At 41.8% G+C, this 72,089-nt stretch overlaps 1 protein-coding gene across 1 annotated transcript; it reads right to left on the bottom strand.

Annotated features, from left to right (window-relative positions):
* Positions 1-25,627: 25,627 nt before the first annotated feature.
* Positions 25,628-31,814, bottom strand: VSX1 (visual system homeobox 1). Its single transcript, XM_047744230.1, has 5 exons — positions 31,164-31,814; positions 28,819-28,897; positions 28,277-28,400; positions 27,098-27,278; positions 25,628-25,914 (listed from the first exon to the last, which is right to left on the bottom strand). Exons 1-5 carry the CDS (start codon positions 31,585-31,587, stop codon positions 25,628-25,630), a joined length of 1,095 nt encoding a protein of 364 aa, XP_047600186.1. The 5' UTR covers positions 31,588-31,814.
* Positions 31,815-72,089: the final 40,275 nt, after the last annotated feature.

Raw genomic sequence — 72,089 nt, 5'->3', positions numbered from 1 at the left:
AGATTGAAACAGTCATCAAAAACCTCCAAACAAACAAAAGCCCAGGGCCAGACGGCTTCCCGGGGGAATTCTACCAAACATTTAAAGAAGAACTAATTCCTATTCTCCTGAAACTGTTCCAAAAAATAGAAAGGGAAGGAAAACTTCCAAACTCATTTTATGAGGCCAGCATCACCTTGATCCCAAAACCAGACAAGGATCCCATCAAAAAAGAGAACTACAGACCAATATCCTTGATGAACACAGATGCAAAAATGCTCACCAAAATACTAGCCAATAAGATTCAACAGTACATTAAAAGGATTATTCACCACGACCAAGTGGGATTTATTCCAGGGCTGCAAGGTTGGTTCAACACCTGCAAATCAATCAATATGATACAACACATTAATAAAATAAAGAACAAGAACCATATGATACTTCTCCATAGATGCTGAAAAACCATTTGACAAAGTGCAGCATCCCTTCCTGATCAAAACTCTTCAAAGTGTAGGGATAGAGGGCACATACCTCAATATTATCAAAGCCATCTATGAAAAACCCACCGCAAATATCATTCTCAACAGAGAAAAACTGAAAACTTTTCCGCTAAGGTCAGGAACACGGCACGGATGTCCGTTATCACCACTGCTATTCAACATAGTACTAGAAGTCCTAGCCTCAGCAATCAGACAACAAAAGGAAATTAAAGGCATCCAAATCGGCAAAGAAGAAGTCAAACTATCACTCTTCGCAGAAATCAGTTGCATTTCTCTACACCAACAACAAGACAGAAGAAAGAGAAATTAAGGAGTCCATCCCATTTACAATTGCACCCAAAACTATAAGATACCTAGGAATAAACCTAACCAAAGAGACTAAGAATCTATACACAGAAAACTATAAAGTACTCATGAAAGAAGTTGAGGAAGACACATAGAAATGGGAAAATGTTCCATGCTCCTGGTTTAGAAGAATAAATATTGTGAAAATGTCTATGCTACCTAAAGCAGTCTACACATTTAATCCAATTCTTATCAAAGTACCATCCTTTTTTTTTTTTTTCAAAGGAATGGAACAAATAATCCTAAAATTTATATGGGACCGGAAAAGACCTCGAATAGCCAAAGGAATATTGAAAGAGAAAGCCAAAGTTGGTGGCATCACAATTCCGGACTTCAAGCTCTATTACAAAGCTGTCATCATCAAGACAGCATGGTACTGGCACAAAAACAGACACATAGATCAATGGAACAGAATAGAGAGCCCAGAAATAGACCCTCAATTCTATGGTCAACTAATCTTCGACAAAGCAGGAAAGAATGTCCAATGGTAAAAAGACAGTCTCTTCAACAAATGGTGTTGGGAAAATTGGACAGCCATACACTGAAAAATGAAATTGGACCACTTCCTTACACCACATACGAAAATAGACTCAAAATGGATGAAGGACCTCAATGTGAGAAAAGAATCCATCAAAATCCTTGAGGAGAACACAGGCAGCAACCTCTTCGGCCTCAGCCGCAGCAACATCTTCTTAGGAACATCACCAAAGGCAAGGGAAGCAAGGGCAAAAATGAACTTTTGGGATTTTATCAAGATCAAAAGCTTTTGCACAGCAAAGGAAACAGTGAACAAAACGAAAAGACAACTGACAGAATGGGAGAAGATATTTGCAAATGACATATCAGATAAAGGGCTAGTGTCCAAAATCTATAAAGAACTTAGCAAACTCAACACCCAAAGAACAAATAATCCAATCAAGAAATGGGCAGAAGACATGAACAGACATTTCTGCAAAGAAGACATCCAGATGGCCAACAGACACATGAAAAAGTGCTCCATATCACTCGGCATCAGGGAAATACAAATCAAAACCAAAATGAGATATCACCTCACACCAGTCAGAATGGCTAAAATTAACAAGTCAGGAAATGACAGATGCTGGCGAGGATGCGGAGAAAGGGGAACCCTCCTACACTGTTGGTGGGAATGCAATCTGGTGCAACCACTCTGGAAAACAGCATGGAGGTTCCTCAAAATGTTGAAAATAGAACTACCCTATGACCCACAATTGCACTGCTGGGTATTTACCCTAAAGATACAAACGTAGTGATCCGAAGGGGCACGTGCACCAAATGTTTATAGTAGCAATGTCTACAATAGCCAAACTATGGAAAGAACCTAGATGTCCATCAACAGATGAATGGATAAAGAAGATGTGGTATATATACACAATGGAATAGTATGCAGCCATCAAAAGAAATGAAATCTTGCCATTTGCGACGATGTGGGTGGAACTAGAGGGTATCATGCTTAGCGAAATAAGTCAATCGGAGAAAGACAACTATCATATGATCTCCCTGATATGAGGGAGAGGAGATGCAACATGGGGGGTTAAGGGGGTAGGAGAAGAGTAAATGAAACAAGATGGGATTGGGAGGGAGACAAACCATAAGTGACCTAATCTCACAAAACAAACTGAGGGTTGATGGGGGGAGGGGAGTTGGGAGAGGGGGGGTGGGGTTATGGACATTGGGGAGGGTATGTGCTATGGTGAGTGCTGTGAAGTGTGTAAACCTGGCAATTCACAGACCTGTACCCCTGGGGATAAAAAAATATTATATGTTTATAAATAATAAAATTAAAAAAAAAAAAGAATTTGGTTTCCAAGGTCTGTTTTCATTGTATATGAACTGGCATAAATGCCCCAGTGCCAACATATCAGCAGCCTTTAGTGAACCTATTTGACATGAAGCTAGACTTCTCTATGTGGACTGCATGACACAGAGGACTCCTAAGAGCAGTCATTTGACTCCATACCATTACTGTGACAATGTGAGAGCACTAGGCATTCTCAGAGGCACATGGAGGCTATAAGCTAGAACAATGTGTACTGGCAGAAATCCTCAGTAAATATTTATTAAGATCAATGGTTACACGCGATGTGCTGATGGTAGCTTTTTGTTCAGACTTAAAATTAAGATGAATTGTATAATTGATGTATTAGGACCTCCTCTCTGCTTTTAAAGCACAGGACAGTTTTTCCCCCGGCCATATGACTTACACATCTTGTTAGTTGCCAGACATTGCACATAATGCTTATACTTTCATTTAACCTATGGCAGTCTGTTGTACTCCTAGTGACAGTGATGTGACCCATAGAAAGGTGCTGGATATGGGCCCAGATCATTTGTGGTGAGTCATTTGACCTCTAGTTAGGTGGCTTGCTTTAAGGCGCTAACAGTTCCTAATCACATTCAACAACACTTAATAAGGGCCAGCATTATGAAAAGCAGAGAGTTCTTTTTGACGAGGTTCTTCCTTTATTTGCATATATTTTTTTTTCTCTTGTCATATACTTTTATCAGTCTTTTTGTTTGTCTGTTTTTGTTTGTATACTTCATAAATCTTACCTTGGGGCCCATTTGAGCTGAACCTTCTCTTTTATCTTCCCTTTCTTTCCTCTCTCTCTCTATTTTTTCTTTTTCTTTTTTTTTTTTTTTCTCTTGTTTGGGTGGGGAATCCTGATTGCTCAGAAGCGTTCCAGGGTGCACCCTGACTGCACCACAGTTGATACATCCAGCTACATCCGTTCAGTCATCTCTCACCAAAATGATGCTTCTGCTGGAGTCTGAAGAGAGGCAGCAACCATGAATAAACAATGAGAAGTATGCCTTACAAAACTGCCCCTTGAGCCAAGAGCTCTGGAAAAACACTGAACTGAAAAGTGTGGGGTGAGTTTCTGACTGTCTGAAAGCATAGGACACATGATGATCTAAGCAACCTTATTTTGTAACGTGAAGGAGGCAGATGTTACCATGCTCTTATAAGGATGAACCTAAGGGAAATAATTCAGTCTGTGTTTGCCCAAGGCCAGACAGTGCATTCATATAACCTGGACCAAAGTCCAAATCTCCTGACTTATGGTCCAGTGCTTACAGAAAGAACACAGAGCTGTTGCTGTCTGTCCTTTGATGTAACTCCTGGATGGCTATTCTCTTGCAGTTAGCCTTCTCTCCAGGCCTGGCACCAACACTTTTGTGTGTATGTGTGTCAGATGAAATGTAGTCTCTATGGGGAGGGTGGCTTCCCCTAATACGTAAAGGGTTAATCACAAAGGAAAGATTCTCAAGCTCAAATATCTTAGGGCAGCTGAATGCTGAATACAGATGGTTCATTAGCCAATCCTTCTTGAAATGTTTGCTATTTTTTCTCTCTCTTGAACTTAGGGTTTAAGGAGAAAGGCTAGAGTAAGAGGAAGGCAAACAGGGAGAATAAGAAAAAGAAGGACTTTAAGTAATGTCTGATCCCCAGATGGGGTTTCACATCTTCCAAATGAATGTTTTTCTTAAAGGAAATCTTTCCTTGCAGTCTAAAGTATAGCCTTTTCTATGACTTTAGACATCATTTGGATCTGAAAATCTCATTGAACATGAGAAGTTACATCAGAGTTTTACAGTTAGTGAAGTAACAGGTACAGAACTAAACTCGAACAATTCATTCATTCATTCACTCATTCATTCTTTTTTTTTTTAAGATTTTATTTATTTATTTGACAGAGAGATCACAAGTAGATGGAGAGGCAGGCGATGGGGGGGGGGGGGGGAAGCAGGCTCCCTGCTGAGCAGAGAGCCCGATGCGGGACTCGATCCCAGGACCCTGAGATCATGACCTGAGCCGAAGGCAGCGGCTTAACCCACTGAGCCACCCAGGCGCCCTCACTCATTCATTCTTTTGAGTAATCATGTTATTACCCAGCTTTCAGCGCTCTTATGTCTGACTCCATATTACCCTTAGAATAAAGTCCAGGGTGCCCGGGTGCCTCAGTTGGTTAAGCATCCAAGTTCAGCTCAGGTCATGATCTCGGGGTCATGAAATTGAGTCCCGCAATGGGCTCTGATCTCAGCATGGTGTCTGCTTGTGATTCTCTCCCTCCTTCTCTTCCTCTCCCCCCAATCATGCTCACTCTCTCACTTTCTCTCTCTAAAATAAATAAAATCTTAAAAAATAACAATAAAATCCAAATTCCATGATCACATCGCCAAGCCCCAGTTATTTAGTTCCTGTCTGCTCCCTTCTGCTCTGCTACCCATTTTCTCCCCTCTTTCGGGGGCCCCAATCCCTCTGACCCTCCTTCTGCTCCTCATACCTGCCAAACTATTTCCTTGCATGGGACCTTTTCACTCTCTGTCCCCTTTCCTTTCAGGAGAGCTTCTCGTTGCTGATCTGCTCTCATTGCCCTCATTTGCTCGTCATTGAAGACTCACCTCCTTAGAGAGGCATTGCCATGCCACTGGGTCCAATCCCCACCTACTATACTTTATCATGTCACCCTGTTTTTTTCTCCATAGGGCTGAGCACATTCATTCTTGTTTATGTACCTACATCCTTATTGTCTCTCTGGTCTGAAATATGCACTCTGTGAGAACAGCAAACAGAGCTGGCTTGTTTACTGTTATACCCACCATCCCTAGAAATGTGCCTGACATAGACCAGGTGCTTAACACATGTCTATTGAACTAAATAGTAAATGGGTTTTTTAAAATATTGATGATCTATGAGACACTGAGCACTAGAGATCCAGAGAAGGAAAGGAAAGAATTCTTGCTCTAATGAGACTCAGAGACTGGTAACTTCAGGCAGTTGGTTTTCTACTCTATTACACAGCCATTAAATTTTACTCAGCATTGGCAGATTCCTGGAGATTCAGGTCACCTGATTTCAAAAATAGTCATCCACTATGATTTCAGATTTTTCATTGGTAAAGTGATTATGGCTCTCATTTTGCCTGGGATAGACCCGTTTACAACTGCTGTTCTGACATAATCATTAGTACTACCTTTTTTTGCTCTCAAAAGTACGCAGTTTATATGACAAATTATCTACCTATTCGCTGTCAGCCAAATACTAATAATTCATAATTATTGCTAGTTAAAGTGTCTTACCCACATAGACCATGTCAATTCAGTAAAGGGCACATCCTATCTCTAGAAAAGGGCAACTTTTTTTTTAATTTCTTTTCAGTGTAACAGTATTCATTGTTTTTGCACCACACCCCGTGCTCCATGCAATCCATGCCCTCTCTAATACCCACCACCTGGTTCCCCCAACCTCCCTCCCCCCACCCCTTCAAAACCCTCAGATCATTTTTCAGAGTCCATAGTCTTTCATGGCTCACCTCCCCTTCCAATTTCCCTCAACTCCCTCTCCTCTCCATCTCCTCTTGTCCTCCATGCTATTTGTTATGCTCCACAAATAAGTGAAAATCTGAGGGAAGAAATGGGTAGATCTAGACTCCCAGTTCCAATTAGTGAGTCCACTAAGGAGGCCAGTATTTCCCAAGATATGTTTAATAATTCTAAGAAGTGTAAATAATAGTTACATGCAGAATATAAAACAGAGCGGAGATTCTTTATTGTGCTGCAAACTATTCTGCAAAGTTCACTTGCACTCCCTCATCATTACTATTATGATTCTTATTTTACAGATGATCATGTTGAGGCTCAGAGAGGGTGAACAATTCATCCAAGGTCAACAGATACACTTCTTGGTGATGTTGCCCCCAACGATTTTGCTCATTGCTTTTCAAATGAAAGAACAAATAATTGGATAAAAGCTTCCTGTGCTTAAATAGGGCATGCTGCATCAAACTAAGTTAAGTAGGCTACTTTTCCTTAGAACTTTATTATGTCTGTAACATGTCAAAGCACTTGGTGCATCTCCAAGGGGTGAAAAGATTATAGTGTCTCCATCATTCATTGGGGCACAAGGCACTTTTTTTGTGAGGAGGACTAAAGTTCTGCTGAGAAAATTTTGGCCAGTGCTGCTTTGGGAACTTGATTAGGGCCCGCTATCCCTTTCTATGGGGGTCAGCCTTACATGTGTGTAAACACACACCCACACACTGGGTCTGAGGCAAGGTCTTGCTTTGCAGTAGGGGAGGGAGGGCTCCAGTTTTTCTCAGCTCTGAACAAGAGACAAGAGCATCCTTGGATGCATGAGATTTCATAGTCTTAGCATTCAATACTTAATCAATCAATCTCTGCTTTTAACCCCCTTTCAGTGCCTTTTCATTCCTCATACTGAGCATTCTGGGTTTTCATTTTTTTTTTAATTTTTGTTTATTTATTTGAGAGAGAGAAAGAGCACAAGCAAGGGTGAGAGGGGAAGAGGGAGAAGGAAAAGCAGACTCCTGGCTGAAGAGGAAGCCCAATTCGAGGTTCCGTCCCAGGACTCTGAGCCAAAGACAGATGCTTAATTGACTGAGTCACCCAGGTGCCCTGAATGTTCTGGGTTTTTACCTCGCCTTCTCATTTACAAGCCTAGAATTCTCCATAGAGGGATCTATCATATTTTTGGCCAATATCCTTACTACAGTTTAATAACTGAAACCTTTCCATTTGAAGCACAGATGAAGATGGAGATGGAGATGAAGACAAGAAAAGAAGGACTGCTGATAGGGAAAAGAGAACAAATGCATAGCCATTATTGCCCCTCTTTTAGATTGCTAGAGTGGATGGGTGGGGGATAGGTGTGAAAAATGAGGGGTAGAGGGAGCAGAGTTGCACCTGCCCTTTCCAACTAAGCATATTTGTGTTTCCTGGATACATCTTAGATTCTTGGGAAGGGGAGACTTCAGATAGAGGAAACCAGGGCAGAATCAGATACCCTCTACGTGATTTCCTCATTGCAATGGGGGCAATGGCTGCCTTGCCTGTTTGGGCTCCTACTGCAATAGGGCTGGGTTCACAATGGCCTTTGCACTGAGTTATAAGCATCTCCTGCTTTTCTTTTTTCTCTGCTCCCACCTCTTCTACCCTCTCTTCAAAACCTTTCTGCCTTCTCCTGAGTGACTGAAACTGACAGGTTTTAGAAGCCAGTGTGTTGCTGTGACCTAGACAGCCCAGTTCTGGCATCTGAAATAGCCTGGTTTAGCTATTATTCCATGGCGTGTGTACGTGATACAAACCATTTCTTTCTAAAACAACAACAACAACAACAAAACCCCAAAAACAAAACAAGACAAGACAAACAAACAAACAAAAGCCCACTTAACCCTTCCCAACCCAAGAGTGCTTCCTCTGTTTTTTTTTTTTCAACTATGTTTTAACTTGGGTGAGAAATGTTTTTGCTTCTAAGGAATCCTAAGAAGAAATCCTATAAAGAAATCCTTATAAATAAATAAATCCTAATAAATAAAATAAATCCTAATAAAAATCCATATGTACAGACATTCCATTTCCCACTTCCTGTGGACTTGCACAGTCCCATCCATCAGCAAAGCATAGTTGGGGTCTTCAACTTGTCCCAGAGACTTAATCTGGAAATAGATCCCACACGGTCACCTAGAGGGCGCACTGTGTACATTTTCAGGGAGTAAGGAAAGGACCCTTCTCCCAGTCTCCATATAAGGGGCAGAAGTGGATCAGTTTCTTCTCTCATTGAGAAAGAGCATTAGAAGGCCAGAGATATAAAGCTACACAGAGAGCAGGAAACAAAGCAGTTGAATTGGAATTGGACTTGGGAATCGAGGTGTGGAGGGGGATAAGGAGCCTGCTCCTCTAGCCCCTCATCAGCACTGCACTTCAAGAGTTCCCACCAGCTTTGGGTTGCATTTTTATATCTGCTTTTTATAGAGAAAAGTATATATTTTTTCCTCTTACGAGAAAATTCCTGTTTCAAGAGAAAATAAGGCAAGATCAAGGAAGGAGAGAAGAGCCAGCCAGAAATTATCTAGTAAATCTATCGTGGATCCTAATCAGAACGTGAAATGCAAGTTAGTAGTAGTGGGAGACTGTCAGTCTGGGAAAAACTGCAGTGCTGAATGTCTTCAGCAAAGACTGCTTCCCTGAGGTGAGTGCAGTCAGCCTGGCCTGGGCTTGGACTTGGACAGGAGAGGGGGTCAGCGGGTGGGAATCCCCCTGTCTCAGGTTGGGCTTCTCCTCCCATTTACCCCTTCACTGGATTTTCTTTTTCTAAGCAGTCTTTCTTACTACTTTCCCCCTGGTGAGCCTGCCCAGAAAGGGGAAGTGAGCTGGAAGCTTTTAGGGGACTTGTCTGCACATTCCTCTGTTGCCTCTGAAACTTGATCTGTCCTGTGTTCAGAATCATAGGTTGGGAGGTTTGGATCCTCACGCTTTGAGGAGGATCACTCATCACCCTCATCACACCCTCTCTTTGAAGGACACACTAAGGGACTGAAAGCACAAGTCAGAGATGGGGAGAAAATATTTCCTAGTCACATATCTGATAAAGCACTTAAATCTGGACTATATAAAGAACTATATGAAGAAGAGGGGGCATGAGGGAGTGTGGGTGGAAGGTTCTGGCAGAGCCGTGATGCACTTGTCTTTGCCTTCCCGTCCTGACCCTGGGCATTGGGCTGTTCTGGTTTCAGCCTGGGGGTCTTCAGGAACCAACAGATGCACCAGGCAAAAGAAGAAGAAGGAGAAAAAGAAGAAGAAGAAGAGGAGGAGGAGGAGGAGGAAGAAGAAGAAGGAGAAGAAGAAGAAGAAAGAAGAAGAAGAAGAAGAAGAAGAAGAAGAAGAAGAAGAAGAAGAAGAAGAAGAAGAAGAAGAAATCAGTGACACATGCATGGTAGGATGCAGGCTCCTGGCTCCTGGCACCCTGAACCACCTGTATAGGAAGGTACCGGTGAAGAACGTAAGCGACTGGTAGAGGGAAGCACACAGGAGGGTGTGAGGGCCACCATGATTACATCCTTTCAGCATCTCAGAGGCTGAAGTCCAAGTATCAACCCTTTTGTGTTCCCTTGAGAGGGAGACTGTCGTCTTGCTAGGCTGACCTGTACCCCCACCCTCCAACACACACACATAAGGGCCCCTGTGGGCCAAATGGGCTGATTAGTGGTCATCGGACCAGCATGTTGGTCTGGGGTCTGATGCTCAGACCTGGCCCAAGGACTAATGCTCTTAGCAGCCAGCTGCCCCTTGGGGAGTATAAGCAAAGCAAATGCTCTGCTAACCTTGACTGATTTGGGAACCTGGGGCTTTCTCCATTGCGCCCGCATCTGTAGCCTGGGCTTACACCTTGGCTTTGCTAGCTCTGTGACTTGGACAAGTTTCTTAAACTCTCTGTGCCTCATTTTCCTTTCCTTGAAAAGAGGAGTAACATCTCTTTCCCCAGGGCCGAGGTCAAGATTAAATGCAATAGTATCTGTGGAAAGTCTAGCCTGCAGTGGGCAAACAGGAAGTTCAGTAGTGGAAGCTATGTTGTTGTCCTCAAGCCAAGAAGGATAGAAGGAACCTCATGGAATCTTGTTTCAACCAGATTCTTAAAGATTCCAACACCCAAGATGTAAGAGTGTAATAAAGAAGGCAAGCAGAGGAGATTGGGAATTTGGAAAACTGGTTGGTTGCATTCTTTGGGTTTGGGGAAGATTCCTTCCTGTTAGCTGTATGATCTGCAGAGGGAAAGACCAGGCAGAGGAGAACATGTCAGATGCACGTCCACTGGAAGTCAACCCCAGGCCCTGCTGTATGTCTGTGTGTGTGCGTGTGTGTGTGTGTGTGTGTGTGTGTGTGTGTGTGTGTGTGATGCCCGCCTCCTGCCAGAGAACCAAGGATTTTAAGGCTGGTGAAGAGTGAAATAGCTAGCATTACACATGTGACTTGCTCTGTGCCAAGCACATTTTTTACATAGCTTTAAATTTATCTATAGCTACCACCAATGACCAACCCCCTGGTGGGACAGATACACAAAGAAATAAACAGGCTTACTGAAAAGCCCATAGTGGTCACATGAAAGAGCAGCACTGACCCAGCACTCCTGCTGCCATCTCAGTAGCTGCCTCACCATTTGGCCTGAATCTTCATTTTTAATGGAAAATGCAAAACTGTGCATGAAGGTTATGACTATGGCACGGTGTCCCAAAGACTGCCACCAACACTACATCCCCTGTTTATATGGGATACTGTGCTGCTCCATGGAGAGGGGAGCCTGTCCCCCACCCCTTAAACACAGGCTGGGGGATTGCTTTGATGCCTGGCCACAGGGGGCATCCCTGACTGACAGACCCAGATCTGGGTCCTGCAGGCCCCAGTGAAGCTCCAGCTTTTTTGGAACTCACGTGTGGTGCTGTAAGGGAGCTGAAGTAGCCTTCTAGAGGAAGAGCCTCACGAGAACAATGAGAAAAGTACATAAATTGACTCAACTTTAAAATAAAGTAGTACAGGGGCACCTGGATGGTGCAGTTCATTAAGCATCAAACTCTTGGTTTCAGCTCAGGTTGTGATCTCTGGGTCCAGAGAATGAGCCCCGTATTGGCCTACCAGCTCAGCTCGGCGTCTTCTTAGGACTCTTCTCCCTCTGCCCTCGCCCCCTCAAATAAAGAAAGAAACCTTAAAAGCTAAAGAAGTACCTAGTTCTTGTTTTCTTCAGGCTGGGTAAAGAGAAGCGATTATGTGAACATAAAACATTTCAGAATTCAGGTGGTACAGAATTGCACTTCCAGCAGCCAGCCCATTACCCAAGAGATAACCAACCAGTTTTCCAAATCCCCGATCTCCTCTGCTTGCTTTCTTTATTACACTTTTACATCTTGGGTGTTGGAATCTTTAAGAATCTGGTTGAGACAAGATTCCATGAGTTTCCTTCCATCCTTCTTGGCTTGAGGAACCTGGGAACCTGCCTCCTGAGTGTCACAGCCCTGGGGTCCCTGAGGCCAAAGCCATCCTTTCTGCCTCCTGGAAACATATCTCCCATGACTAGAACCAAGTGGAGCCACTGTCCACCTGCCCCAGCCATATTCCCCGGGCTGCTTCCCTGGGGCCCCAGTGGTTCTGAGAGAGCAGCCAACCATCCAGGCAGAGCTGGTCACATGCTCTTCCCAACGGACCCCTGGGCAAAGTCCTCAGCACTGAAATCTGTACATTGGCATGTGCAGAAGTAGGGAGGCCTGGGAAGTTTCCCATGGGAAGCTGGGCCTTACTTTACATCTTAGGCCTGATGTTCATGTTGCAGGCTATAGCCCACCAACACCGCCTTTGACTCTTGCCTCCTTATAACCAACCACCTACATTACTCAGAGCACGGGGGTGCGCCTAGAAACAGTTTTGTTGGTAATGGACCTGGGAGAACTGCCTGCCCCAAGTCAGCAAGACCTAGCCTTGACTCACCAAATCTGTAAATCAGGTGCTTCCACAAAAGCCTTCAAAGCATTCTGCTTACCCACTCTGCACTTCTCTTCAATGACATGCAGAGGTGGTCTGTGGAGCCCCTTCTGTGTGCACAGCCCAGGGCTAAGGGCTGACAGCTTGTCAAGAATGACCCCAACAAAGCCCCTGAGCTCAAGCTTACCATGGAGGTAACGGGGAGAGGCAGAGAGAAAGTCACTCAAATGAGTGAAAAGCAAAATAAAACCCAAACAAAAATTCCATAATAGGAGGCTTGAAGCATGTCTGAAGGAGGAGAACACTTTGTGGGCTGGGAGTCTAGGAGTGCTTTCAGAAGGGTGTTGGGAAAAGCCTCCCCCACCCCAGGTTCCCACTTTGCAGTGTTGCCATGACTTCAGTGGTAATGATGATATCTGGGGAGGTTTTTATCCATCCCCTTTGGCAGTGGGGGCTCAATGATTCTCATATAGCTGCAGCACAACCTTTGTCTCCCATCCTGTAACACTGCACACCACATCCCTGTGGATGAGCTGCCCGACCCCATGCCCTGTGGGTTTAACCCGACGATGCACAGCAACTACAGGGTGGGAGTGCTCCCCACCAAAGAGCAGCACAGGAGGTGAAAACCAGGATGAACTCCAGGGCTCCAAAGGAGACATACCATCTGCCGCAGCTCACACCTGACTGATGCAGTCAGGAGCATGGTCTGCAGCTCTTTAAAGCTGGCTCAACTAGAACTGGTTTTGTTCTGGACAGAAGTGCCACCAGGGATGGATGGTCTGATGGGTTTCTGGTCCAGCAGCTTCTGAGAATGGCAGCCAGTTCTGTCTGGGAAGATTTGCATTTCAACTTGGATGAAACAAAAAATTAAGGGGGTGGACAACTAGGGAAGGCTCTCAGCTCACTCTTGGGGCTCCCATTGAGCTCAACTGGTGACTCAGTGGGGAGGTAACAGGAGAAGCAGGAATTTTATACTCCAGAGGGCAAAGTGGATGAGACAGCCAACTGCAACACTGTTCAGAGAGCCACCTCCCAAACTAGGACAGCCATCCTGAACAGTGTGTGGATTTCCTGCATGTGCCAGAAAGGCCCAGGGGCCACTTGTCCTCATGGCTCATCCAGTGGGTTCATCCTCTGGCAGAGCCTTGCAGAGTCCACTCACTCCTCGTCAAAGACCCTAATGCCCACCAGCAGCCCACCCTGTCCCCTTCATGGTCTCAGTGCAGTTGGTATCCTTGCTTAGACACTTGTCTGGCAATGATCACCCTGGATGCTTGGGTTCTCCATCGCAAGAGTCTGTGGGGGAGGAAGGGCATCCAGGGAGCAGTCTTTGAGCAGGTCTGAGCTATCGGGCCCCTTTTCTTGTCCCAAGAAGGCAAAAGGCAGCTGAAACCACTCTTGCTATCTTTGCCTGTGGCAACAAGAATGCTTCCATGGGCTCCCCAGCCTCTCACCTCAATCAACCCAAATATGAGGTTTTATATACAGCACAACTTTGAGACAAACACCCTGAAAATAGAGGGCTCAGCCAGCAAACAGGTGCTGGCCACCTTGGGGAGGACACTGCTTTCTCTGGGGGAAGACACTGCTTTCTCTGGGTGCTGGTTCCAAAGACAGATTAAACAGGACCTCAACCCTGAAAGCACCAGCTGAGAATTCAAGAGGATGTGTACTCATTGACTGCTTCAGAAAACCAGTGGTAGAAAATATAAATCTGGTAGCACCAAACATTTGATAGCATGGTGTTTGGAGAAACTTAAAGCTGACCAACACTGCCACCTGGTGATAAATTCTTCATTTAACTTTTTTCATCATTAAGTCTAGTCTTTAATCACAGTCCCCCTTTTTACCCATTGCCCCACACACCTCCTTCCCCTCTGGTAGCAGTCCTTTTGTTCTCTATAATTAAGATTATGTTTCCTGGTTTCGCTCCCCGCCCCCCGCATCTTTGCTCAGTTATTTTGTTTCTAAGCATAATACTCTCTGATCCGTCTATGTTGTTGCAAATGGCAAGATATTCTTTTTTATGGTAAGTCTACACTTAATGTTAACGTTACTTCCTATCCTGTCTGGGAAACCTGATATTTGTACTACAAGACAGGTCAACCAGATGACCACAATACATTCTTTGAAATCATGTCACCATCAAAGGAAATTCAAGAGGGTTTTCTGAATAATGAGACCCCTTGAAATAGTTTTTGTCTCTTTAGTGAGTTCCTGAGCAAAGATTGATCGTGTCCAAGGCAGTGTGGCAATCCTGAACTCAAAGGACACACCCTCTGGCTAAGGACATGAATCATCTGTTATATATGGTAGGGAGAAAGAGAGAGAGAGATATCATGGTGGTGGACTGGGTATATGAAATAATCAAAATAATTTATTTTTAAATTCTGCAAAATGGGAAAGATAAGCTTCATGTCTCAGTCCATTTGAGCTGCTATAACAAGTTCAACCAACTGGATGACTTCAACACAGAAGTTAATTTCTCAGTGTTCTGGAGGATGGTAAGTCCCAAGATGAGGCGCTGGCAGATTCCGTGTCTGGTGGGAGAACCCTCTTCCTGGCTCATAAACAGCCATCATTTCACTGTGCCCTCACATGGTGGGAGGGACAAGCAATCACTCTAGGGTCTCATTTACAAGGGCACTGAACCTAACCTGGGGGCTCCACTCTCATGACCTCAGCATCTCCCAAAAGCTTCATCTCCTAATGTCAGCATGCTGGGGTTAGGATCTCAACACACGAGTTTTGGAGGCACACAAACATTTGGTCCATAACACCATGGTTGAAGAAAAGTCCTGAGGAGGAACCCCTGCCAGATGGAAGGCAAATGGTGGAATTTGGAGAAGAAACTATAGCCCAAACACACATAGAGTATGCTTTTAGAAATCAGAAATAATTCTAGAAAACTAGAAATAGAGAATGTAACTACAAACCATTGGTGAAGGAAATGGAACAAAAGTTGGCCAATCAAAAAACAAAAAACAAAAAAAAAATACAAGCTGGATTGAGTAACATGGGAAAGGACAAAGCAAGAAAGCTAAGTTAGAAAATATAAAACAAGATCAGGGGATGTATGTCCAAACATCTTATCTGTAATAGCTATAATTAATCAAATTTTACCCATTAAATATGTTGCATAGAGTCAAAAGGATAGAAAATTTGAAAAAGAGGATGCAAGACATGCAGTTGGCATGCGCGTGCGCACACACACACACATTTGAAGTTCCTGAGGAAACAATAAGAAGAGGCAATATTCATTGATTTAAAAGCTGCACATTTTCCAGAATTAGTGAAAGACATACTCAGCCTCTAAAGTGCACAAGTCAAAGCTGTTTAAGTAAAATGAAATCAACACCTACACACATTATAGTAAAACTGTCAGAAAGCAAAGACAGACAAGCAGCAGGTCATAAAAACAGAAAGATAAGATGGATTGCCTACACAGGAATGTTGATTAGATTGACAGCTGGCACAGGTGGGATATCTTTAAACTATTATAAGAAAATAATTGTCAACTGTGAATAGTGTAGTTAGTGAAATAATTTTTCAAGAACAAGTGCAAAACAAAAACTAATAGAGTTCTCCACTCAACTCCCTCGCTAATGAATTCCTTCGGGAGAAAGGGAAATTAGCCCCAAATGAAGATCTAGAATTCAAGAGGGCCATACGCAAGGAAGTTGTTGCACTTGTGAGTAAATCAAAACAATAATTAACTATATAATTGGAACAGCAATGTCTACATGGTATAGTGAATCAGAGAGGGAAACAAATCCTGAACAACAAGAGTGTAGAAGTGGATGGGGTTAGCATCCTACAATCCTTCCCATGGTCGGGAAGAGTTTTAAATTTAAGTAAATATGACCGTTACATTTTCTAGATTAACCACAAATAGAAACACAACTTCTAATCTAGTAACAGGGAAAGTAAAATAAGAGAATCTAAGCAATCTGAGCTATAGAAAGAAAGGAGAAACACATTTAAAAGAAACAAAAGAAAGAAAAGGTGAAATTTTTAAACACACATAAAAATAAATTAATGAAGGGAAGCTGGGTGGCTCAGTGGGTTAAGCATCTGCCTTTGGCTCAGGTCATGATCCCAGGGTCCTGGGATCCAATCTCATATCAGGCTCCTTGCTCAGAGGGGAGCCTGCCTCTCCCTCTGCCTGCTGTTCCCTCTGCTTGTGCTCTCTCTCTCTCTGACAAATAAATAAATACAATCTTAAAAAAATTTCAAAAAGATCAATAATTACATTCTAAGTAAATGGAATAAATTCTCTTGTTGAAGACAAAGATTGTTGGCATGAATAAGAATCCCAACTAGATACTTTTTCAAGCAATATACCTCAACCTAAAAATGTAAATATATAAATATTGATACTAAAAGCATGGAAAATATTTACCAAACAAACATGAATTAAATATCAGAGAAAGTGAAGAATAATTCAAAATAGAAGGGGAGATAAAGACGGAAGTTACATATGGTAAATGGTCACCAGGAAAATTCAGGAATTCTTAACTTGTATACATCTAAAAATACAACTCCAAAAGCATAAAGTAAAAATTGACAGAAATACAGGGAGAAATTAACAAATCAATCCTCACAATTTTCAGGGCATGTATACACAATCCCAAAAAACAGCTCATAAAATTTGGGACAGTGACTGGATATCATTTAGACTGACAAAAATGCTGTTTGTTGGATTCAAGCTTTGTTTACAAAACTGAATTCAGTAAAGCCAGTTTGTGTGCAGATGGAATTTTTTAGATCATAAGAGCTCTTTCAGATTCCACTATAATTCTGTCATGGCTAGGATGTTAGCCCTTCCCACCCGATTTGAGACTCTTGAGGTCTTGTGAGCACATGGTTTGGCTTGGAAAGGAGTGGAGTGGTGGCAGAGAAGCAGGAGACAGAGGAGGAAGGAGGGGACACCACAGCAAGGGTCCATTCTCAACAAGTCACCCCGTGGACCACTGGGGCTGGGGTCCCACCAAGACCTTCAAGTTTCTTTATGGGATGCACATTAGAGTTGCCGTCACAGAAGTGGAAAGGGGAACATTCATTCACAAGGATTCAACCCCCCTCCACCACAGGTCATGAGTTGTGGCTCTTGGCACTTCCAAGTCTCACAGGTAAGAGTACCAGGTGGACTCCCAGAAGGATCCATACCTCAGTGTCTGAGAAGCCCAGGTGAAAGGCAAGAGACTTTCCATGCAGCAGCCAGACTTGCAAAGTCAGTTGATGCAGCCAGAGTAAGAAATGTTCAAGAAGATGTGATGTGTGTCTCAGGAGTATCTCAATCAGAAATTTCTTGAAGGACTCTTCATTGCATTACTTAGCAAAAGAAATGGATTTCTGTCCCCCACCTCCCACACATGTGAACACACACTTCCTTGTAATATTCATTTTTATGGATTCCAGCCCTTCACATGCTCTCTGCCCATGATATGTAAAGAGATGTCAGAATCTCCCCACCTCCCACACTCAGCTGCATCCCTAATGACTTCACTCAGGATTTAGTGCAACTTTAGTCATTGCACAAAACTGACATTGTGTTGAAGAGAGAAAGAGAAAAGAGTAATGCAGGTGGCCTTGGGTGGAAGGGAGTGAAAGAGAAGTTCTAAAAGGGTAAGTGAGGATGAACCACAGGCCAGCAAGGTGGCTAACAAGACAATGATGAGAACAGAGACATTTCAAAGATCAGCACTTAATGAGAAGACTGCCACAGCTGGTGATTTAGAGGGCAAGTTGGAAAAATGAAGGTAGAACAACAATAATTCCTTCACAAAAATGTTCAAGCTGTGAATTTAGATGGATAATATGCTAAAAACAAGGCAAAAGCATATCAAGCGCTTGCCAACAGGGGGCACCAGTGTGTAAATGCCTGATGTTTATGTGTTTTTATTCCTTCCTACCTTCTCCTTCCTTTCCTTCCTTCCTTCCTTCCTTCCTTCCTTCCTTCTTTCCTTCTTTCCATTTTTCCTTTTCATGGAAGGAAGAGAGAAAAGGCAGCCAGCCTTAGATGAACTTTTAAGGAGAAAGTTTGTCCAAAAAAGTGAGAATAGTGCCATGGGTATCTACAGTTCCCTCCTGATAGATAACTGGTATGAAGGACTTCAGAATGATAGACAAAGCCCTTTAATATGAAGAGATGTTTCTGAAAGAGCAGCTTTCTACATCTGTACATTGGATCCAGATGTCATGAATACCATTTTACTCTTCTCAACCAGGTGCCAGATGTGGGAAAGAATATGACAAACCTGAGAGATGTTGTCTTCATTCTAAGGTTGTTGAACATTTGCATATCTGGGAGGCCTGCAAGTAGGGAGTCTGGAAGAGGGAACATCAGTGATAACAAAGGGAAATTGGCATGCTTACTAGGCAGAATAAAGCTGCATAAGAAATTGCCCAAAGAAGGAAAATTTAGCAGCATTAGAGCGTGTAGCTAAAGGGGATCAAGCACCAAAACAGGGTTTGAAGCAACTTGTATGCTACCTCATAAAATCCCATAAATAGGGACCCAGATGAACCAAAGGTAAAATTGGGAAATAGAGTATTTCACAATTCTTGGAGAAGCACATCTTCCTAGAGCTGCTAGGGAAATCGCCACACCCATTACAAAGCCTTTTCTCATTCCCAGAATTCTGAAAAACTTTGCAGCCCCTACTCAGTGTCCAAAGTGAGGCCAAAGAATCTCAAAATCAGTATCAGAACCAATGGCCCAGAATTCATTAGCTGTCATTATTTGCCCAGCATGAACTCAGCAATATGGAAATGCAGAGCAGAAAGTCTAAGTCTCTCAACCTTCAAAGTACTTACAATTTAAATTCGTAGGACACCACCTGCAAGAATTTCTAAGTGCCTGAGTAGATGGGAAGTGATTTATCCTTCTAGACTGAAAGGATTCTTCCCCAGATCATACATAGCCTTTCCACCAATTTGACTTCCTCAAAGGATTTGAAAAACAATTAGTATGCCTGCCTACCTCCAAAATATGTGCCTTCCAACATAAGTTTCCCTTATTTTAAAAAATTGTTAGGGCACCTGGCTGGCTCAGTCAGTGGAGCATGTGGCTCTTGATCTCGGGGTTGTAAGTTGGAGCCCCATGGGGGATGAAGAGGTTACTTAAAAATAAAATCTTTAAAAAATTGTTATCAAATAATTTTATGTCCCTGTTAAAAACTCAGAGAATGCAGGAGGATGTATAGCAGGTAACAGGAGCCTCTGCTCTCCTTTCTCTCACCCTCAACCTTTCCACTCAGCCACTCTTCTAATCCTTTCAACTGTTCACATCAGAGATATTCCTGTATAACCTGAAATCTAATCACAAAGATACATTAAACACACCCAGAGAGGGCATCTTATAAAATAATTGATCTGTATGCTTCAAAAAAAACAATGTCATGCAAGACAAAGAAAGGCTGAGGAATGTTCCAGATTGAAAGGAAATGACAACTAAATGTAATACATGATTCTAGATGGATTCTGTACAGAAAAAGGAAATTGCTGTAAAAGACATTATTGAACCATTTGTCAAAATTGAAATGTGACTGGGGGGATTAGATAAGAGGCTTCTGTCCAGATTTAGAAATCTGTATTTTTTTTTTCAGATTTAGAATATTATAATTATACAGTGTGTAGTAGATAAAATGTCATGTTCAGATTATAATATTGTATTTAAGGCAGTATTAAGCTATTGTATCTAATTGATACTATATTGTATTAGATAAAAGTATAGGATTCAGATTTAGAAATACTGTAGTCTATTCAGGTTTAAATATTATGTTCATATTCAAAGCATTGATATAGATTTTCTGAAGTCTATAACTAGTCATGTTATGTAGAAGAAGGTCCTTTTTCTTAGAAAATACACACAGCTTTAAGAGATACAGAAGCAGGTACAGCCACAATGGAAAAAAGTATGGAAGTGCTTTTAAAAAATTAAAAACAGAACTATCATATGATCCAGCAATCTCACTTCTGGGGATAGATCCAAAGGAAATGAAATCAGTACCTTGAGAAGGTATCTGCATGCCCCTGTTCACTGCAGTATTATTTATAATAGCCAAGACATGGAAGCGTCCTAAGTGTCTACTGACAGATAAATAGATTAAAAAAAGTGAGATATATACATATGATTGATAAATATATAAGTGAGATAAATGTATTATATATATAATTTATGAATATATAATGGAATATTATTCAGCCATACAAAGAAGAAAATCCTGTCATTTGCAACAGTATAGGTGGACCTTGAGAGTTTTATGCTAAGTGAAGTAAGTCAGACTGACTGCTAGAAGACGTCATCCAGAAGATATGACTGCCAGTTCACCCATGAACTGGACCATGATAATCAGAGGTTGCTCAACCCATCCCCTGTTCTTAGAATGTGCATTCCATTGCCTTTTCCACTTCCAGAGGCTTCCCTAAGGACACAAACTTGAGAAAGTGAATGTGGTCCTGAAACCATCTGAACAGTATATGTGACTGAACACACTTAACACCCTTGTAAAAACTTTTAAGATCTGGCAGGCAGGTGCAGAAATCTACTTATCTTGCTGCCACCCAAGACAAGCCTTGTATGTATGTTCCTTTTGCTATTAGAACTGCCACCTACCAACCTGGAGTGCCTGCCTCTTTTGTCCATCTCTCCCTACTCTCCACATACAGTCCCATACAGATTTCAGGTTTCACCTAGGAAGCTCCCGAGGACCTTCTAACTCAGGGAAGGACAAAAACTACAATTTCACTTATGAGGAATCTGAAAATGTGAAACCCATAGCAACAGAGTAGAACAGTGATTGTCAGGGCAGAGGAGTGGGGGATTGGGTAGTTACTGGTCAAAAGGTACAAACTTTCAGTTATTAGATAAATTCTGGGGGATCAAGGTACAGCATGGTGACCATAGTTACCACACTGTGTTCTTTAAAGTAGCTATGAAAGTAGCATTTTAATGTTTTCTCCATAACAACGAATGGTAATGCTGTGAGGTGAAAGATGTGTTAACTCACCTATGGCAGTAAACATTTTGTGATATACACATGTATCAAATCATCAGATTGTACACCTTAGATTTACACAATGGGCTATGTCAATTATATCACAATAAGCCTGGAAAAAAAGAGATAAAGAGGCAGATGATATATGCAACTTCCTCTTAAGTGGTTCAGAAATGTATATATTGTGTGTGGATATTTTATTATATTTATACTGCTAAACCGAAGGAAACAACAGTGATTTCCACATCTTGTTCAAATGTCATTTCTGAAAATATCTTCTGAACTCATGAAATTTCTCATGCACTGATGTGCTGCCTCCTGCTACTGAAAGCAAGCTGGGAGTGTGATTCTGGGAATGTGACATATGAGGAATCTTTTTAAATTGGCCTTGCTAAAATTGTAATTTTTTACAATCTCCTTTTGAGATTTTACAGCCACATTTTAGCCAGTAAGCAATTTTGAAAGCTGGAATGATTCAGTCCTGTTGTCAGTCTGTGAGCAGATTTCATTTTGACCAGATGCATAATTTCAGTAAGGGTTTGAGAAGACTGTGTGTAAAATGCCTGCTTGTCTCTTCATTATTAAATTGGCACTTCCAAGAACCAGACAGGAGATGTGAACAGAGTACAGACTTTTCATCATAAAAAGTTCTCACACTGTATTTTCAAGAGTTTTTGTCCAGTGTGAATTTATTTCTAAACTGAAAAAGAGGTATTACTATTTTAATAATATTAACAAATTAATTTTATTTTTACATACTAATTTTATGAAATTTAGAAAATACGAAAGAAGACCAAAAGTCTGTCCTACTTTGTTCCTGGAACTCTTCCTAAATGTTGCTTACACAGAGCATTCTAATAGGTTACTATTCCATTCTGTACTTAGTCAATCCCATGTTGTTAAATAATGGTGGAAAGTATTCTCATTTGAGTCTTGATATTAATAGGAATGCCAGTAATAGTCATATAATAGCTAATATTTATTTTGCTTTTTCTCTGCCATGCCAGAAACTGAGCTAAGTACATTACTCATGTCCTCTTATCTCATCTTCTGGGGAAATGAAAATGTTCTATTATTATCCCCATTTTATGACTGAAAAAACTGAAAGATCAGAAAGTTTATATAATGCATCCACAGTTAGGAAGGTAACAGAGCCACCTCAAAGACTGGGCTTTTAGATATATGTATGTATGTATGCATGTGTGTGTGTGTGTGTATATATATATATATATATATATATATATATATATATATATGCATTAAAAAATATTAAGATGTAAGGCACCTGGGTGGCTCAGTGGGTTAAGCCTCTGCCTTTGGCTCAGGTCATGATCTCAGGGTCCTGGGATGGAGCCCTGCATTGGGCTATCTGCTTAGCAGGGAGCCTGCTTCCCCCTCTCTCTCTGCCTACCTCTCTGCCTACTTGTGGTCTCTCTCTCTCTGTCAAATAAATAAATAAAAATCTTAAATATATATATATATTAAGATGCTATTTTGTGGGGTTTTTTTTTGTTTTGGGGCTTTTTAAATATTTTATTTATTTATTTGACAGCGAGAGAGAGAGAGAGAGAGAGAGAGAGAGAGCAGGAACAGGAGCAGGGGAAGGCAGAGTGGGAGAGGGAAAGCAGGCTTCCAGCCAAGGAGGGAGCCCAGTGCAGGTCTTGATCCCAGGACCCTGGAATCATGACCCAAGCCAAAGGCAGACGCTTAAAGACTGAGCAACCCAGGAGCCCCTAAGATGTTATTTTTAAAATAAGCATCCTCTATATCTACTTTTAAGTGTTTTTTTTAAAGAAATAGGTATTTCTTCAGATGTAGTGAAAAGAAGGGCCACCTGTACCCCAATTTTATAGCAGCAATGGCCACAGTCGCCAAACTGTGGAAGGAACTAAGATGCCCTTCAACGGATGAATGGATAAGGAAGATGTGGTCCATATACACTATGGAGTATTATGCCTCCATCAGAAAGGATGAATACCCAACTTTTGTAGCAACATGGACAGGACTGGAAGAGATTATGCTGAGTGAAATAAGTCAAGCAGAGAGAGTCAATTATCATATGGTTTCACTTATTTGTGGAGCATAACAAATAACATGGAGGACAAGGGGAGATGGAGAGGAGAAGGGAGTTGGGGGAAATTGGAAGGTGAGGTGAACCATGAAAGACTATGGACTCTGAAAAACAACCTGAAGGTTTTGAAGGGGCGGGGGGGTGGGAGGTTGGGGGAACCAGGTGGTGGGTATTGGAGAGGGCACGGATTGCATGGAGCACTGAGTGTGGTGCATAAACAATGAATAGTGTTACGCTGAAAAGAAATTTAAAAAAAAAAGAAATAGGTATTTCTTGAATGAATGTTAATATTCATTGAGTTGTTTGAGTTGTTAATAAAATGTTTAAATAATTTCCTTTTATGATACTAAATTCACTTTGCTTTCCTGGGGTAGGAACTTCTGTCTATAGTACAAATGTTTATGACTTTTTTGGTTAGTGATTTTTCAAAGTTCATGCTTATTCTGAAGTAAGTGTTAGTAAAATGTATTTTTCCAGAAAATGTGTCCATTTGTGGGAGACCTTTGATGTATGTTGGTTGCACAGGTTACTAGCTCCTTCCCCCAAACTCAACCCTAGAGATGGAAGAGAGATGGAAGAAAGAATCTTACAACCAGCTGTGAGGCAGAAGATGGCCCAAAACAAGCATGGCCATTTGGCTTGAGCATGGTCTGGTGCCTCTAGACAGGAAAGTTAGAACATAATTTCTAGAGTTCTTTGCCAACACCTGATCTTTCTCCCTTTAGTCTCGGGATTCAGCAATGCTCTCTATGAGCCAGAATGAATAAAAGGATGTAGTACTCATGGTTCTCTGTTTCTACAGTAAGAATAGGTAACATTTACTTCTCCCAATAGTATGGAACTAGCTAGGATGAGAAAGACCAAAGGAAGGGAGCCTTTGTTTTATCATCTGGAAAGATGGGGAAAACAAACCCAGTCTAACTGCACCAACTTCTAGAGAAGGCCTCTCAAATGGGGGATCGCCACTTTCCTTCCCCACTCTGGCTTTATCATGAAGCTTCACACTTCTGCCTCATGAATCTAAGCTCTCTCTGAACTTGAACTCTAAAAGGTAAATTAAGGGCAGCTGGGTGGCTCAGTCGATTAAGTATCCAACTCTTGATTTTCACTCAGGTCATGATCTCAGGGTCATGAGATCATCGAATTCTCTCTTTCCCTCTCCCTCTGCTGCTTCCTTCCCCCGTTCTCGCATGAAGGCACTCTCTCACATGTGTGCACTCTCTCTCTCTCAAAAATAAAGTAAAATAGTAAAATAAAATTTAAAAAGTGAATTAGACCTGGCTGCCACCCAGTGGGAGTTTACAAAACTACACATGATATGCGCTACAGCCTAAAGATATTCTGAGATTATAAAGGGCCAAAGGAGGGGCATCTGGGTGTTTCAGTGGGTTAAGCCTCTGCCTCTGGCTCAGGTCATGATCTCAGAGTCCTGAGATCAAGCCCCACATCAGGCTCTCTACTCAGCAGGGAGCCTGCTTCCCTCTCTCTGCCTGCCTCTCTGACTACTTGTGATCTCTGTCTGTCAAATAAATAAAATCTTAAGAAAAAAAGGGGGGGCCAAAGGGGCTGGAGTGGGGAGGAGCTTCTTTAGGGAATCAGTGATAGTGGCATTGCATACACATGTAACAGAAGGAGCACCCTGAGATGCAACACACCACACAACATTTATTCTTAAAAAATAAATTTGGCAAAAGAAATACAGGAAAGGAAACATTCATGAAATCCAAGTTGCTTTCAAACATAAATTTTAAAAGACCAAGAAGACTCATCTATCTTTAAAACATTGCTTATAGATATTGAATAATTATTTAAACATGGTCCCATGATATTTCAGAAGGGAAGGGAAAGTATGGCTTTCTTTCTTACTTATGAGTTCCAATGTATACAGCCTATCGAATGACACTCAGGATAATACAAAAGTATTCCCTAACAAGAAAATCGAAATGTCCAAAGCCAAGTTTAAGGTAAAGATACTTTAATTCATTCATGTCTGTATGGGCTCTTTGCTATTTTTAAAGACATCTGATTCTCCAGAGGTTAAATAAATTTATATTTTCAAATTCAGAGTAAGAACATCAGACCTCACCTACTAATCTACACAGTATATTGAACCAAATTTCAAAATGAGGCCCAGAAGTATATATGCTTTTTGAAGTTTAAATCCTCTTTCCTCAAGTTCTATAAAAGAGATGTAAAATTTTACATGAAATTAACTGGTTCAAGTGCCTTTAAGGAATGGTTTCTATCTAGAGTAAAATGGGATTTTCCCTTAGCCATCCCTTTGTCTTCTTAAAGCAAGTGGCATTGCGTTGTATCCTGACACTGGAAGAAGAAAGTCCAGCTGAGAGTACTGGTCGTAGACTACTTCTGTCTTGTGGAAAATGCCATGAGGGATGAACACTTTGCCCAGCCTTTGAGAGTGGGTCCTGTGGGCCTCATCAAGCTCCTACCTTTCCTGGCTGGAGCCCCTCCAGCCCAGAGGAGTCTGAGCATCCTAGGACACTGTTGTCCTGGTGTGCTTTCTTGGTCCCCTGCCGAGCAGAGCTGGAGAGATCAATAGCCACATCTTCCAAGCCATTCTCAGGGCGGGCTTCATCTGAGCCTCTCTGGGATCCTGCCAGTCTTGGGCTAGAACCTTCCTGGAGATGGTCTGAGTCCCAGGGTCCTGTCAGCTTTTCTTCATTTCCCGGTTTCCTTATCATCCCTGTGGATTTCTTATGCATCCCTTCCAAAAAAAAGAAAAGAGAAAAAACTAAAAATAGATATCTCCAAATTCAGCAATTTTGTAAATCTCTTCCTGGTCATTGTTCTTGAAATTCCATTAGAAGTGCCCTCATCAGTGCCCATCTCTGGGGTCTCTAAGGATGCCAAGTAGGTAACTAACCCCATTAGGTGTTAAAATGTGATGTCTGCCTGTGGGGTGCAGCCAGCAAAGGTATTAAAATGATTTTCTCTTAATTTAATTGTTGCCAATGTTTTGAAATCAGGAGATGGCACATCAAAAGCCAGACTTCCAGCTTTTCTGAAAGTAAGATGTCTGGCAGCACTGGGCCTACTTTCTTGTGGCTACAGGTCTGCAGATATCAGTAAGCACCACCACCCTACACCTGATCTGCTTGTGGAAGGAAGTTCAGAGGGGTGGATTTGGTTCCCAGCCCAAAATTCTCTCTGGCTCTTCAGTCTCTGAGGGCAAAGTCTAGGCCATATTTACAATTGTTATCTCAAGTCTCACCACAGCGAATGACCGAATGACCCTAGGGGCTAAATGAGTGCTAAATAAAAAACTCTTCCCCACCACCCCACCACCCCACCACACACCCCTAATTCTAATCTCCTACCCTGCCCCAGGGGCTATCTTGTGACTCATTCCTCCCAGGTGTGATCCCATTCCTTTCTGGTACAGAAAACACCCAGAATGCCCAGTCCCAAAGCTTGGACCTCTCTTGAGTAGACTGTTCTATGAGACAGAAAAAAGCAAGTTGTTAATAGCGGAACTAGGACTCAGACCCCAAACCTTTTTGTATGTAGGGGGTTAATCACCTACAGATTTCTCTGCTTAACACTATCCTCATTCCTATTACCATGAGCTCTACATTGTATGGTTTCCAAACATTGTAATAGCACTCAACAGTTTGGAAACATATTTCACAAATTACAAGTATATCATTCCACTTCTAGAACCAAGAACTGATGTGACCTTTCCACACACTGCCTACAGTTTTGATGAAAAATAATTCTACTGACCATAGTTTCAGCCTTGGAATTAATTAAAATCAATGTGATATTCTAGGCCCAAAACTGAGTAAATGGATGTTGACTGGCTTGGCAAATGGCTGCTCTTCAGGGAACCCTGGCCCCTCCCCCAGCATTTCTGGACTTCTTGCTGGCTGCAGGGCCCTCTTCCTTACCCAAGAGCCAGGGTGCACAGGAACCAACCAGGCCACCCTCGGTGGAATTGAGGACGGAGTCTGGCAGTGGGATGCAGTGTCGCACCATGGCCCCATAAAGGCCGTACTCAGCCATCACGCTGCTACCACCCCAACGCTTCTCCCGCTTCCGCCACTTGGCCCTCCGGTTTTGAAACCAGACCTGATGTGAGGCAAGACAGGAAGCAGAAGAGCATACAGGAGGAGACACAGTAAAGAGGATGCTCTTAAGTGTCCCTTAGCAGGGAGTCCTAAAAACAGCCAACTAATGGTTCAAATCCCAGACCTTAAGGATCTGTGTCTACTATTCACTCAAAACTCACAGGGACTCATCATTGTGTGGATAATATGCAATCGGTTTCCACTAAGGTTTTCCAGAGAGCCAGGAATGACAAAAATAAAATCAAAGTATTATTTCCCATGTCGTGTAAAGAAGTGGACTATTATGTTTCCTGATTTTTCTCATTGGTTGGAAAGAGTTCACAGTGGCAATGGTCCCTTTTAATGTCAGGTTGTTGGTTTGTTGGTGAAATTTCTCCTGGAAAATATTATCTTAATAAAGAAACAATAAGGAGTATTGATTAGCTGTTAAAAAAAAGAAATAGTGACATATCTTCTGACCTGGGGAAGTGTCCAAAATGCGTTGTCAAGCAAAGAGGCTAACAAGTATAACACAATGCTTTTTGTATAAACAAAGAAAAAAATTCCATGTGTGTAAAAATACATATATCTATAGGTATACACACGTAAACATATTCAGGGCCAAATATATATGACAGAGATGGTGTGCCGAAAGGTTACAACGGGCTATTTATGTTGGTTTCTCTCAGGGAATGATAGTCAAAGAGATGATAAATGATAGATAGATAAATAGAGTTATAGATAGATATAACTGTATATGTAGTTTTTAGTTGCAGCATACATTATTATGTAACTTTAAGGAATTAATTAATAAAAGGAAAAAGACATTCGGGTTACAGGTGCTATCTTCTTGGAATAAACATACAGAATGGCTCCAACATTGTGGGACCTGCAGCTAAGTGAGCTTCGGTTTGTGTGTCAAGGGAAACGTGTGGGGTTGTTTAGAGGTGCCTGTGTGTATGTGAAAAAAAGCATGTTCTCTGTGATGTCTTTGGGAAGGAGAAAGAGGACCCCAGACACCTGTATTCGGTCTTCTGGAAGCTCAGTTTTCATGGCCAGCATTTCCCGGGCATACACATCAGGGTAGTGGGCCTCACTGAATGCCTTCTCCAGCTCTTCCAGCTGGTGCGCAGTGAAAACAGTCCTGTAGGGAGACCCAAAGCACATGTGTAAGTGCATGTCCACAGGAGGCTGCCAGGCTTCCCAGATGTAGAAGACCCCGTGCCTGCCTTTCCACACCTTAAAAGGCCACCTCATGATAACTGGATATCCCACCTCTAAATGATTGGCCTCTGGAAAATCCAGAAGTTCTTTAACATATTTTTTCCTCCTCGATGAATTCTATCAACTCATTCTAAGATCTATTTTAAAGGTCCACAAAATTGTGTCTTTAAAATGCTACAAAGATTATGCTGCAGCCTCCTGTGAATAGCAGAATTATGTTCCCAAATGGCTATTATGTGTCAACCAAGAGGCCACAGGGCCTGCCATAATGCAGCATCATAGATTCCTAGATTCTGTGTCCTAAGTAAAGGGCCAGGGAAGACAGCCTGGTTATATACCTGTGCCGCCTCTTCTTCCTCTTGCCAGGAGTAGGGGACAGTTTCAGGCCACGCCTGTCTTCAGATGGGCTGTCCTCATCTGTTAGCACAGGAGAAAGAGAAGATTTTAAAGGTGAGCACATTACCTTTTATTGAAGAAAAAAAAAAACCTGTTTTTAAAGGTGAGCCTATTTTTCAGAGCACCTGGGTAGCACAGTCAGTCAAGTCTCCCACTCTTGGTTTCAGCTCAGGTAATGATCTCAGGGTTATGAAACTGAGCCCCAAGTTAGGCTCCATGCTCAGCATAGAGTCTGCTTGAGATTCTCTCTCTCTCTCCATCCCCCACTTATGCATGCAATCTCTCAAATAAATAAATCTTTTTTTAAAGATTTTTATTTATTTATTTGACAGAGAGATCACAAGCAGGCAGAGAGACAGGCAGAGAGAGAGGAGGAAGCAGGCTCCCCGCTGAGCAGAGAGCCCGATGTGGGGCTCGATCCCAGGACTCCGAGATCACGACCTGAGCCGAAGGCAGCGGCTTAACCCACTGAGCCACCCAGGCGCCCCTAAATAAATCTTTTTTTAAAAAAGCAAGCATATTTTTCTTTTTTTTTAATTTAAAAGATTTTGTTTATTTAGTTGACAGACAGAGGTCACAAGTAGGTAGAGAGGCAGGCAGAGAGAGAGGAGAGAAACAGGCTCCCTGCTGAGCAGAGAGCCCAATGTGGGGCTCAATCCCAGGACCCTGGGATCATGACCTGAGCCGAAGGCAGAGTCTTAACCCACTGAGCCACCCAGGTGCCCCAGAAAAAAGTGAGCATATTTTTCACTTTCTCTGGATTCTAATATGAGGATTGAAGTTATGATTCTGCTGAGGAATGTTAACATTTATTAATACACACTAGCATTGTTAGCACTTACTATATTCCAGGCACTCTCCTTAGCATTGTCCATGCATTATCACAGTTATTCTTCATAAAATAAAAGAACTTCAGCGGAGCTGCTAGTATTGTCCTATTTTTACAGATGAGGAAGCTGAGGTGCAGATAGATTAAGTAACTTGCCCAAGATCACACAGGTTGTACATGGTGAAGTATTGTATTAAGACTGTGTGGAGCTACTTGGCTGTTAATGGCACTGTCTACAACCACTTAGCTCCCAACTCCCAAATTCATTCACTTCTTTCCACCTCCAACCCCTCCTTTTAACCAATACATCAACATTTCTCTAACCAGGGGTGGGGGCCGAGATTTGACATTAGAAGCCTTGTCAGAACTGCACTCCCTGCCTTGCTGTACCAATTCTGAATCCCTGGAAATGGGATCCAGGAAACTCATTCTTGACAAAATCTAGTCCTATTTTGTCTTTCATTTTACCAGTGCTCAGAAAGAAAAAAAAAACTCATCCTATGAAGGTGGTTTCTGAATTTTTTAGTGAAATTACTAATATAATGGTTTGTTTTATTTTACAGAAAGACCTATTAATAGTTTTTTTTAAAGCAGAATGAAAGTTTGCTTGCCTGCTGATTTGTCATGCTTAGTTTTATTATTTTGTTACTTTTATTATCAATGGAGACTCAATGTACTCTTTTGCCTTGGCTGCCTGGATGCTCAGCTCTAGGCTCTACACAGTTTCTCTCAGTCCACGTTTTCTAATATAATTCTCTGTTTTCTTCCACCCACACCCCAGACCTAATTTTTTTTCTTTTTGCCTCTTTCCCTTTCCCCATATTCCGCCTCAACTTCTTTGAGGAAATAACTGGGCTCAGAACAAAATGCTGAGCATAGCGCAACGAAATTGGCGAGTTTAGTCCTTTCTCACGTGTGGGAAGGAGGGAAGGCAGCACAAGGTGAAAAACGCGGTACCTAGATTCCCTTTTCAGCACCCCAGAAGGCGGACAGTTCCAGGCCTCCAGGCCGCGCGCTATTCAATCTTTAATCCAGCAAACCTTTGAGCGCACGCAGGGTACTGGGTTCTGTGCAGGTGATGAACAAGCACGCCCGGGCCTCACTGACCTATGCCGTTCGTTGAGGCCGAGACTCGCGTCGGGCGCTGAGGAAAAACCCTCAGGAGACTGCTGCTTGGTTGCTGAGACCCCCAGGGTAGGTCGAGAACAGGGTGGTGGTGATATCCGCTGTGCTGCGGGACTAGATCCCGGAGAAGAAGCAGGGATTTAGGGAGAGGCAAAGGGCAGGGATCGAGGCTGAGAGACTACGCCTCCTCCGACGGGACCACGGCCTGGGGTCCCGACTTCCCTTAGATCCGGGATGCTGGGGATAGGGGCTCAGTGAGGTTATGGTGAATTACCCCTGCACTGCCCAAGCGGGAGGAAAGAGGGCAAGACCCGGATGGGCTCTCCTGATTACCGGACGTCGAGACGCTCTCGCTGCTCTTCTGGCTGCTGAAGTGGGGAGGCGGACCACCTGGTGCTTGCTGGACAGCGGACTCAGGCGCTCCGGGTGGAAAAAACGGCACGTCGGCTAGAAGCAGGCAGGGCGCCCGAGCAGCCACAGGAGGCTGCGCGCCGAAGCCACAGAGAAGGCCGAGCCCCAATGGGAGGGCCCCGCGCGCCAGGCAGGAGCTCGCGACACTCGGACCCGTGCAGGGTGCGGCCGGGGAGGTCTCGCAACCAGATCCTGGCCCGGGGTCGGAAGGCGCCGGCACCTCAGCCTCCAGGCCCAGCAGGTCTGTGATGGCGAAGCTGCGGGGGCGCGGAACACTAGGTGAGCCGCCAGGCACCAGCGCCCTGCTCCTGGAGCGCCCGTCGGAAAGTGTGTTCTGGTAGGTCATTGCTTCTCAGTTGGCGAGACTTGACCTTCGCTAGGTCCGGTTTGCTGAGTGGGCGCAGCTCAGAGGACGCTTTATACTGCTGGACACCCCGTCGGGCGCGGAAGGCCAGGAGGGTCCAATCAGTGGGTCGCGGACGCGTCATCGCCCCGGACCCCGCGAGACGGGGACGCCACAAGTTTCCCTCCCCTCGGTCGCCGCCCTCCCAGCTGCAGTCCCCTCAATCACCTCCTTCTCTCTCCTCTCCAGCTGTCCTCCTGCCCTTTCCCCAGCCAACCCTCTCCCCGCCCCCATTCTCAGGGAGAGGAAAGTAAGAAGGGGACGACCCCCCCCCCCCCATCTGCCGGTTCCTCTAAAAGCCACATATTCCAGGCCCCGGTGTGGTCTTCCTTTTCCTTCCAGATTCTCTAGGTGGAGGTCCTGCTCACAGCTGTCCCCAAAGCCTCCTCCCAAGACCTAGGTCCTCTGGGCACCTGGCTGACTCAGTCAGAGGAACATGAGACTCTGACTCTCGGGTTATGAGTTTGAGTTCCCACCTGGTGTGTAGAGATTACTTAAATAAGTAAAACTTTTAAAAATATTTTTTAAAAAGACCTAAGACCTCATTCCCAGCCATACTACCACCAATATGACACACACCAGCCTTCCAACTCCACCGCCAGGGCCTTCCCCAAAAATCTCCAAGGGAAGGGAGTGGGAAACATTTATTTAATCCACTCCCACTCCATCTCCAGCCGAAGTTACTCCCTGCTCTCTAAATGGCTTTAGCCTGTATTAAACTCACAGGAGCTAGGGGAAGTAGTAGAGAGTGACAGATGTAAAGTGAACCAGGGAAGAGTGCCCAGTTTAGTAAACAAAAGTACTGGAGGTCCAGTGAAATTTGAATTTCAGATAACCAGTGAATATTTTTTTAGTGTAAGAATGTACCAGTATTTTATCTGGGAACTCTTAATTGGGTGGGGGATAAATTGGAACATAAGACCTGTGAGAAGCACCCCTATTCAAAGAGGAAAATAAATTACTGTCAGATTTTACCATCATTCAAAGAAAGCCTGATTTTCCTGTGGAGCTCCCTGATTTGTTAAAGTTGGCGCCAAATTCCATGAGTAAACCACTCTGGGCTCACACACAGAAAATTTGAGTCCTCCAAACCCAAATCGTTCGAAACCTTGAGCCCACCCTTTCTAAACATAGAATCCTGGAAACAGAATCTTTTCAGTGTCTCCACATAGCACCCACCCCACCCACAGGGCCGGGCAGTCTGAGGTCACCTAGTGAGAGAGGTAAAAACTCTGGGTCCCACCGGAGTGGTTCCCTGCCCCAGAGAGAGGAGCTCAAGCCCTGAAAAGTGGGTCTCCAGCTTGCTGCAACTTCGAGTGGGTCCTCTGTTAAACGTGCAGATTAAACGAGGAGCTTCCGATAAAGATAATTACAATAGGCTGAGCATTAACTTTCCATTATTAAAGGAAGACCCAAATCTCCTCCCCTCCTCCTCCTCCCTCCTCCTCCTCCCCCGCAAGCTGTTCCTGGTATTAGCAAAACAATAACTTTCCTTTAGGATAATTGTCTTTTGAATCGCTGGGGGTCAGGGGCGGCTTTGGACCCCAGCATCAATTTCGGCCCTGCCAGGAACTTAAAGGAAGGTGTTGTTGGTACAGGACCAAGTCAACGTGCTCTAGCTCTTTGCTCTGCAGAATAGTCATTGTAATTAAGAATTTGAGGCCGCAGTTTAGGAAGACACCTAAAGAGCCACACATTTTGAGACCAAGTCCGGGGTAGACAGGAGGGACCATCCGCCCCAAGGTGGCTCAACCGTGGTCACTCTCAAGGGGAGGGTGTAAGAGGCGGCTTCCCGTTTCGTACAGAAACTCTCCCGGAAGCTCGCGCCACGCCTGCAGCCTGGAGGGCTAATAATGTCCCCTTGCCTCTGCTAGGGTCTTGAAGTCTCCCTCCCCAGATTTCTGCCCTGGGAGGCAAATGATTACTCAAAGGACAGGCCTCAAGTGGATGGCCTGGAACCCAGAGGTACTAAAAGGCGGGGCGGGAGGAGCCCAACTTCGGTCACCCCACACAGTGACCTCACAGAGCCAAGAGCACACTGGTTAGCAACCCCTTCGGAAGGCCTCCTTTGCAGATGAGAAAAACTGAGGCTTATTAACCCAGTACACTGGACACGGATAGAGAAACCAAGAAAGCGAAGCTAAAAGAAAGTGGAAGAAGGAGCAGGGATTGCAGCTCTAAAGGCTCTTTGCGATTCCTGCACTGGAGCATCCCAAAAGCCTCCTCCCGCTCCAATTGCAGGAAGAGGCCCTCTGGACCAAGTTGGGGAGCTAGATGAAGCCTGGGTGTCTTCCTTTTTGCAGAGTGGCTGCCACAGCAGCGCAGAACCTGAGGACACCTACAGTGTCTCCTCCCCAGGGAGAAGCACCTTCCCTACCCCCTTGCAGCTCTAACCCACCTCCCCACTGCTGCAGACTATCAGTTTGCTACAGGAACTCTGCCGGGTCAGCTCAGAGAACGCGAAAGCGGCCACAAGAGATGGACAAAGCCCCTGGCTCTACCTCTGCCAAGGTGCGGAGAGCGTTTCCACTCGTTTAGGAAACTGGGGAAGGAGAGTGCGATCTGGTGCCATCCTGAGCCCACCCACACTTCACGAGTCCCCTGGCGCTGGGGCAAGTGCAGAGTCTATGGGTGGGCGTAAGCCTTTGAGGAACTTTTCCGCGCCCTGGCTGGGTGGAGAGTAGTGTCCTCCTAGCCCTATCCCTCCACAAACAAATCTGCGGCCAGGGTACGAGCCCTCTGGAGCATCCCCAACCTGGTTCACCCCCGGAGTCATTTTGGAACCCTAAATCCGTTAAGGGGTCCGGATCTGTCTTCATCAGCCAGGATTATCCGGGATTTAACTAATCAGTAAACGTTTCTCCGCTCATTATTTTCCAAGAAAGGTTTCCATCCCCTCTCTGTGGCCAACCACGAATGTGTGCTCCACTTAACCTGACCTCCCACGCGTTCCTGCTCTGCCCAGCTCCGGGCTGACACAGGACCGGGTGTGAGTGGCTCAACTGAGTTGCGTCTGAGGCTTATAGGAGCCACCCCTGGCCAGGCTGGCAGCATTAAAATAATAGGAATGGGATGGATGGGGGTGAATAAAACAGATCTCTATGTGAATGCACAAACAAGCCCTATGACTCTGTTCCTCTTCTGATTTTCTTCCTGCCTCTCTGGCTACTCCTTCTTGGTTGTTTTGTGGCCCCTCACCCCCACCCCTCAAAGGCTGCCTAGACACTCTTCTGCCCTCTCCACCATTTCAAGCCCTGACCATTCTGCCTTGCAGACCTGCCCAACTTCAGGTGCCAAACCACCCACGTCTTAGCCTGGGGACTTTCTCTGGTCTCCAGAGGCTACTTTGCCCACTAACCAGAGGTGCCACGGATTAAAATGCCCTGAGAAGCCCCGGACCACCTGTGCCAGGTCTAGGGTGGAATAACTCAGGCATGCATTCTATTCTGCTCCCCAGAGGTCTCCAGCAGTGTGTGCCCCAGTTACTGGTTAATTTTCATATCCAAATTGCTTTCTTCCTAGGTGCTGTAGATGCCTCACCCAGGCTCCCATTCTTGGGCTCTGGCACCTCGCTCCAGCTGCTGTGAATGTAGGCTACTAACTACATTGCCCATAATGAGAATTTACCCCTGCTGACAAAAGCCTTTAATCTACAACCCCCCCATCCCCACATCCAGAATGTTTAACTGACTTATATTAGACATGATACAATGCTACCCCTTGCCTCCAGAGGAACAATTCTGCAGAGCCGTTTCTGCTTTAAACTTTCTGCTCAAGGATCAGGCCAAGGCTCAGCTGGACCTATGAGCACACTGTTGCCCAGCTCTTCCCCCTTTTCTGACTTCCCTAATCTCTGAGAACTTTTCAGCCTCAACCTCAATAAAGCTTATACATCCACATTCTCTCTCTATCTCTGCTTCTAGGAACCTGTTCCCATCTCATTTCCCCACATCCCATATAGACGTCCAAAAGCATCTCCCAAATAAATGACTTATTCTGGAGTACTTGACTCAATGCCCACCTCTGGGGAAACCCAAACTCACACATCCTATTTCTCAGGCTCCCTTGGGCACCCGTCTCTTCCCTCATGTGAGATCCCATGATTCAGTCATCATCTGCCTGCCAAGAACTCCCAAATCTGTCTTCAGCCTGGTATGTGCTCCTGCAGCTCAGGCCCACATCAAGGGCCTCCTGGACTTCTGTCCCAGTGTCTCAGGAGTGCCACAGCACAGTCCATCAGCACTGAATGCAACATCCTCCCCCAAGTCTTCTTCACCTTTATTTTGCCAGGGGCCCAAAGAAAGCCCTCCACACCAGGTCAACCTCCAATTACCAAAGATAACATGAGTAACAACAAGAGCTGACATCTCTTGGGTTCTTACTAGAGGCAGTTACTATTATATATGCCTTATCAAAAGGTTCGCATTTCATCCTGACCACTGGTGGTCTAAGGGTGGATGCTAGTGTTTTCTATATCTTTCAGGTAAAGGAACAAAGATTCAGTGGGGCAAATAATCACATAAATTACCCAAGGGCACCCCACTGCCGAGTGGCAGAGCCAGATTTGAACCCAAACTCTGTGAGACTCATGCCTGGATCTGTCCCACTAGTTAGTCTGCATCTGTCTTCAAGTTCTCTCCCTGCCCATTGCTGCTCAATGGGTCTCGTCAAGCTAGCACTTGCTGGAGGGAAATGTATTTGTCAGTCGATGGCTACTCAGTATCCAAACAACTCTTGAGGTACCCTGTAAGAGGTGCTTTCTTTGAGTGGGGTAAAAGGTAGATGCTTTCTCTTCCCACTCTGGCAGTTCAGTTATTACCTGGGAGTCCTGGGGCCAGTGCAAAGGGCCAGGTATGTAGTCCTTCCTAGGTTCCCCTCACCCCACTGAAAAAATCTCTTCTACACTCTTGCAGTACTTGATGCTTTTTATGCCATGTTGTCTTACCCTTCAGTTCTTTTATATCAGTCTTCAACCTTCTATTGGCTTCAGGTGCCCAGGACCAAGTCTTACTCATAATCACATCCCAGAAAAAATACTTTTTATCTTCCAACACAATGCATTTCTTCATATAGCTTCTGGATTGATCTCCTCACATTGGACCAGTGGTTCCCAAAATGTGATCCCCAGACAAGCAGGACCAGCATCACCTGGGAACTGGCTAGAAAGACAAGCTCTGGACCCCACCCAGACTTACTGAATGGAAATTAGGGGTGGGACCCAGCTATCTGTGTTCACAAGCTCTCCAGGGGATTCCACTGCCCCTTCAAGTTTGAGGATCAGGGTCTCCTAGCAATATTTCATGACCCATGTGTCCTTCTTTGTTTAGCAAATGTGGTCTGGGCATACAAACCTCTCCCCATGCTCTGAGGAGCTATGGGGAATGCTCAAATTCAAGGGTAGGATAACAGTTAACAGCCAGATGTGAACTATGGGAACCAGTAAATCAGGGGCACCAAAAAAGGAAGAGAAAAACTTTTATTTAAAACTCATGTGTATTAAAAAGAAAAAAAAAAAAAAAACATGTTATGGGATGCCTGGGTGGCTTAGTGGGTTAAGCCACTGCCTTTGGCTCAGGTCATGATCCCAGGGTCCTGGGATTGAGTCCCGCATCAGGCTCCTTGCTCGGCAGGGAGCCTGCTTCTCTTTCTGCCTCTACCTGCCACTCTGCCTGCTTGTGCTCTTGTACTCTCTCTCTCTTTCTCTCTCTCTCTGACAAATAAATAAATAAATAAATAAATAAAATCTTTTAAAAAATGTTAACAATAAAACTAATAGCTTCCATCGGTGGAGGACTGGCTGTGTGCTGGGTGCTGTGCTAAGTGTTTTACGTGTATCAATTCATTTAATACGTGCAAAAACCCTAATGAGGGAATTCTTCGTATTATCCCCATTTTGTGAATGAGAAAACCAAGACACAAAGCTGTAACTAGTCTGGCAGGCAGTGGAGAAGTGAGGATCTACTGTCATCCTTGAAGCAACAAAGTCATGATGGGGAGAATGACAATGTTCCTCACACTTGTCTGTGGTTAGGGATTGTTTTGGATTTTGATTTCTATGGACTTGAGGCCTGTAAAAGATTTAATCTTGCACATATCCTATTGCTATCAATTGATGGTACTGTGGGCTTGAGCCAGATTTCTGTGAGAAGCTCCTGTGCCATGGTTGTTCTTTTCTCCTTAGGTTCTGGGATAGTAGGGAGATCCCCAGTAGGAATGCAGGTAACACTCTGGCCCCAAGGAATGTGTTTCCTTTCCTCTTTCTGGGACCCTGTGTCTGTCTCTCTCCTCCTTCCTCTTCCCTACCCCTCTCTTGCTTAGCCCTTCCCTCAATTTAGCTCATCAAAAGGCTCACGGCCACCTTCCTTAATTTCAAATGAAGTCAAATGAACTGCAAGACTCTGAGTTGGGATCCCCAGGGAAGAGAGAAGACATGACAGAAGGTGAGCATGGGAGGAAGAGACACTGGCAGGTGTGTTGCTTGGGCGAGGAATGGAGTGAGAAGTTAATGGCACAGATCATGTCAACCAAAATATCATGGGAAGGGGACACTAAGGGCAGGCAGGAACTGTTGATGAGCTTCATTTCCAGCATTAAACAAGCATTAGGTCATCTACTGGTGGAGAAAGCTATCTGGCAGCAAAAGACAATGTGCTTGTAATGGATTTGTAATAGAGGTGAATATATGGTCACCATTCAGGCCACACCTAGGCTGATGCTCTGGGGGAAGGTAAGAACGGTTCTGCCAGGGAGGGGTGACTGCAGTTTCCACCAGCTTGCACTGTCTGAGGGTTGCCCACCAACCCCCCAGGTCACCTGCAGCATCTGTGGACAGTTCCCAAACACACCAACAGCATCTTACCTCAGCACCTGCAACTCTGCCTGATGATGTTCTCCGGCCCCAGGAGTACAGTGGCCAGGCCTGGGATCCAGGTAGGCAATGGCCCCAGCAACAACCCTCTAAGGGTGACTGGGAATTGGTGTGGAATACAAAAGCATCCTTGTCAAATGGGGCAACAAAACTGGAGCATTTTTCACAGTCACTCCAAAGGCCACATCAGGATTGAGCCTGGCAAACCCCACTCATTATCAGGCTTCTCTGTGTCCTCCCCCTCTCCTCTACCATAGATGACTTATTTTACCTTCCAGATGAACCATTTTATCCAGTCCCTGTATCAGGGTCCGCTCTGGGGACCTAAATCTGAATAGTGGAGAGCTCCACAAAAGCAGAGTGGGGCAGGCCTGGCAGGACTGTGTGCTGGGTGCCTGGCACATGGCTGGCACAGAGTGACTACTTCCAGAAGGTCTGCAGAGTGGAAGATTCCAAGGCTGTGATACATATGAACCATTCATCTGCTGCCAAAACCAGCTCCTCGCCATCTACTCAGCAAATCCCCTCCCCAAATACTCAAGGCCTGGTCCAAGGAAGATGGGCTAAAAGCATACCTCCATGGCAACCTTGGCACTTAAGACAGAAAGGAGCCCAACCTTGGAACTCATAGCCCAGCCCTGGGACTAGTCATCCTGCCTCTTCCCACAGACCTGTTGTTCACTGCTGGAGACCAAGGTTTAGAAATGTGTGCCACCAAGCTGCCCAGACACTCTGCAGCTGTATTTTCATCTGTGCTAGGTTTTTGCTTGTGAGGCCAAAAGAAGTGGCATTAGAGGCTGGGGCGTGTAAGGGACTTGTGGTGACCCATGCCTGGCACAGGATGGGGTTGGAGCAAGCCATCTGTGCTCTGTCAGCCTGGACAAAAGATGGCAACATGTCTGTCCGATTGTTGTATCTTACTTGTTCTAGCTCACTCCCCCCAAACACACTAATTAAACCAGACATCCTCAAGTCAACTAGAGAAAACCTCATTAAAGAGGGGAGGAGGAAGCAAAAACAGGAGAAGATATGACAGTGAAAACCTACCCCCACCCTGCAGACACGGGCTGCCAATATGTTTTAAATCAGCCCTTACTGAACACAACAAAGATGCCTCTATTCAATGTGCAGCTCCCCAGAGAGAGAGAAAGTTGTAAACACTGAGACATTTTATCCTTTATACCACATTATAGCCAAGGCTTTCGTCTGCAAAGGGTGAAAGTTATTGGAGGTGGTTTGTGCTCTTGGTCCTGTCATGCTTGGAGGGACTTTCATCACATGCTCCTCACGTGCTGGGAGCTCACTGATGATTCCCCAGACTGGGGTCTCCTGTATTTCTTTCTTTTTTTTTTTTTTTCAGATTTTATTTACTTATTTGATGAGAGAAAGGCAGAGAGTGTAGGAACATAAGCAGAGGGAGTGGGAAAGGGAAAGCAGATGTGGAGCTCAATCCCAGGAACCTCGGATCATGACCTGAGCTGAAGGCAGACACTTAACCGAGGCACCCAGGCACCCGATGTATTTCATTTGTTCTGGATATTAACAGATTTTATCTTTTTTAATATTTCCACTCCTCCATTCCTTCTAGGCTGTCCTTTTTGAATTCCAGTTATTTTTTGGCTGAGCTTTCTCACTCTTTCTTCCATGACTCTTAAGCCTCTCTTTCATATTTTCTGTCCTCCAATCATTTTGCTACAGCTCTAACTTGATATTCCCTAATCTCTCTTCAATTGTGCCTAACCTGCTTTATAAACAGTCCACTGTGTTTTAAGTTTAAGACTGTATTTTTTCATTTCTGTCTGATTTAAACCCACTCATTTTAGAGTTGCCATCAGTGCTTGGTAGCTGAAGCACTTAAAGGTCAAATTCAGTCATTTGTTCTTTCTGCTAATGCTCACAGTAGTTTTGCTTATTTTTATCAAGACTTTGGGTTTCTTTTTAAGAGCAGTTTTAGATTCACAGAGAAATTGAGAGAAATATACAGATTTCCCATATACCTCCTGCCCCCATATATGTACAGCCTCCCCAACTATCAACACCCTACAATGAACCTACATCAACAAATCATTATCATCCAAAGTTCATAGTTTACAGTTGGTTCACTCTTCATGTTGTATGTACTATGGGTTTGGACAAATGTATAATGACATGTATCCACCATTAAAGTATCATATAAAGTATTTTTCACTGCCCTAAGAATCCTCTGGGCTCCACCTGTTCATCCCTCCCTCCCTTTAAATCCTGGCAACCACTGATTTTACTGTTTCCATAGTTTTTCCTTTTCCAGAATATCATATAGTTGGAATTGTATGCTATGTAGCTCCTTTAAATTGACTTCATTCACTTAGTAATATACACTTAAATTTATTCCATGTCTTTTCTTGGCTTGATAGTTCATTTCTTTTTTGTGCTGAATAATATTCTATTGTCTGGAGGTACCATAGTTTACCTATGGAGGTACCATTAACCTCCTAAATGATATCTGAGTTGCATCCAAGATTTAGCAATTATGAATAAAGCTGCTATAAACATCTATGCAGGTTTTTGTATAGACATAACTCTTCAATTCTTTTGCATAAATATTAACAAGTGCAATTGCTGGATCTTATGATAAAAGTATTTTTATTTTTCTAAGAGACCACCAAACTGTCTTCCAAAGTGATTGAACCATTTTACAGTCCCGGTAACAATGAATGGCAGGTTCTATGGCTCCACATCTCCCCAGTATTTGGTGTTGTCATTGTACTGGATTTTGACCATTCTAACAGCTATGTAGTGATATCTCACCGTTGATTTAATCTGTATTGCCTTGATGACATACGACGTCATATGAACTTTTCACATGCTTATTTTCCACATGCTTATTTTCCATCTATATATCTTCTTTGGTAAGGTATCTGTCTTTGGCCTATTTCCTAACCAGATTATTTTCTTATTGTGAGATTTAAGAATTCTTTGTACATTTTGAAAAACAGTCTTGTATCAGATGTTTGTTTTGCAAATATTTTATCACTGTTTGTGGTTTGCCTTCTCATTCTCCTGACATTGTATTTCACAGAGAAGAAGTTTCTAATTCTAATGATGTTCAGATTATCAATTATTTCTTTCATGGATAATACATTTGTATTTAAAAAGTCATCACCAGGGGCGCCTGGGTGGCTCAGTGGGTTAAGCCGCTGCCTTCGGCTCAGGTCATGATCTCAGGGTCCTGGGATCGAGTCCCGCATCGGGCTCTCTGCTCAGCAGGGAGCCTGCTTCCCTCTCTCTCTCTTTCTCTCTCTCTCTGCCTGCCTCTCCGTCAACTTGTGATCTCTCTCTGTCAAATAAATAAATAAAATCTTAAAAAAAAAAAAGTCATCACCACACCAAAGATCATCGAGGTTTCCTCTATGTTAACTTCCAAAAGTTTTATAGTTCTGTATTTTACATTTAGCTCTGTGATCCATTTTGAGTTACTTTTTGTGAAAGGTGTAAGGTCAGTGCCTAGATGGATTTTTTGCATATTGATATTCAGTTATTCCAACACCATTTGTTAGATTATATTTGCTCCATTGTATTCCCTTCACTTTTCTGTCAGTGATCAGTTAACTATATCTATGAGGATCTATTTCTAGACTTTATTTCATGACAATTAGTCTATTTGTCTATTCTTTTGACAATACTGAATTGTCTTGATTACTGTACCTTTATAGTGAGTCTTGAAGCCGAGGAGCTCCAATCCTCCAACTTTGTTCTTCTGCATCATTATTAAGTTGGCAATTTTTGGTCTTTTGCCTCTCCATGTAAACATTAGAACCATTTTGTCGGTATTCACAAAATAATGCTGGTTCTTGGTCTTTTGCCTCTCCGTATAAACATTAGAACCATTTTGTTGATAGTCACAAAATAATGCTGGTATTTTGATTGTGACTACAATGAATCAATAGAGAAAGCTGGGAAGAACTGACATAATGACACTATTAAGTCTTCCAATCCATGAATTTGAAATATCTCTCCATTTATTTAATTCTTCTTTAATTTCATTTATCAGAGTTTTCTTTTTATCCTCATATAAATCTTATACATATTTTATTAGATTTATACCTAAGTATTTCATTTTGGGGATGCTAATGTAAATGATACTATGTTTTTAATTTCAAATTCTAATTGTTCATCACTGGTCCATAAAAAAATTGACTGGTGAATCTTAACCCTGTATTAAGCAACCTTGCTATAATTACTTATTAGTTCCAGGAAATTTTTTTTCTGATTCCTTGGTTTCCTACATAGATAATCATGTCATCTGGGAACAAAAGTGGTTTTCTTTCTTTCTTTTATTTCTTTTTCTTTTCTTAATGCTTTAGCAAGGATTTTTAGTATAATGTTGAAAAGGTGTGGTGAGTGGGGACATCCTTAGCTTATTCCTGATCTTAGTGGAAAAGCTTCTACTATCTCACCATTAAGTATGATGTTATCCTGAGCCCTGACAACATAACACAGAGAATGAGCCTCAGTCAAGCTAGGCAAGTTCCCCAAACCTGTCCTCCCCATATCGCTAATGAGTCACAATGGGTCACAAATGGGCTGCCTGATGGGCATGTCAGAGAATTAGCCATCCCACACAAAGACCAAGCTGCAACAATGCAATCCCTGTAGGCAAGCAACTTAAACCTTACTATCCTCATATAGTGACTAAGCCACAACCAGGCTGAGGAAGAGCCCCAAACTCCACATTCCTTGTGGAGTAACCATAGCCCTATCACAGCTGGCAGGCATATGCAGCCCACACAGAGATACCCATAGAAAATCTGGCTCTGGCAGCCAGGGAGACAGCACTTCTGGGCCACATGGAGCAGCTCCTATGTAAGACCACTCCTTCAGGACTGAATGAAGTAGTTGGTTTGCCTACTACATATAGACAAACAGACAGGCAAGATGAAGAGACATAGGAGTATTATTTCAAGCCAAATTTATTTCAAGCCATAGAACAAGGAAAATCCCATTGCCTTAAGGAAATGGAAATAAGCAACCTACCTTTTAAAGAGTTAAAAGTAATGGTCATAAAGATTCTCACTGATGTCAAGAGAAGAATGAATGACAACACAGTGAGAACTTCAATAAAGAGATAGAAAGTATAAGAAAATATGAAACAGAAGTTATAGTGAAGTGAAAAATAACTAGAAGAGTCCAACAGAGAGTGGGTAAATTAAAAGCACAAATCAGTGAGCTGGAAGACAAAGCAGTGTAAAACATTCAGACCGACCAGAAAAAAAAAAAAAAAAAAAAAGTCAAGCAGAGAGTCAATTATCATATGGTCTCACTTATTTGTGGAGCATAAGGAATAACACAGAGGACATGGGGAGATGGAGAGGAGAAGTGAGCTGGGGGAAATTGGAGGGAGAGATGAACCATGAGAGGCTGTGGACTCTGAGAAACAAACTGAGGGTTTTGGAGGAAGGGAGGTGGGAGGTTGGGTGAGCCTGGTGGTGGGTATTATGGAGGACACATATTGTATGGAGCACTGGGTGCAGTGCATAAACAATGAATTCTGGAACACTGAAAATAAATAAATAAATAAAAATTTAAAAGTAGTAGGGATACCTTAAGGGACATCAGACACACCACCAAATGGAATAATGTTCACATTATAGGCATCCAAGCAGGAGAAGAAAAAGTGAACAAGCCAGAAAAAAATTATTTAAAGAAATAATAGCTGAAAACTTCCCTAATCTGGGAAGGAAACACACATACAGGTCCATGAATCCCAGAGAATTTCAAATAAGATAAACACAAAAAGAAATGCCCCCAAGAAATATTATCATTAGAATGGTAAAAGTTAAGGGTAAAGAGAGAATCTTAAAGCAGCAAGAGAAAAGCAACATATTATATACAAGGAATACACCATATCAGCAGGTTTTTAAGCAGAAACTTTATAAACCAGAAGTAAGTGGCAAGGTGCCCAAAGGAAAAACTGTCAACCAAGAATTCTCTACCCATGAAGACTGTCATTAAGAATTGAAGGAAAAATTAAGAGTTTTCCAGATAAGCAAAAGCTAAAGGAGTTTGTCACTAAAGCAGCCTCACAAAAAAAATAGTAGAGAATTGGTATAATTTCTTCCTTAAGTGTTTGGTAGAATTCCCGAGTGAATGCATCTGGGTCTGGTGCTTTTTGACTTAAAAGCTTATTAATTTTTAATTGGATTTCTTTAATAGATACAGATCTATTCAGATTGTCTATTTCTTCTTGTATGAGTTTTGGCAGATTTTGTATGTAGGAATCCTCTGTACTTTCTGCTCAATTTTTTTTTAAGATTTTATTTATTTATTTGACAGAGAGATCACAAGTTGGTGGAGAGGCAGGCAGAGAGAGAGGGAAACAGGATCCCCACTGAGCAGAGAGCCTGATGCGGGGCTCGATCCCAGGATGCTGAGATCATGACCTGAGCTGAAGGCAGAGGCTTAACCCACTGAGCCACCCAGGTCCCCCTTTCTGCTCAAATTTTTAAAATAATTTAAAAAATGAAGTCTTATCACTAATGTTGGCAAAGCCCACAAAGGAGAGTTTGTTCTCAGTACTTCACATCCCTGGTTTTCATCCTCATTTTTGGTCCCTGGAAATTCCCCATTTAAGAGATAAGCTTTGACTCTAAATGGACATTTATGATATATTATTCAGTATTTCTAGGGAAGGTTATTAGCTTAATCAGTTCACATTTATGGCTGAAAATGGAAATCAAATTTTCCTTCAGAAAAATTTTCAAGGCTCTTCTGGTTGCAAGTGTCAAAAACAACTTGAACCCAGAGATTAGGAAGATGGCAGACTAGGAGGACCCTGAGCTCATCATGTCACACATTTTTAACTAGATACCATCCACATCCAAATAAATAAACTGGAGAGCAGTCCAAAGACTGGAAAAGCAAATTCCATGACTAAATATAGAGAAGAACCTGCAGCTCAAAGCTTATGAAGGTCAGAAAGGCAGGAAGGATCTCTGTGTGCAGAGAGGCAGAGAAATAGGCCCTCGCACCAGGGACACACACAGGGAAGACTAATCCCCATAATTTATAACTTTAAAAATCAGAGGGGCTGGATTATAAAACCAGTGGACATGGAGATTTAAAAGTCTGCTGACTCAGTATTGGTCTGGCCAGGATGGCAAGTGATAGCTGTGTTGCAACCTTTAAAGAGAAAGCAGCCTAAGCAGCCAGGCAACAGCAGCAACAAGAACAAAAACAAAAACAGTAGTTTTGCAGTGCACGGGACAAATGGGAGACTGATCTCTTCATACTGATTTTGAAGCACATTGGGGGACTTCTCTGAAAATAGGGGAACTAGCAGGTGCCATTTTCCTCCCCTGCCCTCCAGCATAAATACAGAGCAGACTGCAAGTGGTGGGCTGCACAGACACTTGCTGCCTGACCTGCTGGCAGTGCACCACACTCACGAGGTCTTCTGAGGACTAGCCCACTCTACACCTGCTGGTCTCAGCTCTGGGGCCAGGGAAAATGTTGTTAAAGCTGTGCATGCACCCTGACCAGCCACCGGGTCCACACCTGCCACAGTGCACTGCACACATCCACTGTGCAGTCCCAGCCACATGCCCCCAACCACACCCCCAGCAGAGCTAGTATGTAGCCCCAACCCACCCACAGTGTTTCAGAGCATCTGGCATAGGATTAGTGGTCCAGACCAAATTTTTCTAATACCACCACCCCATTCCCCAGTTCCTTGCTGGGCATTCCCCACAGAGTTCCCCACAGGGCTAAAACTACAGAGGGCAAGCACAGCTCACACCAGGTAGAGAGTCAGTGAAGAAGACTGCACTGAAAAGAAAAGTAACTCAGACACAACAGCAGGGCATACGTAATACAGAGGATACTTTCCTGAAGTGCCAGGTTCTGATGAACAGGGTACACTAACACTGCGGGTCACCCTAGAACCTCTTCTTCATAAAGTCACTACTTTCAAGACCCAAAGACATAGTTGACTGTCTTAACATGGAGAAACAGACACAGAGAGGCGGACAAAATGAGGAGACAGAGAAATTTATCCCAAATAAAAGAACAAAGACATAGCCAGAGATTTAAGTGAAACAGATGTAAATCATATACCTGAAGGAAATTTTAAAGCAATGATCATAAGGATACTCACTGAATTTGAGAAAAAAAAAGTGGAAGACATGAGTAAGTCCCTTAACACAGAGATAAGGGATAATAGAGCAGAGATAAAGGACTCAGTAAGCAAAATGAGAAACACAATTGATGAAATGAAAAGCAGGATGGAAGAAGCAGAGAAATGAATTGGTGACCTAGAAGATAGAGTAATGGAGAGTAATCCAGATGAACAAAAAGGAGAAAAAAGAATTACACAAAATGAGAATAGACTTAGAGAATTCAGTATGTCCATCAAACATTAAAACATTCATATTATATGAGTCCCAGAAGAAGAGAGATAAAAGAGGACAGAAAATTTATTCAAAGAAATAATAGCTGATAACTTCCCTACTCTGGGAAAGGAAACAGATAGCAAGATCCAGGAGGCATAGAGAACTACCAACAAAATTTTTAAAAGCAGAGCAACACCAAGACATATTGTAATTAAACTTGCAAAATATAGCGATAAAGAAAAAAATCTTAAAACTGATAAGATAAAAGAAGTCATTAACTTATGAGGGAAAACCCACAAGGCTAGCAGGAGATTTTTCAGCAGAACTTTGCAAGCAAGAAGGGAGTGGCATGATATATTTGAAGCACTGGATGGGAGAAAATCTGCAGCCCACAACATTCTATCCTGCAAGGCAGAACAGAAGGAGAAAGAAGGAGTTTCCCAGACAAAGAAAAACTAAAGGACTTCATGACTACTAAATCAGCCCTGCAAGAAATATTAAAGGGACACTTTGAGTGGAAAGGTGAGACCAAAAGTAACAGAATAAAGGTAGGAAACACAAAGCAGTGAAAATGAATATTTCTGTAAAAAATAAGTAAAGGAGCTCAAGAAAAAAAGATAGAAAATTAATGAGATATACCTAAAATGTGGGGGAGGAGAGGAGAAAAAAATGGGTTTCAAACTTAAATGATATCAACTTAATATAGATGCTATATGCAAAAGAACCTAAAGATTCTATTAACCTGATGGTTACCTATTGATAATCACATATCAAAAATAACTAATAAATATTTAAAGAAAACAAGGAAAGAAATCCAAATATATTACTAAAAAACCCCAGCAAACAATGAAAGAGAGGAAGACATGAAAGGATCAGAGAAAAATGTCAGAAGCAATCACAAAACAAGTAATAAAATGACAAGAAATACATATCTATCAATAAATACTTTGAATATCAGTGGACTAAAAACTTCACACAAATGACATAGGGTGACAGAGTGGATTAAAAAAAAAAAAGACCTATCTATATGGTGCCTACAAGAGACCCTATTCAGACTTAAAGTCACCTGCAGATTGAAAGTGAGGGGATGGAGAAACATCTATAATACAAATGAATTCAAAAGAAAGAGTGGTATAATACATTATGTTTATTAAAAAAAAAAAAGAACTGAAAAAAAAGAAAGAAAGAGTGGTTAGTAATGCTTATTTTGGACAAAATAAACGTTAAAAGAAAAACTGTAACAAGAGACAAAGAAGGACACTATAAAATCATAAAGTGGGGCACCTCAGTGGCTCAGTGGCTCAGTGGGTTAAGCCTCTGCCTTCAGCTCAAGTCATGATCTCAGGATCCTGGGATCAGTCCCGCATTCAGTTCTTTGCTAAACAGAGAGCCTGCCTCCCCCTCTCTCTCTGCCTACTTGTGATTTCTCTTTCTGTATGTCAAATAAGTAAATAAAATCTTTTAAAAAAATAAAATAAAAAATAAAATCATAAAGTGGACGATCTAACAAGAATTTCTAACAATTATATATAATCATGCACCCAACGTAGGAGCACCAAAATACATAAAAAATTCAATAACTGTTCTTGGAAGATGGCAGGGAAGTAGGAGGAGGCGACTTTTCAACCTGTACCCTAAAGTGAGCTGATTACCTACCAAAGAATTCTGATCACCCATGAAAACAGCCTGAGACCAGAATTATACACATCTGGATCTCTACAGGGGCAGAAGACGCCAGTGGGCAGGTAAAGCAGAGTGGGAACTTTGGACTGATATCGGAAGATAAACAAAAGGGGGAGGGAGCCACCAGAGGCAGCCGATTGGAAAGTAATATCCCAATCCAAGAGTGCCCTGCATCTGGGGACCAGCATTAACTTGGAGTCTGGTTGAAAGCACTCAAAGAGAGCAAAGGATCCTGGGGGGAAATTGCGGGAATTGGGGCGGCTAGGGACAGGGGCTTAAGTCCCCGGACCCAGGACAGCCTCCCCTGGCGCTGAGCCAGAGAGAGTGCAGCGGAGAAACCAGGTCTTGGTCCTGAGCCACCAGCGTGCCCGAGATCTCGTGGGGTCCGGCTCCTGTAAGGGGCTGGGAGCCTCGCCAGAAGGCAGAGGATCCAGAGGCAGAGGGCAGGTGCTACAGAGCCTGAGACACGCCCCCCACCCCCCTTCCCTGCGCTCTTAGACCCGCGCCATTCCACCGGAGCCTAAGACGCGGGCGCGCCCCACACACTTCCCTGAGAGAGGTGCGCGCAAGACCGGCGATCTTAGACCCAGAAAGACCAGGGACTCCCAGCCTGGGCCAGCAGGAAAATCTCAGTGTGTGATCGCTGCTTGGAACCTCTCTGGCAGTCTGGAGTTGCCCATACAGCCGCCGCTGCCGTGGTTGTGGGTACAAACAGAAGATCCTGTGTCTGGGGCGCCTGGGTGGCTCAGTGGGTTAAGCTGATGCCTTCGGCTCGGGTCATGATCTCAGGGTCCTGGGATCAAGTCCCACATCGGGCTCTCTGCTCAGCGAGAAGCCTGCTTCTCTCTCTCTCTCTCTCTCTCTGCCTGCCTCTCCGTCTACTTGTGATCTTGCTCTGTCAAATAAATAAATAAAATCTTTAAAAAAAAAAAAGAAGAAGAAGAAGATCCTGCGTCCCCAGGGACCGCGACTCCTAACCTATTCTGCCAGCAGCCAAGGGGGAATTTATTTGGGCTCTGCAGCCAGATTGAGTCTTCTCTCTGAGAGGGAGGTCAGGGTGCAGTTTGCTTTCCTCTAAACCTAAAAAAACCATCAAGGTCAAGGCCAGGAAAATAAAAAGTGAACAACATAAAAACCTCCAGAGAACAAAAGCCTGAAAAAATCGGTTTCCTCAGAGCCCACCCCCTTGAGGGGGGCAGAAGGACTTAACTCAGGGAACAGCATTGACTGAAAACCCACGTGGCAGGCCCCTCCCCCAGAAAACCAACCAGGAAAGAAAAAAAAAAAGACAAGAAAAAAACCACCACTACTTCATAGGTCAACTTTTATTTTTAACTCGTTCCCACTATTCTGGTTCATTTTTTATATATATATACATAATTTTTTAACCTATTTATCATCACAGTGAGATGTCCAGTACATCAAATTCCATAATAACCTTCTAACCTGAACTTTTTTATTAATACACCTGTGTTTTCTTTTGCATTTCTATTTTTTTTTTAATTTTAGTTTAGTTTAGTCTAGTTTATTCCTTTTTTATTTTTATTTTCTAACATTCATATAGAGTTAAACTTCAAGGTAATCTCCTTTCCCCAATCAATGCTACCCCTATAGGTAAACCAATTTTTTTTCTTTTCTTTTTTTTTTTTTTTTTTACTGTTTAGGTAAACCAATTTTTAACCCCCCTTTATCTTAGGAAAGTTGAGTCCTTTAACAAAGATATCAAGATACATCCAGGAAGAATCAAAACAACCTTCCTCGCCCACACTGAGAATTTATTACCACTCTCCCATCTTTTTCTTCCTCCAGTGTTTCTGTGTTTTTGTGTTTGTCCTGATAGTATATAAATCTTATACTTGGGGTTCTTTTTGACGAGGTTCTTCCTTTATTTGCTTATAAATATAAATATATATATATTTTTTTCTCTCTTGTCATATATTTTTATCAGTCTTTTTGTTTGTCTGTTTTTGTTTGTATACTTCCTAAATCTTACCTTGCGGCCCATTTGGGCTGAACCTTCTCTTTTATCTTCCCTTTTTTTCCTGTCTCTCTCTCTCTCTTTTTTCTTTTCTTTTTTCTCTCATTTAGGTGGGGAATCCTTATTGCTCAGAAGCATTCCAGGGTGCACCTTGACTGCATCACAGTCAATACATCCAGCTACATCCGTTCAGTCATCTCTCACCAAAATGACTAGGAGGAGGAATGCCCAACAGAAGAAAAATACAGAGGATGGACCTTCTGCAACAGAGCTAATGGCTATCAACATAGACATTATGTCGGAAAGAGAACTCACACTAACAATTATCCAGGAAATAGCTAGGTTGGAGAAAGCCATGGATGACCAAACAGAATTGATTAGGGCCAAACTCAAAGCGACCAGGGAAGATGTTCACAATGTTAGGGCTGAGCTGAAAGCTACCAGGGAAGAGGTTCACAAAGCTCTCAATGAATTCCAATCTAATCTAAATTCTCTCAAAGCTAGGGTAACTGAGACAGAAGATAGAATTCATGATCTGAAGGACAAACAAATAGAGAGAAAAGATCAGGAGGAAGCCTGGAACAAACAGCTTAGAAGCCACGAAAACAGAATCAGGGAAATAAATGATGCCATGAAACATTCCAACGTCAGAATTATTGGAATCCCTGAAGGGGAGGAGAAATAAAGAAGTCTAAGACATAGTGGAACAAGTTCTTCATGAAAATTTTCCCAATCTCGTGAATGGAACCAGCGTTCATGTACTAGAGGCCGAACAGTCTCCACCCAAGATTATAGATTCCAGAAAAACATCAAGGCACTTGATAGTCAAATTGAGGAATCGTAATTGTAGATATAATCTCTTGAAAGCCACTAGTACAAAGAGGCTCCTTACTTACAGAGGAAAGCCCATCAGAATAACTCCAGACCTGTCCACAGAGACCTGGCAAGCCAGAAAGGGCTGGCAAGATATATTCAGGGCACTAAATGAGAAGAACATGCAGCCAAGAATACTTTATCCAGCAAGACTGACATTCAAAATGGATGGAGAGATAAAGAGTTTCCAAGACCGGCAAGCCTTAAAAGACTATGCAACCACCAAGCCGACACTGCAGGAAATATTAAGGGGGGTACTACAAAAAAGGAAAATTCTTAAGAATAGCATTGAACAGAAATATAGAGACAATCTACAGAAAGAAAGACTTCAAAGGTAACACGATGTCAATAAAAACGTATCTATCAATTATCACTCACAAAGTGAATGGCCTAAATGCGCCCATAAAATGACACAGGGTTGCAGATTGGATAAAACGACAGGACCCATCCATATGTTGTCTACAAGAGACCCATTTTGAACCTAAAGATACACCCAGACTGAAAGTGAAAGGATGGGGAAGCATCTTTCATGCCAATGGGCCTCAAAAGAAGGCTGGGGTAGTGATTCTCATATCAGACAAATTAGATTTTAAACTAAAGGCTGTAGTCAGAGATACAGAAGGACACTACATAATTCTTAAAGGGACTATCCACCAAGAAGATCTAACAATTGTAAATATCTATGCCCCCAATATGGGAGCAGCCAATTACATAAGAAAACTCTTAATCAAGATAAAGAGTCATATTGATATGAATACATTAATAGTAGGAGATCTTAACATGCTTCTCTCAGAAATAGACAGATCATCGAAGCAGAAAATCAATAAAGAAACAAGAGCATTGAATGACACACTGGACAAGATGGATCTCATAGATATATTACAGAACATTCCACCCTAAAACAACAGAATACTCATTCTTCTCAAGTGCACATGGAACCTTCTCCAGAAAAGAGCACGTACTGGGTCACAAATCAGGACTCAACCGATACCAAAAGACTGAGATTATTCCCTGCATATTCTCAGATCAAAATGCTTTGAAACTGGAGCTCAATCACAAGGAAAAGTTCTGAAGGAACTCAAACACCTGGAAGCTAAAGGCCACCTTGCTTAAGAATGCTTGGATCAACCAGGAGATCAAAGAAGAACTGAAACAATTCATGGAAACCAATGAGAATGAAGACACTTTGGTCCAAAACCTATGGGATACAGCAAAGGCGGTCCTAAGGGGGAAATACATAGCCATCCAAGACTCCCTCAAAAAAATTGAAAAATCCAGAATACACCAGCTGTCTCTACACCTTCAAGAACTGGAGAATCAACAACAAGTCAAACCAACTCCACACATAAGAAGGGAAATCATCAAGATTAGAGCAGAGATCAATGAGGTAGAAACCAGAGATACAGTAGAACGTATCAATGAAACTAGAAGCTGGTTTTTTGAAAGAATCAATAAGATCAATAAAGCATTGGCCACACTAATCCAAAAGAAAAGAGAGAAAGCCCAAATTCATAAAATTATGAATGAAAAGGGAGAGATCACAACTAACACCAAGGAAGTAGAAATAATCATCAGAAGTTATTATCAACAGTTATATGCCAATAAGCTAAGCAACCTAGATGAAATGGATGCATTCCTGGAAAACTATAAACTCCCAAAATTGAACCAGGAAGAAATTGACAACCTGAATAGACCAATATCTAGTAATGAGATTGAAGCAGTGATCAAAAACCTCCCAAAAAACAAGAGCCCAGGACCTGATGGATTCCCTGGGGAATTCTACCAAACTTTCAAAGAAGAAATAACACCTATTCTCCTGAAGCTGTTTCAAAAAATTGAAGCAGAAGGAAAACTTCCAGACTCTTTCTATGAAGTCAGCATTACCCTGATCCCCAAACCAGGCAAAGATCCTACCAGAAAGAATTTCAGACCAGTATCACTGATGAATATGGATACTAAGATTCTCAACAAGATCCTAGCAAACAGGATCTAACAGCACATTAAAAAGATTATCCACCATGACCAGGTGGGATTCATCCCTGGGCTACAAGGATGGTTCAACATTCGCAAATCAATCAATGTGATAGCACAAATTAAGAGAAGAGAGAAGAACCACATGGTCCTCTCAATTGATGCAGAAAAATCATTTGACAAAATCCAGCATCTGTTCCTGATTAAAACCCTTCAAAATATAGGGATAGAGGGAACATTCCTGAATTTCATAAAATCTATCTATGGAAGACCCACAGCAAATATCATCCTCAATGGGAAAAAGCTTGCAGCCTTCCTGTTGAGATCAGGAACACCGCAAGGATGCCCATTCTCACCACTCTTGTTCAACATAGTATTAGAAGTCCTAGCAACAGGGGCACCTGGGTGGCTCAGTGGGTTAAGCCGCTTCCTTCAGCTCAGGTCATGATCTCAGGGTCCTGGGATCGAGTCCCGATCGGGCTCTCTGCTCGGCAGGGAGCCTGCTTCCCTCTCCCTCTCTCTCTCTCTGCCTGCCTCTCCATCTACTTGTGATCTCTCTCTGTGAAATAAATAAATAAAATCTTAAAAATAAAAAAAAAGAAGTCCTAGCAACAGCAATCAGAAAACAAAGAGAAATAAAAAGTATCCAAATTGGCAATGAGGAAGTCAAACTCTCTCTCTTCGCAGATGACATGATTCTTTATATGGAAAACCCAAAAGACTCCACCCCCAAACTACTAGAACTCATACAACAATTCAGCAACGTGGCAGGATACAAAGTCAATGTACAGAAATCAGTGGCTTTCTTATACACTAACAATGAAAATACAGAAAGGGAAATTAGAAAATCAATTCTATTTACTATAGCACCAAGAACCATAAGATACCTGGGAATAAACCTAACCAAAGAGGTAAAGGATCTGTACTCAAGGAACTACAGAACACTCATGAAAGAAATTGTGAAGAAGACACAAAAAGATGGAAGACCATTCCATGCTCTTGGATCAGAAGAATAAACATTGTTAAGATGTCTATACTGCCTACAGCAATCTATACTTTTAATGCCATTCCTATCAAAATTCCACCAGCATTTTTAAAAGAGCTGGAGCAAATAATCCTAAAATTTGTATGGAATCAGAAGAGACCCCGAATCGCTAAGGAAATGTTGAAGAACAAAAATAAAACTGGGGGCATCACGTTACCTTTACTACAAAGCTGTGATCACCAAGACAGCATGGTACTGGCATAAAAACAGACATATAGACCAGTGGAACAGAGTAGAGAGCCCAGATAGGGACCCTCAACTCTATGGGCAAATAATCTTTGACAAAACAGGAAAAAATATACGATGGAAAAAAGACAGTCTCTTCAATAAATGGTGCTGGGAAATCTGGACAGCTATATGTAGAAGAATGAAACTCGACCATTCTCTTACACCGTACACAAAGATAAACTCAAAATGGATAGAAGATCTCAAGGTGAGACAGGAATCCATCAGAATCCTAGAGGAGAACATAGGCAGTAACGTCTTCGATATCAGCCACAGCAACTTCTTTCAAGATATGTCTCCAAAGGCAAAGGAAACAAAAGCGAAGATGAACTTTTGGGACTTCATCAAGATCAAAAGCTTCTGCACAGCAAAGGAAACAGTCAAAAAAACAAAGAGGCAACCCACGGAATGGGAGAAGATATTTGCAAATGACAGTACAGACAAAAGGTTGATATCCAGGATCTATAAAGAACTCCTGAAACTCAACACTCACAAAACAGACAATCATATAAAAAAAAAGGGCAGAAGATATGAACAGACATTTCTCCAATGAAGACATACAAATGGCTATCAGACACACGAAAAAATGTTCATCATCACTAGCCACCAGGGAGATTCAAATTGAAACCACATTGAGATATCACCTTACACCAGTTAGAATGGCTAAAATTAGCAAGACAGGAAACAACATGTGTTGGAGATGATGTGGAGAAAGGGGAACCCTCTTACACTGTGGGTGGGAATGCAAGTTGGTGCAGCCACTTTGGAGAACAGTGTGGAGATTCCTCAAGAAATTAAAAATAGAGCTTCCCTATGACCCTGCCATTGCACTACTGGGTATTTACCCCAAAGATACAGCTGTAGTGAAAAGAAGGGCCATCTATACCCCAATGTTTATAGCAGCAATGGCCACGGTCGTCAAACTGTGGAAAGAACCAAGATGCCCTTCAACAGGCGAATGGATAAGGAAGATGTGGTCCATATACACTATGGAGTATTATGCCTCCATCAGAAAGGATGAATACCCAACTTTTGTAGCAACATGGACAGGACTGGAAGAGATTATGCTGAGTGAAATAAGTCAAGCAGAGAGAGTCAATTATCATATGATTTCACTTATTTGTGGTGCATAACAAATAGCATGGAGGACAAGGGGAGATGGAGAGGAGAAGGGAGTTGGGGGAAATTGGAACCATGAGAGACTGTGGACTCTGAAAAACAATCTGAGGGTTTTGAATGGGCGGGGGGTGGGATGTTGGGGGAACCAGGTGGTGGGTATTAGAGAGGGCACGGATTGCATGGAGCACTGGGTGTTGTGCAAAAGCAATGAATTCTGTTATGCTGAAAAGAAATTAAAAATAAAAAAGAAAAGAAAGAAACAACTTGGTAGAAGACATGAGTAAACATTTCTCCAAAGAAGACATACAGATGGCCAATAGACATATGAAAAATGCTCATCCTAGTTATCATCAGGCAAGTGCAAGTCAAGACCACAATGTGATATCATAATAGCTAAAATCAACAACACATAAAACAAAAAAAGTTGGCAAGGATGAGGAGAAAGGGGAACCCTCTTATACTCTTGGTAGGAAGCATACCTGTGCAGGCACTGTGGAAAATGGTATGGAGTTTCCTCAAAAAGCTAAAAATAGAAGTAACCTATGATCCAGTAATCACACTACTGGGTATTTACCCAAGAATACAAGAACACTAATTAAAACAGATTCATGCATCCCTATGTTTACAGCAGCATTACTTACAATAGCTAACATGTGGAAGCAGCCCAAGTGTCCATCAATAGATGAGTGGATAATGAAGAAGATGTGATATACATACATACATACATACATATATATACATTATTTGGCCATAATATTATATGTATTTATCTATATTATATATGATTATAATATAATATAATAATTATAATTATTTGTTCATAATAAAGAAAGACATAATATAAAATGAATGAATATAGAACGAAATCTTGCCATTTGCAATGAAATGGATGGGTCTGGAGACTCTAATGCTAAGCGAAAAAAGTCAGACAGAGAAAGACAAAATACCATATGATTTCAGTCATATGTGGAATTTAAGAAACAAAAACAAAAAGGAAAGGGAAAAAATGAGAGATATTGAAATCAAGAAACAGACTCTTAACTATAGAGAACAAGCTGATGGTTATCAGAAAGGAGGTAGGCAGGGGATGGGTGAAACAGGTGATGGAGATTAAGGAGTGCACTGGTTGTGATGAGCACCAGGTGATGTATGGAAGTGTATTTTGTACACCTGAAACTAATATAACACTGTATGTTAACTAACTGGAATTTAAACAAAAACTAAAAAAAGCCACCTGAGTTGAACTGTAACAATTATTATGAATGCACAAATGAACAGCACACTACAAATATACTTTAGTTTTAAAGAACCATTGAATATTGAAGCTTCAGTTTTATTGGAAATATATCTTTTATTGAAACTTTTCTCAATTGCTTCATGTATGCATGGGTGAATACTGCCTGATGCTAGCCTGGGAGAGCTTGCATCATCTATTTCAACTTATTTCTCACTTTTTATGTATGGAGCATTGAGATCACCTGTTTATGTAAAGAAGTGGATGGGTCTAGAAGCAATTTCTTCAGAGCAACATCACTTAATTTTTTGAACCCCTTTCTGATTCCATGCCCCAAATCTCATTGATAATCTATTGATTATCTATTAACCGACAACCTAATAAGGTACTCTTTCAGTTTGTTAAAACAAAGAATAAGAAACAAACTGATGAAGTTATTTCTTTTTTTTTTTTAAGATTTTATTTATTTGTCGGAGAGAGAGGAGAGCGAGCGAGCACAGGCAGACAGAATGGCAGGCAGAGGCAGAGGGAGAAGCAGGCTCCCCGCCAAGCAAGGAGCCCGATGTGGGACTCGATCCCAGGACGCTGGGATCATGACCTGAGCTGAAGGCAGCTGCTTAACCAACTGAGCCACCCAGGCGTCCCTGATGAAGTTATTTCTTATCCAGTCATTGGAATCTTTTACTTATTCATTTCAAAAAAGCATAACCAAAAAAGCTTTACTTAGGCCTATCAAATGATTGTCAATTGTAACTTTTATTCTCTTACTTACAGGTACCTCAATTATTACCATTCACTAAGATCTGTTAGGTAGTGTTTAAGGAACAAAACTGTGAAATTGAGGTAAGATTGGAAAATGTGCATTTTAAAAATGTTCCAACAGAACAGTATTTTCAGTCAATTTTCATTTTATGTGTTATCTTACAGTGCTTAAAAATAAAATACTTGGGATGCCTGGGTGGCTCAGTTGGTTAGGCAGCTGCCTTCAGCTCAGGTCGTGATCCCAGCGTCCTGGGATCGAGTCCCACATCAGGCTCCTTGCTCATCAGGAAGCCTGCTTCTCCCTCTGCCTCTGCCTGCCATTCTGTTGCCTGTGCTCACTCTCTCTCCCTCTCTCTCTGACAAATAAATAAATAAAATCTTTTAAAAAATAAAATAAAATACTTGATAGAAAGAGAGACAGATATATGTATAATACATAGACATAGAAATTGACTTTACAATAATGTTTCTGACAGATTTAGTGTAGCCTCACCATATCTGAGAGGGAGGAATTAATCCTACTCAAATGAAGCCGGTTTTCTCAAATTCAGGGAATTGATTCCTAGATTATGTTGTAGGAAGATGTTTATCCTGCACATACATGCAGTGTATTTTCTGCTGGTAGGAGAGCATTATAATCCAGGCTTACAGCAGGGGCATGAATGATTGCTTCTAAGTGTGTTATTTACAGAGCATGCCACAATGCACTTCCCCATCACTGAAACAGAAGAGTGAGACTGAGAGCAGGAGACTTGTGGCAAGATAAAATGTGTTTTTATTTTTATTTTCTATTTTATGGATTTCCAATATCCAACAATTTTTTTGGCAAAAGTAAGGTATTTTTCCTACAAATTTAGATGAATTTTCTAAAAATATATAAATTAGGAAATTTTTTCTAACACATTTTTATATGCAAATAGAATATATTGATCAGTCAAAAGGAAAGGTGAATATTTTCACCTCCTTTGCTTTGGCATTAAAATGTATAGCAGAAAAAAAATGTATAGCAGAGACACAGGCCATACCCTCTGCAAGCTTTTCCCCATAACTTAGAAGGCTGGAGTGCAGAACTGACATGCTTCCAGCACACTGGTATTTTCCAAGATAGTTTTTGTAAATGTTAAATATTCTGATTCTAAGGAAGTGTAGTAGGAAGATCAGTAACACCCAGATGTTTTTGCTGGTCTGGTGCCACCAACCCCCCACTGCTGTGGGAGTTAATGGGTGTGGGCTCACTGGGGCATCCTTCCCTGGGAATCTTCCTGAGCCTGGCAGAACCACCTTGCCCCCAAATGTCTGAGGATGAACCTCCTCTCAGGAACAGCCACTGGCTGACTGATCAGGTCCTCAGGCATAGCCCCGTTCACTATGGATTCACTGTGGTTCAACCGGTGCTCTGGGTGCTTGCTTAGCTCCTTCTCCTAACCTGTCCTACCGCCTCACTCCTGAAGAGCTCTCCCTCAACAAACCACAGGCAAAAATCCCATCTCAGACTCTGATTCCATGAAACCTACCTATGTGCCAAGTGGCTACAGAAGGATGGGCCTCCAAGTCTGTGATGAGTACATGAGTGTAACTCATAGAAATGTACACTAAACAAATTGGATCCCATGGAACAGAATAGAGAACCCAGAAATGGACCCACAACCATATGGTAAACTAATATTTGACAAAGCAGGAAAGAATATCCAATGGCAAAAAGTCCCTTCAAAAATTTGTTTTGGGAAAATTGGACAGAAATGTGCAGAAGAATGAAATCGTATCACTTTCTTACACCATACACAACAATAAATTCAAAGTGGATGAAAGACCTAAATTTGAGACAGGAAACTATCAAAATCCTAGAGGAGAATGCAGGCAGAAATCCCTTTAATCTCAGCAATAGCAACTTATTAGACATGTTGCCAGAGGCAAGGGAAACAAAAGCAAAAATGAACTATTGGGACTTCATCAAGATAAAAAGCTTCTGCATAGCAAAGTAAACAATCAACAAAATATTTTTATATGCAAATACTGTTGGGTCCATTATCAAAGGAACAAGACTGAGACAAAGTGAAAGTTATGCAAAGTTATTCTATGCCAAGCATTAGAAGTCAGACTGACCGGCCAGGGCCACCTCTGAAGAGAGAGACCCCTCCTTGGTCTTAGAGGTTAGTTTTAGAGGGCGCAACCGCAGACCTCTACGTATGTGGCTTTGGCTGATTGGATGTCTCCTACCTATGAGTTTTAGTAACGGTTACCCGGAACCGATACTAGTAACTGCTGAGGCGTTTATTAAACAACAAAATGGTTACCAAGGCAACATGGCGTCACTATGGCTACGTAGGCCCAGGCAGGCCCTAGGGGTTTAACAGGTTTTAACATGGAATTGGCCCTAACAACACAATATATTGGTCAGTCAAAAAGAAAGGTGAAAATGAAAGGCAGCCTAGGAACTGGAGAAATTATTTGCAAGTGACATGTCTGATAAAGGGCTAGTATTCAAAATACATAAAGAACTTACAAAATGAGGGCGCCTGGGTGGCTCAGTGGGTTAAGCCTCTGCCTTCAGCTCAGGTCATGATCCCACATCGGGCTCTCTGCTCAGCAGGGAGCCTGCTTCCTCCTCTCTCTCTGCCTGCCTCTCTGCCTACTTGTGATCTCCGTCTGTCAGATAAATAAATAAAATCTTTAAAAAAAAAAAAAAAGAACTTACAAAATGAAACACTCCAAAACAAAGAATCCAGTTAAGAAATGGGTAGAATACAGGAATAGACACTTTCCAAAGAAGATATCCAGATAGCTTATAAAACACATACAAAGGTGCTCATCATCACCCATCAGGAAAATACAAATCAAAACCACAATGAGATACCACCTCACACTTGTCAGAGTGACTAAAATTAACCAGAGGAGAAACTACAGGTGTTGGTAAGGATGAGGAGAAAGGAGAAACCTCTTGCATTGTTAGTGAGAATGCAAACTGGTGCAGCCACTCTAAAGAACAGTTTGGAGGTTCCTCAAAATGTTAAAAATAAAACTTCCTTGTGACCTAGCAATTGCACTACTAGGTATTTACCCATAGGATAAAAAATACATATTTGAAGGGGTACATGCACCCCAATGCTTATAGCAGCATTATCAACAATAGCCAAAGTGTGCAAAGAGGCCAAATGTCCATTGACAGATGAATGGATAAAGAAGAAATGGTATACATACGATTTCACTTATATGTGGAATTTAAGAAACAAAACAGATGAACATAGGGGAAGTGAAAAAAAATAAAATAATATAAAAACAGAGAAGGAGACAAGCCATAAGAGATTCTTAACCATAGGAAATTAACTACGGGTTCCTAGAAGGGAGGTGCATGGGGGAATTGGGATAATTGGGTGATGGCCATTAAGGAGGATACTTGATGTAATGAACTTTGGGTGTTATATGTAACTGACGAATCACTAAATTCTATCCCTGATACTACTACTAATAATAATAAAGGGAAGATATGGTATAATAGGCAATGGAATATTATTTGACCATCAAAAAGAATGAAATCTTGCCATTTGCAATGGTGTGGATGGAGCTAGATCATATCATGCTAAGTGAAATAAGTCAATCAGAGAAAGATAATTATATGATCTCACTGATATGTGGAATTTAAGTAAGAAAACAGATAAACATATAGGAAGGGGGGAAAGAAAAAAAAGGAGAGAGGGAAACAAACCCTAAGGACTCTTAACAATACAGAACAAACTGAGGGTTGATGGAAGGAGGTGGATGGGCTAGGTGAGTGATGGATATTAAAGGGGGCACTTGTTATGAAGAGCATTGGGTATTGTACGTAAGTGATGAATCACTGAATTCTACTCCAGAAACTAATATTACATGGTATGTTAACTAACTAAAATTTAAATTAAAAAAAAAAGGTAAAATAAAACAGGATGGATCTCACTGCTTTTCAATTTTATTAAGACCTGCCTTTTAAAAAAGAAAAAGATGGGAGCACCTGGGTGGCTCAGTCGTTAAGCATCTGCCTTCAGCTCAGATCATGATCCCAAGGGTCCTGGGATCGAGCCCTGCATCAGGCTCCGGGCTCAGCAGGAAGCCTGATTCTCCTTCCCCCACCCCCCGACTTGTGTTCCCCTTCTCGCTGTGTCTCTCTCTGTCAAGTAAATAAATTTTCTTTAAAAAATAAAAATTTAGGGGTGCCTGGGTTGCTCAGTGGGTTAAAGCCTCTGCCTTCGGCTCAGGTCATGATCCCAGGGTCCTGGGATCGAGCCCCGCATTGGGCTCTCTGCTCAGCGGGGAGCCTGCTTCCACCTCTCTCTCTCTGCCTGCCTCTCAGCCTACTTGTGATCTCTGTCTGTCAAATAAATAAATAAAATCTTTAAAAAAAATAAAAATTTAAAATAAAAAAGATGACTTTTCATGGAAAAATAGTTATATTGCAAAAACAAAAGATATCTGTTTATAATATGCTAACCAAGGGAAAACTTCAGGAAAGCAAGAGGGGAAGCATGACAAAGGATTGCTTTCTTTCATTTAAAATGTTCTCTGGGCCTTCTTCTGTGCAGCATCTCACAGGAAGAAGACTGCGCTAAGTGCTGGGTCATTCCATGGTGTCCTAGGTGCTGACAGATGGGTGAGTACGTGATTAAATACTCCCTTGTGGGAGGGAGATACAGGCCTCTGGTTATGGAATGAGTAAATGAGGAATAAAAATTAGAGCATAGAGAACATGGTCAATGATATTGTAATAACAATGTAATGGGACAGATTGTGGCTATATTTGTGGTGAGCAAAACATAATGTACAAACCTATCAAATCACTAAGTTATACACCTGAAACTAATGTCACAGTGTGTGTCAACTATACTCAAAATAAAAAATAAAAGAATAAATGTCACACTTGGAATGGCTACTAATAACAACAACAAAAATGTTCCTCTTGGGAGAAAAGTAAGAAGCAAAAGATGGAAAGGAAGAGAGAGGAAGGAAAGACTGGACTCAGAGCCACATTCCCCATTGACAGAGGTCTTCTAGGTGCCTGTGGTAATCTGTGACAAAGTTGGTGCTGCACAGATCAATGAATAAAGATGATGTGGTATATATGTGGTATACACACACACATATACATACATACACACACACACACACACACACACACCACAATGGAATATTACTCAGCCATCAAAAAAAAAAAAAAAAAAAAAAAAAACAAAAAACAAAAAACAAAGTCTTGGGGCACCTGGGTGGCTCAGTGGGTTAAGCCTCTGCCTTCAGCTCAGGTCATGATCTCAGGGTCCTGTGATCGAGCCCTGCATCGACCTCTCTGCTCAGTGGGGAGCCTGCTTCCCCCTCTCCTTTTGCCTGCCTCTCTGCCTACTTGTGATCTCTCTTTCTTTCTGTCAAATAAATAAATAAATAAATATTTTAAAAGATTAAAAAATGAAGTCTTACCATTTGCAATGACATGGGTGGAATTAGAGGGTATTATGCTAAGTAAAATAAGTCAATCAAAGAACAATTATCATGTGATTTCACTCCTAGGTTGAATTTAAGAAATAAAACAGAGGATCACAGGGGCAGAGAGGGAAGAACAAAACAAGACAAAATCAGAGAGGGAGACAAACCAGGGTTGCTGGAGGGGAGGTGGATGGGTGGATGGGGTAACTGGGTGATGGGCATTAAGGAGGGCACGTGATATAATGAGAACTGGGTGTAATAATCAACTGATGAATTACTGAAGTCTACCTCTGAAACTAATAATACACTATATGTTAATAAATTGAATTTAAATAAAATTAAATTTTAAAAAATTGGGGTTGTGATTCCTGTTCTGCCTTTCAAAAGAGAACTGCTCAAAGCTTTAAAGGCTTTGCTCTGCCTGACAGTGCTGTGTTCACAGGGTCAGCATGTGATTATTCAGGGTCTGGTTTGGTTTAGCTCTTGTTTATTTTCACTTAACAGCTGCGTGTTAATAGAAAGTCCCCCTCAGTGAAGGATTTGCCTGGGATTTCTGTAATAAAATAGAAGGATTTGCAACAAATGCTGGAAGAACCCTGAGCAAAAGTGGTATTTTTCAAGTGATTATGAGGCCCAGAACATATTGTCATACCAAGGCTGCAAACCTGCCCTCCCTGTTGAGAGCAGTGACAGATGTCCCCTGTTAATGTCCAGTGATTAAATGTCATTGCAGAGACACCTCCTCCTCTGTGATGCTCCCTTACTCCCCCCTCACCTACAACTTGCTCCTTTCTTCATGAAGCTAATGCTACCACTTGTCAAAAAACACACATTTCCCTGAAAGTTGCAGACCTTCTCCAAATGAGCACACATGTTCCTTCTTGTCCCCAAGTGAGCACAGAGGACACTTTGGGACTAACAGTACCATTGCTGCCAACTGAAAATAAAAGCAGTGTGGACACATCCTCTGATATGAGCAGCTACCAGTGAGGAAAGCAGTAGACACAAAAGTTTATGAGGATGGCAACTAGTCCCATCCTGGAAATTTATCCTGAGGAGATAATTTTACAGAAGAAAAGATGCTCAACATCACTAACTGTCAAGGAAATCAAAACCACAATGAGATATCACATCACACCTGTTAGGATGTCTTTTATCAAAAAAGACAAGAGATAATAAATGTTGGTGAGGATATAGAGGAAAGGGAAGGAACCCTTATACATTGTAGATTGCACATAAATTGATGCAGTCATTATGGAAAACAAAAAGGTAGCTCCTCAAAACATTAAAAATTGAACTACCATGTGATCCAACAATGCCATTCCTGGGTATACAGGGTATACAACCAAAGGAATTGAAATCATGATCTCAAAGAGATACCTGCACTCCCATGTTCATTGCAGCATTATTCACAAAAGCCAAGATTTGGAAACAATCTAAATGTCATTCAGTATAAGCCTGGATGAAGAAGACATGGCATATAAATACATGGAATATTTCTCAGTCAAGAGAAAAAGGGGAATCCTGCCATTTGTGACAATTATGTGACTAGAACTGGAGGGCATTATGCTAAGTGAGATGAGTCAGAGAAAGACAAATACTATATAATCTCACTTATATTTTCAATCTGAAAAAACTAAACTTGTGAAAAGAGAATAGAATGGTTGGGGGAACTAGGGAGGTGTTGTACAAACTTGCAACTCATAGATATGTAAGTTCTGAAGATCTAATGCACATCATAGTAATTATAGTCAACGATACTATGTTATAAACTCAAAGTTGGTAGGAGGCTAGCTCTTAACAGTTCTCAAGACAAAAGAATAATTACGTCACATGATAAAGGTATTAACTAACACTACTTTAATAATCATATTGCAATATATAAATATATCACACCAACACTCTGAACACCTCAGATACCTATAATGTTATATGTTAGTTATATCTGGGTTTTTTTTTAAGTGAAAAAAAATTTTTTTAAAGATTTTATTTATTTATTTGACAGACAGAGATCACAGGTAGGCAGAGAGAGGAAGGGAAGCAGGCTCCCCGCTGAGCAGAGAGCCCAATGCAGGGTTCAATCCCAGGACCCTGGGATCATGACCTGAGCCAAAGGCAGAGGCTTTATTTAACCCACTGAGCCACCCAGGCGCCCCTAAGTGAAAAAATTTTTAACAAAAATATAAGACTCTATTTACATGGATGTCCATTTAAGCATTTGTTAAATAACAAAAAAACTGAGAACAGCTTAAAATATCCCTTTAAGGCAAATAAATAAATAATAATAAATTCATTTGATTGGTTATGATGTGACCATTAACACAAGAATTACTGACACTAGGTTACCAATAGTAAATTGAGCAGCAGCTTTTGTCTTCATTGCTACCCCAATTTCTGCCAAATGAAAGTAAAGGAGGGAAGATATATAAACCTACAAAGACAAATGGGGTAGGAGATAATAGTAGACAGTAAGATCAACAAAAAGTCAAAGATATACAGTAAATGGGGGACGGGTGCTCCAGGGACAGAGCTGGAAAGGCCTGATGGCCTGTGTAGGAACACCAATAAAATGTGGGCATTGTGTGCCACAGAGATGCAGAAAGTTTCCAGAATTGGAGACCTAAGTACCAGGGTGGGCAGGATGAGTCCTGGGGCTAACAGCAGGGGAAGTCTGTTGGAAGAAGTAGACTTCCAAGAAGCTATCCCTTTCCACGACAGGGCCACTCCACTCCCTGTCTTCCAGAAGCTGGGGCTCTTTCTCTGAAGAAATTGACCCAGAAATGCTCCAGAACTGGAGACATCAATCACATCAGAGGGCAGGACTGAGGCACCAGACAGAAAGTGACCACCTCAGAAAAAGTTGTGAGACGCCCTGGCCAGAGCATCAGGTTGGTGTCTAATTACCTACAGGGGAAGCTAAGAGTCAACAAGCACCTACCACACATTAAGACAAACATAATTACATACACACTCTCTTCCCACACACATTCATACACTCAGACATATCTACACCCATACTCACACACTCTCACATACCCACACACCCCACCACATCCCACACAGAACTTCCATATGTTTTATGGTTATTCCTTCTTTTTTAAGATTTTATTTATTTATTTGAGAGAGAGAGAACATGAGCATGGGAGAGGGGCTGAGGGAGAGGAAGAAGCAGACTCCCCACTGAGCAGGGATCCTGATGTAGGGCTCAATCCCAGGAACCTGGGATCAGGACCCGAGCAGAAGGCAGATGCTTAAACAACTGAGCCACTCAGGCACCCTTGTGCTTATCCTTCTTAAATGTGAAGGGCTAGCTGAGGAAAACCCTTAATGTTAGACACAGAGATAAAAACAAATAATCAAGAGTTAGGGAAACCCAGTGGAAGTAGAGAAAGTATGAAAGAGAAAGCATTAAAGAACTATCACTAATATTCTCAAGGAGATAAATGATATTTTTATCTATGAAACAAGAGCACTGTTTTTTAAGGGAAAAAGTAGAAAGAATTATCTCCTGGAAATTAAAAATGTGATATCCAAAACAAAAATAATTCAGTAGCAGGAGTTTAAGATAAAGTTAAAAACATCTCTCAGAAAGCAAGTGGAGACATCATTTACCATCAGGGAAATACAAATCAAAACCACAATGAGATACCACATTACATTAATTATAATGGTAGAAATCAACAAGGCAGGAAACAACAAATGTTGCTGAGGTGCAGAGAAAAGAGAATCCTCTTACGCTGTTGGTAGGAATTCAAGCTGGAGCAGCCTCTCTCTCTGTCTCTCTCTCTCTCCCCCTTTCTCTCTCTCTCTGTCTCTCTCTCTGTCTCTCTCTCTCTCTCTCTCTCTCTCTCTATATATATATATATATATATATATAGACAGTATAGAGTTTTCTCAGGGAGTTAAAAATAGAGCTACCCTACCACCCAGCAATTGCACTACTAGGTATTTACCCCAAAGATAGAGATGTAGTGAAAAGAAGGGACACATGCACCCCAATGTTCATAGCATCAATGTCCACAACAGCCAAACTGTGGAAGGAGCCCAGATCTCAACAGATGAATGGATAAAGAAGATGTGGTTTATATATACAACAGAATATTACTCCACCTTCAGAAAAGATGAATACCTACCATTTGCATTGACATGGATGCAACTGCTCTTGACTCTGGGAAACAAACTGAAGGTTGTTGATAGGGAGGTGGGTGAGGGGATAGGGTAACTGGGTGATAGGCATTAAGGAGAGTAGGTGATGTGGTGAGCACTGGGTGTTATATGCAACTAATGAATCATTGGACACTACATCAAAAATTAATGATGTACTATATGTTGGCTAATTGAACTTAATTTAAAAAAAGAAATCAAGTGGAGAGAGACAAAGAGATGAACACAATGAGAAAAAGTGTAAGAAAATTAGGGAGTCGCTTCAGGGATATATCTCATGGCCAATGAGAGTTCTAGAAAGGAAGTCCAGGGGGGAAATGGAGAGAATTACCAAGCCAAGAACACAAGAAAATGTCCTAGAAAAAAAGGAATTTGCCTCTTGATCAAAAGGCCTACCAGACACCCAGAAATAGAAATGACTGAGGGCCCAACATCACAGCATATCACTAAGAAATTACAGGGTAACAAGGACAAAGAAAAGATCCCAAAAGTCTTCAGAGAAGAAAAAACAAGTCAAATTACAATCATGAGAAATCAAAAAGGACTTCCCAACATAATGCTGGAAGCCATGGGAAACTTGCTTTCACAATTCTGAAAGAAAATTACTTCCAATCTAGAATTTTATCCACAACTAAACTGTTGATCAATTGGGAAGTGACATGTAATGTGAAAATTAGGGTGTTTTCAGACCTATTAAACTCAAAAATATCATTTTGACTCATCTTTCCAGATGAAGCCACTGAAAAAAGCACTCAACTAAAATGAAGGCTGCAAAAACAAGATAGAGGAAAATATGGGATCCAGGAAATAGGGTCACACAAGGGAGAAGATAAAGAAACTTCCAGGATTTTGAAGAAATTTCAAAATGATGTCTGTGCGGATCCCAGACTGAAAAGGTGATTGGAGGGTTCCGGGAGATATGTTTGTAGGGAAAATAGATCAGTAGACCAGTAATATTATCTGATATACTTGGCAGCATTCAAAAAAAAAAAAAAAAAGTTGTGATACCAGCCTGTTGGAGGCTGAGGAAAGAACTAGTGAGATTCTCAGAAAACAAAGCAGATTATAAAAGAGGCAATAAATAACTCCAGGAAAACAAGAAGATCTACAAGAAATGAGATGTAATTACGGTATACTATATAAGTCCTAATCATGTAAACAGAAACAGTTTAACAAAAATTATAAGGAGTATGTGAGAAAAAGAAGAAAGTAGAGAAGATGGCAAAGTCCTAATAAAGCATAATCTCTGAAATTATTGTTTCAAGAAATGGCTATATAAACATGTTACTTAGTAATAAGGAGATAAATTCTAGAAAGAGCAAAAAGGATTGAAAGTTGTTGCCTCTGAAAGAACAGTGGGAAAGGAGGGTGAGATTTAGTAAGTTATCTTAGCCCTGTTTTTCCCCAAAGCAGATTCTGAAACAAGCATTTGGTACAAGTGATTTATTTGGGAGATGAGTCCAGGAAATACCTGCAGGCAAAGTGGGGGGAGTGGGACAGGGGAAGAAGGGAAGCCAGTATATGATGAATTAATGATCATGTTGCCACTGTGGACAACTGGGACTCAATCTTTCTGGAAACCTCTGAGAGACTGTGTAGAACATACCTCAGAATTGTCTCTACTCATCCCTCCTCTGGCTGAGGGCTGCTCCTGGAGGCACTAACTACCTGGAACTTTATGCCTGCTCCATGCAGACACCGAGCACACTCCTATGGCCAGATAATACTTTCAAACAATCAAACACATGTGCTGAAGGTGGGAAGTCATCAGCATGTCCACTAAGACTTCAGATAATATCTGAGGTAGACCAAGTGGGTAGTTATGGAGCACCAAAAATGCTACCTGGACCAAAGTACTGGGGTACTGTATAAGCTACCACTGGTCTTTGAGGTTTTAAACGACACTGAGGGTTTCTAAAATAATCTCTAATCAACCAACCAATATCCTCTATTTCCTCTGCAGTGATGCTCAATGCACACTGAATGCTTATACTCACTTTAAAAAATGACTTCATACTTCCATTCCCACTAATCAAGTAGTGTGCTTATGCAGTAGGAGTTGCTACCAAAGCTGTTGTATGTCTGTATTATACAACTTAGCTAAACAATTTGTAAACAAATGAAATAGGAATATTATGTAAACCAAAAAGATATGAAAACAAAAAATTACCTTAAAAATATATGTGGGGAGGGACGTCTGGGTGGCTCAGTTGGTTGGGCAGCTGCCTTCGGCTCAGGTCATGATCCCAGCGTCCTGGGATCGAGTCCCACATCGGGCTCCTTGTTTGGCGGGGAGCCTGCTTCTCCCTCTGCCTCTGCCTGCCATTCTGTCTGCCTGTGCTCACTCGCTCTCTTCTCTCTCTGACAAATAAATAAAATCTTTAAAAAAATATATATATATATGTGGGGAACATTAAACAAGACAGACAAAAAACATTAGGGAGAAATGTAGAAATCTGGAAAAGCTATTTTGATTTCGGCTTCTAGAAGTATGGCAACATAAGTATCTTTGAAAAACCTTCCTCTCTGCCCTGACCTGGAAAGAAAAAATTAAGCTCCCCTGACAATTGAACATGTGGATCTGGTAATCTTACACTGCCTTGTTGTAAGAGGAAGCTGGCCAAGCCCATGAGATTAAAATAAAATAATTGCAGTAAAATTAAATCATTTCAAGATTGGTTGTGCTCTCTGGTACCCAATCATCTGTTCGAAATAGAAAGCACCAATTAGAAATGCCACTGGCAAGTGCCAAACATCTTTGGAGAAAAACACTCTTAATCTACTCTAGTATTAATTCTAACAGTTCAAATTCAGATAATGTCTCAAAATGAAGTAAGAGAGAAAATAAGCTTCAGACTTAGACACCCTACCCCAAGACTTTAGGTATTGGAATTATTAAATATAGTTTACAAAATTATCATATAAGAAAAGTTCAAAGATATATAATGATATTAAAAAAAAAACAAGCAAGTCTGAAAATACTACCAAAACTGAACAATCAAGAATTTTTTTTTAAATGAACATAGTTTAAAAATAAAAATTCTGGTCACCTGGGTGACTCAGTAAGTTAAGCATCTGCCTTCAGTTCAGGTCATGATCCTGAGGTCCTGGAATTGAGCCCCAGCTCTGGGTTTCTGTTCATTAGGGAGTCTGCTTCTCCGTCTCCCTCACCTGTTTCTCTGCCTGCTTGTGTGCTCTCTCTGTCTCTCTCTGACAAATAAATAAATGAATAAATGAATAAATAAATAATCTTCTTTAATAAATGAAACTTCTGGGGAAAATATTTAATTGCTAATCCCTAAAGTAACAATCTCATTCCTCACTGAAGAGAGAAATAGTGAACAGGAAGACAAAACTGAAGAAAATGACCAGATTTCAGCATGGGTAATAAATGATATGGAAAATATGAAAGAGAGATAACAAGAAAGATAGAAGACCTAACTTGTCTCTAATCAGAGTTTCTGAAGGAGATAATAGAGACAATGAGAGAAAGGAAGTATTTGCCTTGATGATTCTTAAGCATTTTCCAGGATTAAGGAAAGATTTGAATCCCACAGATACAAAAGGACAGTATTTACCAAGAAGAATAAAACAGACAAAAAGAAGATCTTAAAAACAAGTAGAGACAAAATAGAATTACCTACAAAGAAACTGCAGTTAGGCTTCTCTAGAGCCACAATGGAAGCCCAAAGACAGTGGAATGATATCTTCAAAAGATGAGAGAAAACAACTGTCAGAGAATAATCTCAATTGGAGATCTCTCCCAGAATAAGGGTTATTACTAGAGAATTTTCATCTGAGTGACCCATATGTATGGGCCACTAAACAATGGGTCACTAAACATCTAATTGCCAAACATCTTTTCCTCTTATTGTCTTGTAAAATGTATTCCTTTTCTCTGAAATCCAGAGTTCTCTTTAGTTCAGAATGACATATATACCTCATTTTGCCTGTCTTTGGAATTTCCATGACTATGTGGATTCCCCATATATACATCTATTAGATTTTATTTTCTTCTGTTTAAAAAAAACTGTCATTCTACCACTCTATCCAACTTATATAAATATTTCAAGTATGAGGGCTAATTCACAGATGACGTGATATTATACATATAAAATCCTTAAGATTACACACACACACACACACAAACAGACATGCACACACACAGCAAGATAAGAAATCCACACAGTTATGTTTCTATATGCTAAAAATCATGTTATGTTTATGTTTCTATACACTAAAAATGAACATCTGAAAAGGAAATTAAGAAAAAAATACATTTACAATAGCATCAAAAACAATAAAATACTTAGGCATAAACTTAACCAAGGAGATGAAAACTTATAAACTTCAATCTACAAAACATTGCTAAGAAAAAAGCAAGAAGACACCAATAAATGAAAAGACATCCTGTGTTCATGAGCTGGAAGACTTAATAGTGTTAAGATGTTCATATACCCAGAGGGATCTATAGACTCAATGCAATCTCCATCAATATCCCAATAATGATTATGGCAGAAATAGAAATCCTGAAATTCATATAGAACATTAGGAGACCTGGAATAGTCAAAACAATCTTGAAAAGGAACAAATCTGGAAAGACTCACAATTCCCAATTTCAAAACTCACTGAAGGCTACAGTGACTGAACCACATGGTACTCACATGAAGACAGACACAGAGATCAATGGAATAGAATAGAGAACCCATCAA

The sequence above is a fragment of the Lutra lutra genome, chromosome 9, assembly GCF_902655055.1.
Source record: "Lutra lutra chromosome 9, mLutLut1.2, whole genome shotgun sequence".
In the NCBI taxonomy this organism is placed as follows: Eukaryota; Metazoa; Chordata; class Mammalia; order Carnivora; family Mustelidae; genus Lutra; species Lutra lutra.
Note: the sequence above shows the minus strand (reverse complement) of the source record. Positions and strands in the feature narration are given on the sequence as shown.

Coding starts and splice junctions, on each gene's coding strand:
- VSX1 (XM_047744230.1), bottom strand. CDS start 31,587: ATGACCTACCAGAACACACTTTCCGACGGGCGCTCCAGGAGCAGGGCG. Junction 28,898..31,163: donor CGAGAGCGTCTCGACGTCCG/GTAATCAGGAGA, acceptor CTGTGCTAACAG/ATGAGGACAGCCCATCTGAA. Junction 27,279..28,276: donor TTCCAGAAGACCGAATACAG/GTGTCTGGGGTC, acceptor GCCTCACATCAG/GTCTGGTTTCAAAACCGGAG.